This window comes from Anopheles bellator, chromosome 1 (genome assembly GCF_943735745.2).
Source record: "Anopheles bellator chromosome 1, idAnoBellAS_SP24_06.2, whole genome shotgun sequence".
Taxonomy (NCBI): domain Eukaryota; kingdom Metazoa; phylum Arthropoda; class Insecta; order Diptera; family Culicidae; genus Anopheles; species Anopheles bellator.
This window is the reverse complement of record NC_071285.1, coordinates 19,460,728-19,532,816: the sequence shown is the minus strand read 5'-3', so window position 1 is coordinate 19,532,816 and position 72,089 is coordinate 19,460,728. Positions and strand designations below refer to the sequence as shown.

Genomic DNA, 72,089 nt, shown 5'->3' with positions numbered 1-72,089 from the left:
TCCAAGTGTGTCACTTGTCCCATCGAAGGGCCCGTCTGGACCCTGAGCCGATGAGTAGCAAAAGGTTTGGAACTTTTCGGCGCGAGTTTTCGAATGTAAACAACTTGAAGTCCCACAACAAATACGGCGACTGCGAAGAATCTTGGACCCGGGGCCGGTGGATATCTTGGGATTAGGTGCTATTTATGTTCGCTCTTTTCTCTCTCGCTAATTAATCGCCATCCAGGGCCGGCCCGCGGACACCACACCACAGACAGTTCAGGTCCGCCCTTTTGGTTGGAGTTTTGAGTTCGACTCCGGCCCCGACCCGATACCGATCGGCCGACCGGCCGCTGTGGTGATGGTCGTTTTAATATAATTTATTTATCTTGATCTCCGGAGCGTTCCGTTCGTGAGGTTGGTCAGGGACATACACACCGGAGAGAGGCCCGGGTTCGTCATGCTGCGCTAACGATCGCGCTCCGTTTCTGCGTCGGAATAGAGTAATCATAGACCTAGCGAGTAATCTATGGCCGGCTAGGGACGGCCCCGGTGCAACAAGATCCGACGACCCATCATAACCAGCCCGGCAGGAAGGCCATCGCCTCACCGGGTCGCCCGAATCGTTACGGTTAATTTAAACGATAACGTGACGGCCATGCTGGCCATGAAGAGAACATCACCCGTCAAGGTGTCAGGCGGGGGCATTCGGTCCCGGATTCGAATCGAAAATCGGTTCAACCCCATCGTGTCACAGGATCGACGACGAAATCAAGACGTGAACGATCCGATACGTCACCCCCGGTCCCATGGCACGATAACGCACCGCAGCCCCTAGGCGGATGTGTGCAGAAAATGAGTTGACGGTGTGGTTCGGCCCCCTCCCTGGGGGACCCCTCAAGTAACCGGACACCGTGCCATAAAGTGAATCAATATTTTGAAATGTGACCTTATTGAGAACTCCAGCTTCAGTGCGACATCTTGATGTCCGGGCGCCTGGACGCCGAAGGAAATAGACATTTTACGGATGGGAACGATCGTCGTCGTCGGCGAGCGTACGGCATTTTCGGCTTCCCGCCACCCGAACCCGGGTGAGGAGGAACCGGAATCGGCCCCGGTGATCTGCTGCTGCTGATACAGAGCAAGCGAGCGCGTCCGGCGGGGATGCGCTGTTCCGAAAACCGAACGAAATGGTATCATATGTTTTTCGTTCCACCAGAGCACGAGAACGGTCCGATTGAATTTATTAAAAGTTATAAATTGTCGAAATTACGGAACACCACGCCACGGCCAGCCGGTGGCCCGATAAAGGCAGATTATCTTCTCATGTCGATGGCGATCATAATGAAATCGGATGGTGGGGCCACGTTGCGGAGCAAACATTGGTGGGAATTGGTGGAACGAATTCTCGAATACTTTGATAGTTCCCAGCTCCCTATTCCTTCAAACTGAAGATCCTCGTTCCTCATGGTCACCGATCTGGCGATCCGGGTTCGATAGCAAAAATGAACCATTTTGAGACTTGCATGACATTGAACATTTGGTCAATGTTGTAGTTGTTGTTAACTTTCGGAACCGAATAATACAAATGCAGCATTAAGGCTAAGTAAAGGTGCTCTGGACTGATGAATTGTTGGCATGATTTATCTGACGTTTTGAAGAGATCTGGTATCCGGTTGACTGAGGGGAAACCCATTATTTTTTTGGGGAAATTAAAAACTTTATTCTAGATGTTTCCGATGGTCTAATTCGTGTCCAATATGCACCGTTTGATGTTTGATCTTTAACTTTTTATTGTGAAGTGTAAGCTTTAAAACAAGCACAAACTGGAAACTGTACGACCGATACATAACGAGATATCGATCACTAAATCTTCTTCTTTTGGAATCGCACTTTTAAAATGTTGAATGATTATGGTTTAATGTTCTAAGAGTAAAATTATGACGATTAAATTACATTTTGATTTCGTATGCTAGAGCAGCCATTAGCGGCCATTGGTAAATTTGAGAGACAGTTTCTTCGTTTTGCTCGCCATTAACGTAAATGGAGTAGATTTGGATAGTAGTTAGGAATGATCACTGGACGTTTTATTACTTTTAATTTAAAATGCACCATTAAGATTATGAAAAGATGCAATAGACCCAAGAATTGTGGGTTTGACTCAACTGAGGTGAGGTGATAGGAAGAAATACTATATGAGGTCTAATTTAACATTAGGCAACAATTTGCAATATGGTCCAGAAATGTTTACTATTTTCCTTTAATGGCAGAGGCTTTTTTGGTTATTGTTAGAGGCCTTTATTGGTCGTGATGAGTCGAAAGCTGGCCGTGAACTTGAATCTGGTTCACAATAATTCCCGATGACTAAAGAACGGACCGGATGACAATAATTCGTTTTCTTGAACTAAATTCTTTTTTCGCCAGCCTTTGTATAGATTGTGCAAATCAAGTAAGATGTATTTGCAGCATAGCGAGGGAATGCAAAAAAGAGCATATCAACACTGCGAGTAGCTAAATTGTCACTTAATAAACAAAATCCAATGGGCTAATCAGGCATAATAAAGATGAAAATAGCGAATATGTTTCGCAATGAAGCTTATGAATGAACTCTTTAACTTCTAAGCTTCCCAGCTGGATCGTAACACGCAATCCTTGGAGGCAAAATCTAATTAATAATAAGACTATTCGTAGGCACAAAAAGTCGGACAATCGATGCAAATGAGCCGCACGTTCGCTATTCGAATTTTCAAACACAAACATAAGTCATTCGAAATGAAGTCTTCACCCGTGCCCGACCCGACACTAATGTTCTCGCGTTAATATTTCGGACATTCACGGGGAATCGAGGTTGCACATATTAGTATTCGCCAACCAGACGCACACTCCAACGCTGCGGTTTGACATTTGAAAATTGGGTGATAAAGTCATTTTGGAAGGCTCCGTTTTTTTTTGTTGTGCCCCGTTTCAAACTGGAGCTTACACTCGGACGCACACGCAAAGCCGGTGCCGCTATGTGTTCCGTGTTTGGATACGTCAGGTCAGGTTCTCGGTCCGCTCTAAAATCGGGCAAGCCGATAAGGCCCAGGGACCCCCGGGGGAAGTATCTCCCCATAAATCACCCGGACGGAAATCATTAACGTTAATCGATGTTCCTACGGACTCCGATAGCAGAGTCGTCAGTTGTTGTTCAGTTCGCCCGAAGAGCCCGAAAGAAGTTGTGTCACTCACGCTCAGGGTATTTACCAGCGACACCCCGAGCTTGGCGGCCACCGACTTCCAGGGGAAGATATGCGAGTTAATTTATGCGAGCTTTGCGTTAAAATTGGAAATTGCTTCGATTTGTTAGCCGTCGGTACAGCCGCTTGATCTTGGGACTTCCAGAACGACCCGACGGCGGCCCGGCGAACGCGCGATTATCGCCGCGCTCGCTATTAATTACCGGCGATCCTCGCTCTCCGCGGCGAACGTCTTCATTGAACCAGTGAGCGATTTAAATAATTGCTTACAAATTGATTTGTCTCGTTTTGCAAATAAAATATATAAACCGGAAGGCGAAGGCCCTGCCACCGGGAGCCCGAAGGGATATCGCGTTTTGCACGCGGGCCCTCCAATAGGTCCGTGGTCCGTAACCGATAGCTCTGGGTCTGGCTGGTTGCTAGGTGCCATGTAACGACATGTTAACGAAAGACACACACCCGTTCGCCGAGCGATACATTCAGACACATTATCAATCCCATTTCTCACGGGCTGTGACAACGGAGCCCAACGCCAACGGGAAGCCGAGTGCAACCCGACGCCTGCCGCTGCTGCCGTGTCCGTGCTAATTTCTCGCTCGCCGGGCTCCAGGTGAGTCGCGCGATCCTATCCCGCGATCGTCCCTTTTGCACTCGGAGCCGCCGCAGTGCCCTTTTATGCGAACCGTACCGCGCGGGACCGCAAACTGGTTGCACCAGAATGCAATTATCTCGTTTGAGGCGCGCAGCAGTCGCTGAAATGAGAGATCGCACTTCATTAGGCACCCTGCGATCGCGGACCCTTCTGAGGGCTGAGGGCGAACCGACCGGCGAACGAAAACGAGAGCGCCAGACATGCCAGAGTTTGTTTACTTTACTTTAATTTGAATATCCCGATCCGAGGCGCGAGCTGCATCCTCGGCTCGGATAATTGTGGCCCGGCCGAGTGTGGTGCGAAATTTATGTTCATCGATCGTTAAAACGATTTCATCGCCAGGATCGCCCGGTCGCATGTCCCGGTGTAATATTTAACGACATCGGAATCGGCCCCGCGTGTGAGTGAGATGTTTTCCATTTCGATTATTAATATTACGCGAATGGGGGCCCGTTCATCAATTTTTCGCGTCGCGTTTCGCGTTACCGACGCATTGCGACGGGGCGCGAGTTCTAGAAAATGTGGGCTTCTAAATTATACGGCCGCTTAGCGGCATTACCCCGGTATCACTTACCGTGGCGCGTTAATAGGCGGCCATCAGTCTGAAAGCGATAGCCGAGGTGAACTCGAAACTCGAAGCGATCGAATTGTAGCGTGAGCCATCTAACACGCGGCTGCCAGTTCTTTAGCTCTGATTAAGGTGGCGGGACAAGCGGACTAATTGACACTTAACAAAAACTAACTAAAGCTAGATACAAAAAAACGTGGCAACAAAGTTAAAACAAAAGTGAATAAGTCAATAAGAGACGAAATAGATGGCGTTCTTGCCCTGGTTAATGGGCATCTCAAAATTTCATACAGACGAAACGTATTTAAAGGATCTGTCAAAATTGCATAAAAGAACAAGAGGATGATTGACTAGATTAGTCTTTCAACTCAGACATAAGAAGCCTTCTTACAACCCGCTCCGACGCGGACAATAGAACATTGGCCAGTAAGAATTATGAGCCAATTTGAGCAGTTAGAAGAGCATGAAGTTGAGATCCAAGGTACGAAGCGCCTATGTTACAGCTGAGCCGAATAGAAAGTAAGAGACATGGCCGGTTGTTATTTTGGAACCAACCAGTCTTCGAGGTGGCGACTCTAGTGAATAGTCTCTCGCATCGCATTTTTTCAACATTGAATCAAAGAATTGAATTCAAGAATTGAACGGATCAGAGCACATTAAAAAGTTTTCAAACATATTTCGTCTGTGAACTCTTTAGCCATGCGTACAACAAAACTTAACATTCTTAGTGTTCTGCTGACTATCTCCGAATAATCCTTGAATGCAAGCCTAGAGTCTAATACAAAACATAGGTCAAGAACTACATCAACTCTAGTGGTCATTGAAGTCTCCGAATCAGTAGAAGTCTGAGAAGTCTTACGTAAACCAAGCACTGGACATTTCCTACGCGAAAAGGATGTACATTTCCTACGTTACACTTATTAGCATTGACAGACAGATCATTGCTGTTTCACCATTTTCAGGTCGTCAGCATACAACAGCTGACAGCTCAGAGGTCAGGAATGAATGGGGGATCTCTTACTTCAATTTTCCTTGCCAGTGGGAATCTTCTTATATCTTATGGCTCTAACGCTCAGAATCCCCGAAAGACAACTGGCATTAAGTTGAATTAAAATTGGAATTAAAATTAAAATAAGTTAGGGTTAATTTAGTGTGTAAAAAGAGGCGCATGTTAAGCCAAAGTCTCTTTAATATTAATTAAAGAGACCAAGACCATCAAATCAATTAATTAATCAATCAATCAACCAGGTATCAGTGATATACTGGTATCATTAGGAAAACTAATAGAAAGCAACTGGCCTAGACTGCTACCCACGAGCTAATTTTAACAAGATCACATTGAGTCACAGTAACTTCACGTGGTTAGAAATCCGAGAACCGAGCGCATACGAGCGACCAAATCCATGCCGGAGAATACTAATGCCCTGTTTGCAGGAATAGGACAAGGATTCAGCAATAACACTCGGAATCCCTGGCACAGCAAATTACAAGCGATTGACGCTCAAATTGAATTCCACACGAACACACAGGAATTCTTCACGAAGGATTAAGATGAGTAAGCACCGGTGGATGGGTTTTCTAAAATCCGTAGCTTGCACTCCGGCCGCGCTGATTAATGGAACGGTACGAGGACCTACTATCGGGCACGGAAAACGACTACAAATCGAGTGTTTCCTCTCGTGGGACCCTCGGCGTGGGCCTTCGCCTTCGCGCTTTCACTAAGCCAGTGCCATAAAGACAAGAACATCGCCGACGACGACGCCGACACCGACACCGACACCGACACCGTCGCTGCTAAAAGCTTATTTTCCCACATTCCGATACCGGACATTAATACCGTTCGACTTATTGGAAAACTTACCGGTTGCTAAACCTCTAACTCGTTTGTAAACGGACGGACGGGCAGGGACGGGCAGGGACGGGGACGGGTTCGGAAGATAAAAGCTTCCTCGACAGCTACAATATGTCGAGGTTTCTTTGAAAACACATGAAAAATATTGATAAACACATTTTAACGCCGGCCACAGCGAGCCTGTCCATTGCCGAGTGCGGCGGACCCGGAACGGAACGGACACCGGGCACCGGGGAATCGCACATCCACACAACATCATATTTAACACTTGAAAAGCTTGACTAATTTGTTATAAACATGAATCACTTGTTTCCCTGTTGGCCCCGGTGCGGTCCACTTCGGGCGCACCGGGTCGGCCGGAAAATCACCCGACCGGGACCTGGCCCGGCCACGGGACCCGGTGTTCGAAATATTTCATCATAAATAAGAAAAATAATTGCATTGCGCCGCGCCGAGGCCCGGAGCCCGTGAAGACGAGCCCCGAACGGAGACGGGACCGCGAGACGAGACCTTTATCATGTAAATATGCAATCTCGGGCAAACCGATTACGCGCGCCCGCGTTGAGGTCCGCGAGGTTGGCGCGTTGGAGCCCGAGGGCTTCAAAGGGGAAGGGGAGCATGGGGGAGGGAACCCGAATGCGTACGCAATGGCGTACGGATGATGTAGTCCCAACAATTGGCAATGTTTATTCGCTAGCGAAGCGCTTACACGGGCGGCCATTTTTATGTTCCAATATATTCGTTTTAATTGACGTTCATTTGATGGCCTGCGTCTAATGCGCCACGTTTTCGCAAGTCCTGACGCGCCCGAGGCTCATTGGGCGCGACGTCATCGGGTAATTAGGCAGGCGCCCGGCCCGCCTCGACGCATATCGTTGACCTGGAAACGTGGTTCCGCGAGTCGTGGACACTCGACACGTCACCGGGACGGGACGACGACGGAGGTCACTTCGGCACATCTCCGCGGTACTTCGGGCGGTAATAAACATAATTAACAACCGAAACCACGGACTCGGGGCCATCCCCAGCCCTTTCTGTGCGCAATTGGCAACGAGTGCGTGGCTGGTGCTATAACTTTGCTACTCGCTCGAATAATTTATCGCCCCCGCGTTGGGCTCTTGGGGACTTCTGGCCGGCCGAGGAGTGATTTATCCTGCTTCGGGTCTAAGCGTAGCTTCAAACGACGCGTTCATCGACGATCATCGACGAAGGTTAATCGGCAATTAGAAGGACCCACTTTCCGGGCGGGAAGAAAGCTTGCATTTCAATGAGCACCGATGAAGGTAACGCGCGTACCGATTCGTGTGTCAACACGGGGACACAGCACTTGAGGCTTGGGGCACTTGCTGAAGACCGTCCCATGATGATCGCCGAATCGAAAATAACATGACAGTACGTGCGAAAATTGGGAAAATCCCAGAGCATCTCCAAAGACGTATTGTAGCGAAGACCAAGAACTGGACAGACCAATGGAACATCTCGGGCCTAGTAAATAGTAATAGAGTATAGAAAGTGCATTGCTGACACACGCCAGATGGCTCATATAAATAGAAATTGATCTATCTTTAACTGTGAGGTTTCCAAACCACGCTGTCAGTCGAATGGATCCAGCACAGAGGCTTTTGGGGAATACTTCCGTAATGCCTCTAGTCAAGTATAACATTGATACTGGCAATTCATATGATCCGCCGAAGAATTCGCGAGCGGAGTTAACCCTAGGAATAGGTGCATCGTTGTAAAGCATTGGTTAAACGCCAACGACCACACGAAACAAACAAACCTTGGTGATAGATGCTACCGAATTTTAAAGTTTATGCCAAAAAGAATTCAACCGTACTTCCATACTTCAAGCCATTTTGACACAATTTCATAAGAATTAAAGCACCTTACCACCTACTTAAAAATAATCTATAACTTTGCCTGTGAGAATAAAGTTGTTTTTTAGAACCTCCATAAGTAATAAGATTAACGTATTACAGGAAAAAGACAATGCACTAAACTTGTCTTCTTTTTAGCAATAGAACCTCTAGTCACTGAACTACATACACTGGCTACGTCGGGAGCAAATAGAAACGGAACACCATCAATTGGCAATAAAAAGAAACATATTCAGCAATCTGGTACAGAAAACAAAACAACAACTCAAACCCGACAACAACAATACAACATCTGTCTGTACAACATCAACCGATACGCCCTATCCACCAACACCTAACAGCCGAGCTAACCCAGGATAAAACTAACCTGAAGAGGAGGAAATGCCACATGGTGCTTAAGATAATCTTGTTAAGTTTGATTAAGTTAATTATTGATTTATTATTAATCAACCACACGATTCAATCGTTTTCCTTGGCGATGTTCCAATATGTGGCGGATCAATATAATGCAACAAAATTTCTGTGAAATAAATCAGGCTTCAAAAAGATCAGTTACTGTTGGTAGCGTGCAACGCTACCGTTCCACTAGGTGTTCCACTAGGTTCTACTAGCTCATAGTAGATCAAACCCTTCTGATCTCACCAAACACCGAGCTTTGGCCGGTCACTCAATTTGGATGTCCTGTATTAGTTTTTGTTGTTGTATTATTATAGAGACTTTGAGCGCAGGGCTTCATCAGGGCTCTTATTTGGCTGTCATGGTCAGTATTTTTGCTGGTTGGAGTTTGGTAAAGGTATTTAGATTTGAGTGTATTATCCGGTTCTTCTGAGGAAATTCAGCAGATCTTTGATTGATCTTTCTAAGGATCAATCCACAGCCACAGCAATCCAGAAGGATGTGGGCTACTGTTATGGTGACTTCACAGAACTGACATCTCCTGGATTTGCCCAAGATTTTTTAGGCTCAGGATTTTTAAAATAAATCCTCTTTACGACGATGGTTCAAGCGATTTTTCAGTTTTCCTGCTGTCAGTTCCGTTCAGTTCGTATTGAATCCATATTCTGATCTTCTGGATCTTCGTATGGCCTCCAAGCGTAGGAAACTGGCTCGTAATCAAATCAAAACACTACGACTGTCCAAGAGCATGCTCACCGTAAGCTTCGACAAGTATTCAATAAACGTAAGTTTCAGACCAAAACTGGTTTTGCTTCGAATCCTTTATCAGATGTCAAAATAAGGCAGTGTTGTCAGTAAAGCATTCTGATGAAGGCCTTCGACTATCCAATGCCGGTTTTATACTAAGCGATCTAGTTAAAACTAGGTCATGACATTTCGCAAATACATTACACATCTTTCGGTTATGAAGAAGTAATGGAATTCTAATCCGAATCCTTATTGTTTCTGTCACTGAGCTAAGCTAAGTTGACCTTACCCGTTCAGATTTGCACTAATAGCACCCGCTACGAGAGCATTCCCATCGATTCGGTGGTTCCCTACCACACTTAATCGCCCTCCGAACGGATCGCCGAACCGCGCGCGTCGTCACCTGCGGCTGCGGCTCCATAAACACTCATTAAACACGGTGCGCCAGGAGTTGTCCTCGTGTGCGGGAGAGGAGTGAAATAAAAACCGCACACCCCCACGCTCGCACGAACCTGATCTGCGCCCGACATCCGATCCGCCCGTTTGATCGTGTGTGCACACCCCAGCCACCCCAGGCCACCCAACACCCCAGCAGCTGATTGGGTTGCCGGGTTCCGGGTGCCGGGTTTTTTGTTTTGTTATAAATCACCCACGATCCGTCAAAAGTTCATTACCGATGGTACTGTACTCTCCTTTTTCTTTCATCTCCACGGCCTAAGTACATAACTCATAGCCGCCCCCAGCGCGGGTCGGGGAGGCCTCCCGCCCAGGAGGTGAGGTTTCTCACGGTTTTCCCGCCCGGCCCGGTGATTGCTTTCAGGGCAGGCAAATTTTTTAATTGCTACTTACGGATAATTTCCGTTAATTTCTTCTACACACGCTCTAGTGGCGCACAGCGAGCTCTGCGCCAGAGGTACTGGGCCCTGCGCCGAGCCCTACGGTAGTCCCAGGCGCGCGGACTCCCCTCCCAGGGAGTCCGCCAGCCACCTGAGGGGCCTTTCATCTGGGCTTCTAATTAAATTTATAGCATTGCTTATCATTACCAACGATCGATTTCTTGCCGCCGCCGCCGCCGCCGCCGTGGCCGCCTCACATGCTGAAGATACCTTCCTTTTCTTTCCCATCCACACTCGGATCCCTTGCCTCGAATGGGGTGGAGTGGTCTGGACTTGGGGGTTTTGCACCGGGACGACATATTTCGTGAGCCGGCACAAGCATCATGTTACCACCAAATAAGCCACCGGCTGGCTGGCTGGCTGGCTGTGCGGTGCTTAACCGGGCCGGTTTGATCCATGACTTCACAAATTAGAGAACCCCCGAATGCACCAATTAAATTGCATGTAAATCTTGTGTCTTACGCGCCCCGCGGCCAGTTCGCACCGCGTCCCGTCGCCTGCGCGAATCGCTCGTTTTATGGTTGTCATCAATTTGTTCACCGCGCGTTCGCGTTCTCGCTCCGGCGGTGGGAAGCATAAATTTCGCCAGCCTCGCATCGCGGTTTGATATTTTGAAATCAGTTTATTAAAAATTGCAGGGGGTCAATATTTACACTGTTATTTATATTATTGTTCTGTGCCAGCCTTGGCTCCGACCAGCCTGGGCCCGACCACGGAAGGCGTCCGCGCGGGTCAGCGCTTAAGATGGTTTACGATTCGGAGGGCTGTTAGAGCTGCTGCTGCTGCTGCTGCGAAGGCACACCAAAGCACACCTCCGTTCCCATACACACAGGCGGAACCGATCGCATTTGCGCGTAAGAGGGCTCGCGCGCGCGCATTGGCTCGTGAAATATGAGAAATGGTGCCGTCCGCGCCGTCGAAACGCGAACAGACGCGCAGTCGCGAAGATGAAATATAGACGGGCAGAAAGGTGCGGAACCCAGGGAGGGGGAGAGCCCGGCCCCTCCACCCCATGGCCACCACAAAGTATCGGAGCCGCGCGAGAAACAGGAACCCTTTCGAAGTGTTCCCGAGACTCCGAGGGCCGAGTTCGCTCTGACCGCGCGCGCGGATCGCTAACGGTCAGAGAAATTGAAAAATTTAGATTAAAACCTTTTGATAAGGTGCACGAGTTATTAATATACGCGATCGTATATTTGTTTTCGCGCAGTTTTGCGCACAGTCCAGCGCCGTGTTTACTTTGCTCCCCGCATCATTTTCCCTTTCACGGTGGACTCAGCGATCCAGTGCATTCTGGAGTGTGGCCGCCATTTCGCGGGGCCAGCGATGCCCAGCTCATCAATGTCCGTGGGTCTGCGGGCGAGATGGCAATGACTGGCAGGCAGGCAGGCAGTGATCAAATTAACAGCCCGCCGAACGGCCAAAAACACCAACCACAGGTCATTTATCGCTTTTGAAGACGTTAAAAGTTTGATTGAAATAGCATTCGAATTGTCGTTGCCGTAACGAATATCATTTTCCAGCACTAGCTCTCATTATCTTCATCCTCAATTTCATCCTATCCAATGCACTCACTTATCATTAACTCATTATTACTTCTGCACTAGCTTGAGTTCGATTCTTGGGCATGGGAGCATACTCTCCTTAACACGGGAGAACATCTATCTCTTTTTCCTTCGGTCGTTATCACTCTGCCCGGTACTCACCTCTGGATCCCCTCACTAGAAACGAGGTATCACTCTCTAAAGTCTGGAGTTCCGTCGTACCTTACACCTCCAGTTACCATTGGTTGATAAAGAAACGCCACTATCAAGAACAAGAAATAGCTATCGGCTTTGAGCTGACTGAGAACAATCATTCCATTTGTACAGGATGCCCACCACTACCTAGTAGCACAATGAGTTACGGGTGTTTTCTGGTAGATAGTTTGCCTGCCTCGGATCACCTGTTCTACGAATTCTCCTAAGTACATTCGTACAATATCTTTCACAACCTCACAAACAAAATATACAATTTGGTACAATTCTTGGTCTCACTGGCATGACCTTAGGTGAGTTGCACCGGCCACAACCCAAAATTAAGTTCCAAAATAATAGATGAATGATGATGGAAAATGTTGTTAGTTGACTTCGTTGGTTTCTAAAACCGTGTAAATCCATAAAATCGTTATTTATTAGCGACATGGCCTATTGTCTGTCTTTTATGAGGGTCAAATGACACTTTGTTGTCTGCGAAAAGATTAATGTTTAATTGTTTTAAAATCCTGTTCATGCCATTTACATACATAATAAATAACCGAAGACCAAGAACACTTGAAGACCACCTTGAATACATGTTTAATTTTTTTTTTGTTCTGTTTTGTAGTTAATTGGTGAGTTATTTTACATCAGCACCCAAAATACCGAACCTTGGAGTAGTTTCAAGTAATAAATGCTTCGATATTAACACCTGGTTCAGATCCAGATTTTAGTGCGGCGCGTCTCATAACTGAAGCATCGACTAAAGCCCTACGATACGCCCTGATATGTATGCAATGCGGGATCACCCTCTAAGCTCCAATTGCTGAAGCCGTTCTGGAAACGTTGTCACTATCAGGCTGATCAGTTGATCAGATTATCAAATTGATTGAAGACAACCTTTTCTTGAATTGTTCAAGAAAAGAACGATGGGCCATCGGATACGGCAGCATCGGGCAACTCTATATCTAAGGCATTAGGTGTCAGATCGACTAATGTCGGAAACGCCGTTTCGGTACTATTTTAACCAAGGAACAGTACACACCAAAAAAACGTGCTGAAATTGTTCAGCTGTACTTTCAAAAACACTTCTCAATTATTGTCATATCTAACGTCAAATGGAACAAAGATGTCTGAAACAAATAAAATAAACAAACTAAGAAAAAACAAAAACAAATAAACAATATTGATATTTGAAAAAAAAAACAAATAACAAAACAGAATAGAAACAAAAAATATAAAAATACCCCGATTTCCACAGAAAATGGCAGATTTTCATCGAGGGCACCAGATTTCTGGGATTATCTTAAATCCAAGGTTAGTTGCTAGAAAGCGAAGAACAGAAAAACAAATTTCTTTGGACAAAAATTAAACATTTTTTAATTTTTTCGTTATTCTTTGAACAGAAGAATAACTTTTTAATGAATATTTTAGAGTAACAAATGCTTCCACTTATGAATACCCGGTCCGGTCAGTTCTTCTAAGATTAAAATAAGTTTCTAAGCATTCCACTTTCAATGACACACCCTGTGCCATTAAAACACTTATGGTTTTGATATAACTTAACTTTGAAATTAAATGTGATTTGTTCTACTCAACAAAACACACATATTTTACAGATCGTTGCCAAATGGGTTTTCTTTAATTCTTACAACAAAAACTGGCCAAAATAATGTCAATTTCCCGACTGCCAGACCGCAATTTGAAGTGCATTGCATTACTGCACAAAACAAATCGAGTGACTTCGATGCGTGTAGCGACAGGGAACCCGGGCTTTCGAAGTCACGTTACTAATGCAGATCAACTTAAGATCCCATCCCGAGAACCAAACACCGAACGTGAAGTGTCTGAAGCTTGAAGCCGTTCGACATTCGCGGGCACGCCACGCGGGCACACGTGTAGGAAGCTGTGTGATCGATGACTGTTTGGCAACCGAATCCGATAGGGCTGCCCCCTTAAGTGGAAGCAAAGTGGTGGTGATTGGAGACAACAAAAATGAGGTTCTTCCCGAACGCGCCCGAGTCCGTATAAAAGCTCCTGATTTTATGAAAAATGGTTCCGCACGGTGAAATATTGTGTCAGGTAAGTAGTGCTTTAAGCCAGCGATCCCGGCCCCGGCAGCCGGGATGAAGGGGTCTTACGTTTCCTCCTCTCACTCGTTCTCTTCCTGGCACCACGGCAGAAGGCGATACAGCCAGTCTCGAACCGAGCAGCGGCAGCACGAAGCCAGCAGAGAATGCTGGTCAAATCTTCCCATAAGCCAACGCGGGCCGGGCATGATAGTATGCCGCCGGAAAGCAGAGCACAGGAAGAGGGCTACGTTTAGCGGATTCGTGTCTAGGCCGCCGGGAAGATCGTGAAGCCCGGGCCCCGGCACCGAGGACGCTTCGATTTCGCGACCCGGATAGATCGTGAAGTGCCAGGGAACTGCTGCTGCTGCTGCTGCGGCAGCAGACAATGCCGCAGTTCCACCACGGCTCGCGCTCGATAATACCTGACTTTGGGGCCCGGGTGATGAATATGAATGAGATTAGTGTGAAAAGTCCTATGTGAGAAGGTGGCCACGCGGAAGATGCCGGTGCGCAAGGTTTCCCGCGCACCCGTTGGTCCCATTCGGTGGACGACGGACCATATTTCCATGCGGCTGCCACGCTGCCTGCCCGCAGGGATCTATTGCCGGGGATCGGTAGGCTCGAACGCGAGTCACATAATAGACGAACGGGGGAAAAAAATCATGAAAATGAATCATGATTTCGTTTTGTCGTGCAGCCGGTCGTGTGGATGCATTAAGAGTTTTGCCTCACACGACCTGTCGCAGCGCCTGCGCCTGCGCACACACGCGAACAATCGAATGTGACACTAAAGTGCAATGAATTTATGCAGTGTAAGTTGGTGCGGAAACGAAGAAATGGAAATGGCGACCCAAGCCGGTGGCGGTGGCGATGGCGGTGGCAAGGAGCAGGCCGTCGTTTCCGCCGCCGGCGAGCGACGGCGAGCAGTTTTAACGGTTCATTTAGCCCTAAATGCCCGCCGCAAGTACCGAAGTCCCATCTCGCACCCATTAGCACGGGCGTTCGTGTTTCTCCGCCTCATCTCGCTGATAACATCTCTTCCCGTGGGTCCATCAAAAATGCTGTTCGCGGCCTCGAAACGCCAATACCACCAGCGGACAGGTGATTGTTCATTCCCCAAAATACTCGGCGCTTAGCACAAATTAACATTCTTCATTGCGACAGTTTTATTTCCTCCAGTCCATTTAGAATATGCGCAATTTTGTATCAGGATCGCGCCCGGCGACGACGACGAGCGCCAGGATGTGTTGTTACCCGTGTAAATCCGGCCCGGATAGAGTCCTCTGCCGGCTAATGGGCCGGGTCCCGGGGGCCGACCGAACCGAGTTCGCACTTAATGGCGACTATAAAAATCACGAAAATAAGGAGATTTATCCTCGATCTGCCAAAAGAGAAAGATGTCAGATAAAGAGCAGCCACACAAGTGGTCGATTCGAGTGGTCAGTGATCGCCGGGCCCGGGCCAACATTTCCGTTTGCAGCTCGTCGCGCGTCCCGAAAAGCAATGAACCGCACCGATCCGGTGCATACCCTCTTCTAGCCCCAGTCGTCCGTGCGGACCGTGAAATACATTCGCAGACCGCAGACCAACCAGCGAGAGAACAGAACCAGACCTTTGATGGCACACATTAATGCAATCATCGTCTCGTCATCATGTCAAACTTTTTTGCGCCAGTCAAATTAAAAAATAATTTATTGGTAATAAATTAAAGCACCACCGGCAGGCAAGGCACCGGGCATCGGCGCTGGCCCGCTGGCTGAGGCCATTGCGTATCGATTGTCGAGCCCCGGTGTCCCGGGTGACCATCTGGAGATCGGTGGGGCCTCTCCGTCGTGGGGCCGTTTCGATTATCCCTATCTATCCCCGAGCTCGCAGCTCGCAACGCTACACCTTATATCGCGCATTAATTGCTCCTGGGACACTCGCCAAATTAAACTTGAGAATAATTTTACGAGCCTGGCCTTTCCACTCTCTTTTTAAACGGTCGCGATTAAGTGCGATATGGAGATATGTTTTGCGTCCTCCAGTTCCAGCCACGGCGTTGCGGGCGATGTTTAATTCGTCGTGTGGAATTTTCCCGTTTCTGCGGGATGGTTGTAGCTATTTGACGGAATACCATCGCGCCATGTCAGTGGTCAGTGCTTGTAATTATACACTGATCATTGTACCGATTCGTAGTCTGCGTCTTGTTTTATTAATATTAGAATGGCCATTGCCGTATTGTATTTGGCAGCACCTTAAAGGTTAAATTGATGCGCGGTCAGAGCTGACGCTTGCGTTGGGAAACCGATGCAATCGGTGAGTTGAGAAGCAAATCGTCAACGAAACCCAACAGAATATAACTTTAAAAACTCTAAGATTTCTTTAGTCTTTTTCAATGTATTATAAATGCTATGTACAGTGGTCAACGCAAACAAGTTTATCATTTAAACATTAGAACAATGTGTGAAAATATGAATATATCTTCTTTTAAAATCTATTTAGCTTTTCTTCCTTCATTTTGCTCGTTATTGAAGCAACCAGAGCAGGTTTATCAAATAGTATGTAATAATTCTTTATTTCCATGATGCTAACAAGTTCGTGACCTTTGCTGGTCATGATGAGTTGAAAGCTGCCCTTCAACTTGATGAAAAACAAAATCATTCATGCAGGAATAAGTCTTTAGAATATGATTGGGTTGAAAATTTTAAGATTTAAGATAAAGAAATAACTCGATTAATTAACACTATCTTGTTTTGGAATTTATTCTAAATACTAAACTCTAACTTGCTTACTCTAAATTTGTATGAGTATCTCTTCCATTCCATTCACATCTTCTGCTTACATCTTCCATTTTTATCAATGATTCCTAAATACAGCAAAAATATCTTTTATCTTTTTAAGTGGTTTTAGATTGATTAAAGTATTTTTTTATTCTTTTGTTTTATAAAATCTTTTTTTTTGCTGTCTCCTTTCGTATTTTCGAAACGATGAAGGTTTGCCGAGCTCTAATTGTGGTAACTCTATTCAAGTGATATTTATCCAACATTCGTATGATTGATTTACTTCTTCTGCTTTTAATATCACAACTATCAACATGCAACATGCACACCTTAATTTCCTGACACGCATATCGCCACCGTTGCAGTTGTGACGCGCCGGTGTTGCCGCGTTGCCTTTATTTTGTTGTTCCATTAACAACTTTTACAATTCCTTTCCCACTCAGGGTCAGGGAGAGCGGTCGAAAAGTTGATGATCAATTACTGGCTTATGTATCCGCATTCCTCTACCACGTCCGCCATGAATGTGATTGATGGGGAGATGCTCCAGTGGTAACCACTTAAATAGCTTAACAAATATGTGAAGCCACTTTGGTGATGAAATGGTTCTTTCAAATAATTTACTCACTTGTTAAAAATTAATTCGTTCACTTTACAGCAATGACCGAATATAAAGCACCTTTATTTAGCACCTGACTTATTAATTCTATTCTTATTGATGAACGTTTAAGAAAGTAGTTCTATATAAGCAAAAGTGATCGCCCAGACTTTTTGCAATTTGGCTTGGGCTTCATACAGCACTACCAAATCCCAACTACAATTCGGAGCCATAATCTAGGGCATAACACTTGGAGAGCAACTGCCCCCGCCTGGTTCCAATTCCAACACACCCCTCATTAAGTAGTGACCAAATCGGTCCCATCCCTCTTCGAAGCGCGGTGTCCATCGAGGTGTCCCGCGGCAGCTGCACTGTTGTGCTACCTGAAAGATTCGCTAATTTGCACAAATGTCGCACATTCCTTCGCTACTTCGGCACGGCGAAAGGGGCCTCGAAATAAAAAGGCCAACTAAATGGCGTTTCCAGAAACGCCTTGCCACGCAAATTGAAAAAGATCCACCAAGACCGGTGACCGGGGACCCCCACACGGACACGAACGGACGGAGAGTAGCGTAAAATTATTTAATTCAATTCGCATTTTATGATATGTACATGACACCCAACGGCTAACTATTTTACGTAATGGCGCTGATCCGGGAGATGCTTACACCCGCGTCGGTACCTAGAAATTCTTCGACAGCCTGGCTGGCCACGACGATGATCGCCGAAGCCAAGGCGATTTGGTCGGGCCGGGCATTTTATTTCGATCATAAAACGCGTGCAGTATGGAGTATCTTCAACGCGAGCCTCACTTGCTCTTGCTGCCCGTTGCTCTCTGGCGACCCTCGGATCCTTGCGTTGATCTACATCGTTTCCTTCGTGCATCGCTAACAAGTTAACCGAGAGTGCCTGGGACGCGGGTCCGTCTCAACGCCAATCGTCATCGGCCACCATCGCACGCGAGACCTTTCGCCAGCGTTCGCGATTGACCCAATCCCAATAGATACTTAAATTCAGGCTTGCGCAATCCGCAATGCATGTAGTTCGGGCAGAGGCCAATAAGATTAATATTCCAGTACCGACAGATTGTTTACAAAGTTTGCACCGGCGTCCGAGAGTTCGACCTGCCCGCACAAGTACGCCGCGCAGTCGTCGTTTTATGGCCCCCGTCTCAATTGACGATGAAAAATCACTGCAGAGTGGTAATATTAATCAAGCACACTCATAGCGCAGATCGCTTAATCCCGGCGCGCTGGCGTTGTGTAAAATCCACCACTACGATATTGTGTGCCCTGTTTGAGAATACGATCCGTTTATATTACTCGATTGCACTAAATCCTTGAGATACAATAAACAGGGTGGCCGAGAAAGACATTGTTTGTGCGCGGATTTAGTGCGCGGAGTTCCAAAACAGCCAACCTCTGCCACTTTGTCGCCCATATAGTGGCACTGACCCTGATACAAACACATGTTTCTTATAAAAGAAGAGCGGAGTGGTGACTATTAGTTGCCTTCCTGAACTAATCCAGACACAGCATTGCCTCTGGATCGACCAGACGGGCAGTGCATAAAATTCGATTCTATCAAAGGCGTACTGCATCGGATTGGTCAGCATGAAGGATTGGCTGAAATTAAAATTGCTGGCCGCTGGCCACATCAAGGCAAATCAATCCCGCACACAATATCACGGTCTCATCCCGTCACACATCGAAGCGAGCGAGATTAGCAGAACTGGATTAGCGGTGAACGAATTGGCAAAACGGCGCGAGATCAGATTCCGCCTTTGAGAATCGCGAATCGATCGCGAATCGCCCACGAAGATCCAGTCGTACCTCAGACTGCTGACCGCTGCGGTGAAGACCATTTCTAACTCGCAATGCATCTCCTCTGCGGGACGGTTGAGAACCGGTGCTCCTTGACCTGATCCACTGGTGTCCGAGGTACGCGTAGAAGCTCCGAACCACTCCCTGGCTCCTCAAAACAGTCAATAAATCTAGCAATAGCCCTGCCAGAAGGCCACCAGAACGGAAGAGCCAACGCAAACGAGGGTTTAATTTCTCCGATTTACATATAAAAGTGCATCCATTCATGCGCGGCCGTGCCAGATGAGGCCTGGGACCAACGATCGCAAGGCCCCGCAGGAACCACAACCCGCGGCACGTCCCCGGCTGCCATTACTGCACGGTGGGAATGGTGTTACAGGGAAGACAAATGATAATGCTTTTTATAGCTACAGGTTAAACGGAGGACACATATGAGTAATGCATAATTCTGCTTAATCGATAATCGAGGTCAAATGCGAACTATTACTTGTTACATTGTATGTAGATTAAGGCGCGTTGTAATTCGAAAAGAATCTTCGCCCGTTCTTCGACGATCTTAACGAAGGAATCCGTACGTAGGGAAACGTTCACATGCGATCGCAATAAATGTTAAGCCAGCCAGCGAATCGGGTTTGTTCATGAATAAGTGGTAAATAGTGTCCGACGCTCTTATATCAACGAAACACTCGCTAATCGTTACTGCAAAGCACGTTTACAGCGAACAAATCTAAAAGCTTTAGGGCCAAGGATCGGGCAGGAATCCAATCATTTAGCGTTCAAGCATAAAATGGCAGCTTTCGCCGACGAACAAAGTAAAGCAAATATTTTTGCCAATTCTGGCAGCTCATCTCGCTCATCTTCTCGTATCGGAACAAGTCAATACAAGCCAAGCGTTCGGCATAGGCAATGAATAAAACGCTAAATTTATCATTTAAGCTTCCCATGCTCAAGTATCGAATTATTAATGGGTTCTCGTTCTCTCTCTCTCTTTCTCGCACTCCCTCTCTCGGCTCGGCGATCGGCGATTTGTTTGGCTCATTATGAACTGTACATTAGCATAAATCGCTGAAAGCTTCGGCTGCGACAAATGTGCCCACAAATACGGCATCTTCGATTTCAGAGAGAAGATTTAACTAATTCGGTGCTGTGGATTATTTATCTATGGCAAAACGCGTCCAGCTAAAATATGGCCCTGATCCGAATGCAAATAAACGAATCAATATTCGCCTTCGCTATTAGCAGCCGATCCATAGCCTATAGCCTGCCCGTTTTGATGTACTAAACGCGATAGATGTCAGTTTGAAAACCACAACATCGGTTTTATTTACTAGATTTTTACTATTTACTAGCTATTATTTTTAGAAATAGTTTGGGAGGATTTTTCGTACCGTTCATTTAAACCATAAAGTGTTTTGACAGAAAAGTAACTTCTTCTCACGCCACTCACAACCGACTGACGCGCGATGAATCATGAAACGATCCGAACGATACGAACGGCGATATGAAAGGCACGGCAGGACAGGACCACATTCAAAATGACCAAATAAAATTGACACCTTTTCTGTTTAGTTAAGAGAAATGAAATCAATAGGCAGTGGAACCAGGAAAAAAAACCAGAAATAAGGCGAACGAGCGGCCGTAGAAAGTATGGCGCAAAACAATACCGAAAAAAAAGATTAATAACACTCGTTATCACCTTCAACGGAACGGCGTTCCACCGGCGACGACGTCGACAGCGCAGCATGTTGCATTTGTCTTTGATGATAAATCATGCGTATTATAATCATGCGGATTCGCTGGTACGCCGCGAGCAGGTTGCGCCTGGCCGCCGCTGCGATGATCGAGGTACACCGACAAAGCGGTCCAGCTATCAAACTAGCGCAAGCGAGCCTCCGGTGACGACAACTTCCACATCAACAGTTGTAAGCCGTTCGGTTCGGCCCAAAACAAAAAATAAGGAAACCAGAAAGCGTATCAAATAACCGGCCCCAACGATCACCGGTCTCGAGCATCGGCCGATCACAGCGGGACCGATCCGGCAGAAGACAGGAAGGAGCAACATCGACGAAAAGGCGACAAAGCCAGTCAGCCTGCGATCGACAGCCGAAAGTAGAGTATCCAGAGCCGGGGCCCGCCGGCGGCCGCCGATTATCATTAATCTTATTTAAATACGAAATTGAGAGCAGCATCAATAATTATCCATCCGAGCCATCCGATCATCCGTCCGGCCCGACTCGGCCCAGGGTGACTGCGCCGATGGCGAAGGTGCGAACCCGTCGCCGGCGTTTTGCGCCTCTTCGCTGTGGCGCGCAGATTTGTGGAATGTGGTTAGGCTTGTACTACCACGACGGCTACGACTACTATTACTACCGCCACCTTCCAGGCCCCTCCCCGGAGAGCGTCACAAAACCGTATGGCACGGAGAGCTGCCACCGGTAAGCGCCTAACCGTTTCAACCCGGGCGTCGTCGGTATGGAGCGTAGAAATTAATCTTAAGCTGTTGGGCATACTCTTGTAGCGTGTCAACCGATACCAGCTGACCGTGTCGCTGACCGTCCACCGGTCTGCCACCCCCTCAACCGGGGCCGAGGCCATCACAGTCCAAAGTGGTACGGATCGCTCGCCGTACCGCCGTACCACCAACGCCAACCACCGATCCGACGGCGGATTTGTTGCCTCGGTGACATATATTAAATGCTTCTGGTAGATAAGCGCTGCCGGGACGAGCGGACCGGGCGGACGAGCGGATGAAATAAATGTGGCAGCGATAAGGCAGCGGGAAGCAACAATAAATGAATTCCAATCAAGTCACGACGCGGCGGAGAGTGTCGATTAATTCAAACGAATGGATAAACGGTGTTTTTGCCGACGTGGCCGGGCCGGCCAACCGAAGCCGCGGAGGCTCCCTTCGAAGGTGTCGAAGCATCGCGAAGATCGCACCCCGGACCTGTGTAGAACTTTCCCCTGCTCCCGGTCGTACTGATCGATCTCTCGCCACCTTTCGATCCGGCACCAGCGAAAACGGAGCTTGTTACGCCGGCGTCCGCCGTGGTCGTTGCCGGGGCCGGGGTGTGTAATTTCGATTTCAAATGCATCCCATTTTTAGCCGTTCAAATGTTATCGAATTTGATTTATTAGCCCACGGCGCCTTTTAATGTGGAGCTTTCGGAGGGAAATGCTCGTGGTGGTTTACCTGTGTGCAATGAGAATGAGGTTTCTTTGAGAAGTACTTGAAAAAAAAAACGCTGATGGCCAAGATGTTCAATCAATCAGGACGCTTGTTATGTACGTGATAGTAAATGCACAACCTTAAGGTTTGTTTACTACCTTTACAATTTAGACACTCCCCACGAATGAGCTAAATAAATAATTAGAAATGGAGATTTTATTATCATCCTATTTTTTCCTTCAGAGCCTAGTTCTTCTTACAAACTTGTGAAAGTGTGATCCTAACTCTGAACGTATTCCACGGATCCGTATCCTGAAGAAGTAAGATTTCAAGAAATTTTTATGAAATATGAGCATGAAACATTTCCTTTAGTCGATCAAAAATCACTCAAAAATATCGATTCAGTCATAATAATAATATTTCTGCCGTTGTTTTGGGGTCATTGATGAAAACGAAAATTTGTGCCCATACTTATTTGGAGCAATCTCAAAGCGACACAAAACAATATTAAATTTAGTTTAGTTCGGTTTTTGAAATCTAGCTTCTTCATTTTGCTCGATATTAAAGCAACTAGAGCAGATGTTTATGAGTAATAATTATCTGATTTTATCATGTTATTCTACTAAGCGACCGAGAACGTCAAAGGGCCATAAATATTAGTTAAAATAGTGAAAGAATCAATGATAGTTCAATAGTTTTCGGAATAAAACGGTGCAATAGTGGTCTAAATATTCAAATGCTATGACAATAAAAGTAATGTTCAAGATATTATTGCTGATCATCTTAAGAAATCTCAACTACGAATTCTCTTGTATCCGTAAAAAATATTCAATGAAGACTTCAATCAGAGAGTAAAGAAGATCCTGTCCCGAGCACGTAGTCATAATGATGCATGCAAATCTGGCATTATTTTCACAACGGTTACGAATATAAGGTAAGGATCGTATTTTACTATTCACATGCTTTGAAAACTGCCTAATTCTAGACATGGTTGTTCTTTGTTCCTTGGTGAGGTTGAATTTGACGAAAGAACAAATCATTTACGAAGAAACAAGTTTAGAAGGTGAAGATTTCGCCTTATAACCAGGATACCAGTGGATGGTGATATTAAGGTTTTAAGCTATTCACATCTTTGTCCACCCAATCATTGAAAACATTTTGGTGATTGATGAATCTTGTTTTACGTGAAAAGACCCCGCTTAGCCTTAATAGAATTATGTAACTTAATCAAAATAAACTGGACCAAAATAATATCTGAAGGCTATAGAATGGACCTCATAATAAAACGTTGTTGTTCGGCAATATTGTCTCAGCCTAATAGCTTTCTCAAGACAAGGCAATGGCGAGAAACGTTGAATGTTTCGTGTTTTCTTAAAGCAAGGGGTTATGAGATGAGTAGCATCAACATCTACGTCTGAATCGGGAAAGACTTAAACCAAAAACAGCTTTCACTATTCTCGTGCTCACTCAACAGCTTAAAAAAGGACCCACATGGTACAAACCTTTTCACACCAGCTGAACGGGGGGCGCATCTGCCCGAGTTCCAGGGTTCTCCGATGTATCTGTCCGGTCATCGTCGAGCACCCGCGAAAACTGTCCGCAACTACCCATCGGTAATTGTAGCACCTCCATCATCCGATTCGCATAAATAAGCCGGTCCATATCGACGCCCAATCCGACGGCGGCCAGAGTCTCCTCCTCGCAGCGGGCACACTGCACCGTGCGCGTTCTGGAGATAATCTAGTTCCGACGGACCGAACCCACCGCGGACAATGGCCACTGCGACAACTGCCCGGAACCTCGGAACCTTATTACAATGTCGTCACCGAATTTATTTTCCTATAAACACACTGCACCGCGGGAGGTGCTGGTTGAAGAGCAACCGGAACCCGGCCCCCGGCAGGCATGCTAACGAACAGTGAACTACAAAACGACCCCATCCTGGTCAACCCCCAGAGAGGGTGCGGACCGCGATTATCTCGAGGCCCTATTGTGACCGTGCAATTTGCCTGCGCTGCGCGTGCTCGGGCCAACAGCCAGATATCCTCATCGGTCCGAGCGGTCCGTCCGACAAATGTTTTTCGATCGCAAGTCTCATAAATAACTTGGCCAGGGCCGGTGCCGCGTTGGAAACACCCCACCGAGTCGGACTCCGTGTGTGATTGCCAGCGTGAGTGCCGTTTTATTTTAGCACTAATCGGTCACTTAGCATCCGCGGACGGAAGGTGGCACCTGTACCTGGCGGCGTGGCGTGCGAGCTCGTGCTCCTTAGAAGGCGCGTTTCCAGACGCGCTCGAGACACGAGACAACCCAATTACCACCCGACTGTGCAAAATTAAGCAGAGCGCTAAGGTGTGAACTATTTGTGCGCAGGCTCCGTGCAAGCTCCACGAGGCCCCAGCTCTACTTGGTGACCGCGGTGGGATCTGGCGTGCTCTCCAATGTCAGCGTGCGTGGCGTGCGAAAAACAAATGGCTTACTTTCGAACGAGAAGCGCGCTCCTCCCGAGCGCATTTCGGACCCGGTTACGGTGGCTCATCAATGCCGATCGGTGCCGATCCGGATCGCTCGCGCTCGCCGAGGACGGGCGGACCGGCTCGCACCGTGGCCAAATTCGGTAATTCAAATCTCCTATTGGGCCTAATCAGCATAAAAAGCATGCAATAATAATCACGACTAAAGATGTAAATTATCGCTCTACTAAAATTTTATTATGAGGTCGCCGCTCATCAGAGGCCTCGGCAGCCCTGGGCAGCGGCGGACGGCGGTGATTGTTTGGAGCAACCTGCTGACAATCTAATGGTAATCTACGATACCGCACAGATGGACGATCTCCGATAGTACTGCTCCCAGGAGCCCGCGGAGCTTACGAGCTCACAGAGTCGGGGTCCGCCCCGAACGAGATACCATCTCGAGACCACTGCCAATTAAGTTATACCGGAGGGTTCGCTGGGCGGCGGGCGGCGGGCGGCTGCCGTGCACTCTGCCAGGAATGAGTTGTTTTGTCATTCATGGCATTGTCACCGGCGGGCCTGTCGTCAAGTTGAAGGCTCCAGTTCGGTACGGCAGGAGCAGGCAGGAAACCTAATCATAAGCGTGACCCGAATGGACTACCCATTTAATCTATTTTTTACGAACCACACAACTGCGATCCGGACGGCCGGCCAGCCGGCCGACCACCGCCCGCTGGTTCCTTCCCGCCATGCGAGGAAAGCATCGATACATTTCAGATTGCAACAGTTTTGTTTTTTCGAAAAAGGAAACCATACTCCTTGGCCAGCCACTCTGGGCTTGGAACGGATGGAAACGGATGATTGAACGGTTTAACTGCCTCTCCGTGCGCGACCAATCACATTTTATTGCTCATCGACCGGGATGGCAGCACTGAAGCACTCCCAAAAATGGAGATTTGACATTTCTTGACATAATGACAGCTCTCGGCTCAGCTCGTCTAGCCGGCTCCAGCGAACGCGCAGGCGTCGTCGGAATGCCGATGGAGCCTCGAAATATTGGTTTTGGAATTTAACAAAAATCGCAAAGCACTCGAAGGAATAGTTTGATTAAATACTGAGTTGTTCAATAAGTTTTGCGGCGCTACTACTGGCTATAATTTATTTTGTTATGTTGGTTATGTATGTTGCTTCTGTCAATTAATTCTTTGTTAAGTCATTTAAAGACGCGTCACAGTATTTTTTACGATGGAAAAAGTCTATCCTCTTGCAGTGATTTTTACTTTATGTTTAGAAGGCTTAACAGCAAAGATGAACGAATGATGAAACTATATAAGACTCTTCGCCTTTGACTAGTGCAGTAAAAGAATGGGTTACTGAATCGTTACAAAAACACAGTATTTAATAGAAGGCATCTCATTTGGCAGTGTAAGCAATATTTCAACTGATTTATTGGGTTTCATAAAGCTCCAAGCCAAAATCCAAGAATTAAAATTCGAATTGTAGGAGCATCCACCGTATTCACCAGATTTGGCCACTAGCTTTAAAGAACCACAAAGCTTATTGATCAACCTGGTTCTATACTGATCAAATCAACTATTGATGATTATTAAACTAAATGGATAATAGTCAAATGGCGGATTGCTTGAAGCGTTTATATAACTTCAATGCAACCTCTCGGCTCTGCACTGCAATTACTTGTCACCTGTCAGATCATCTGCGGCAGATGATTCTGGCGAACAGTTCCCCAAGACACGATATCAATGTCCCCCTTCTTACGGTATTTAATCAAAGGCTTCGCGCGAAACGCTTTTACTGTCCACTTTCGTCCCATTAATGGGCCGCCTCTGCCGCCTCGGCTGGCAATCGCAACGCATGCAGTGCATGCCATTTTTTACCCATTGATCGCCATCTTTATGTGTGACGGTGATTTGAGACCACGATGCAGCAGCTACCAGCTACCCCTATCGTGGTGGGTTCTTCTCTATAGTTGCTACGAATGCTACACATTTCGCCTGCGAAGCACTTCGCGATGCCCGGGGCCGTGGCCAGAAGGTGAACTTTAATTTGTGTTGCGCGGCCAACATAACCAGGGTGAGCTCTTCATTCTTCCCTCATCGCGCTTCGTGCGCTTGGTATTTGTATTAAGATCCGCAATAAAAGCGATTTCAAATTAATAGACACAATATTTTATGATTATGATAATGCTAATTAGGCGAAATGTTCATATTTTTGTTCATAATTCGCTAAAATATGGTCCACTTCAGCCCGGCGTTCTGCACACGGTCCTGGGAATCCGGTCCAAGAATGTGTCGCTCGGAGGGGCTCTCCGATTATTGCTGCAAATGGACCGATTCTGGCGCGAGTGAGAAAATGGTAACAGTTTTAACGGCGCACTACTTTGTAGTGCGCCAGCGGGCCGAGATGGTCCCGCAATCGTAACCATTCCAAATTACGTCTTCGATACGTTGTGTGTTGTACTTCTTGTAATAGGGACTTATTTATGTGGCGCTCCGGAACCGCTTCGAGGTTGCTCCCGTCGAAGGCCGGGCATCTGGTTTTTATGCTAATCCCGGGGACAAGTTCATAAAGGTTCCTGCTTTTGCGGTATTTGCTGTTCGGAGAAGCATCTGCATTAGCATTAACACGAAAGCTTCAAGCATTTTTGCATGCCATTTGTACTTATCGTACCCGTTACATTGGAGCTGAAGATCCAAATTTCCATCAATAGTTGAGGCTAGAGACTCTCACAATTTATTGGTAGGTTAGTTTTTCTTGATTCATTATGATCATTTTTATATTAAAAATATCATTTTCGTGCTACAATTTGCGCCACTATCACCATAAAAACGCCCATGGCTGGAAAGCATCGTCAGAGACCCATCTTGAGACGGATTTGAAAACTATTCCATAAACAGTGAGATCATATACGGCTGATCGTGTCCGATCTTAACACGTTTTATAGGTATGTATAACAATTTTATGGTTTTAGTGGCCAATCGGTCGGTTCAGTTTCTAAAGTAAAGCGTTCCGTTGCGGTTGATCGTATAAAATTCTGACACGCATCGTCTCGACGCGACGCGGTCCTTAAAATGTGATCCTTTGTGGTGCTCTCCACAGGCCCCATCGGAGGGAGTTCTATGATGCCGAATGGCAAAACATCGTCCCGCAAATGCCTGGCAGGGTGCCGATACCAATTAACAGCTCTTTATGGCCTTCGTCATTCTTCAAGGTCGTGTCGTTTCGCGGTTTGCAAAAATGGCCAATGGAACTTTGCCAACCAAAAACAACAACTCCCGATCCGATGATCCGATTCTTCAGCAGTTTCTCTGCATAAGCTTCTCTTTCCAATTTCAACGGTACATTTACTGATCGTTGGATCAGTTAGTTGACTAATTGAAGATCATGGAGCGGATGCGACAAGGACCTCCCACAATTGTTGGCCGTTCCCAATCCGGACCGCTTCTGTCACAACAAACAACCGTTCGGGAAGATGAGACGCTGGCTTGCTTCGTATCACCAGCATCGGAATTGCACTTATGACACCTCGCCCCGGCCTGACGGCACGAATTTTTCGAGGTTGTCTCCTCTTGTTTCGTTACCCTGTTTTCCGCTGTCGAAATGTAACATGGTCCAGGGAGCACAACATTCACCCATCACTGGCCGGACCGAGCCGGTGCCGGGGCTGGGCGCTGATGCGGTGCTCGTAAAATTCGGTAAACTATTGGAGTAATGAAGGTAAATTTATTCATAAATATCAGCCTGCCCTCATGTCGACGCTTTTTGTCACGGATATTTCGAAGCGATCAGAACCTGCCCGCTGCCTGGCAGCGATCGCTGGCAGCGCTGGCCCGAAATGTGTGAGATGTAATCGATCGGTGGTCACCTTTCAAATCGTTCGACCTCGTATCGCTCGACAAAAATTGATTATCATTCGTATTTCCATAAATTTCCATGACGCGCGCGTCATCTCCCGGGGGCCCCACCGGTTCCGAGAGCGTGGCGTCCGCGCTCGGACTCGGAGGCGTGAGATTAAGAAAGGGACGCGGTGCCCGAACCAGTGCACCGCGGTGTAACCCGTGGAAACGTGGTAATTTAATCCTAAATAGCAGCAATTTAATAATGAAAATGAATCGTAAAACCTGTGGTGGAATTTTAAAACACAATTCCTCCGGACAGCAAATGGTCTCATTTAGGTGCGCTTAAACAAACACGGAAACTCCGTTTCATTGCGTGGCGGCGACGGGCGGTGGCGGACGGCCAGGGCGATCCGAACCGGATCGCCGGCTGCCGATATTTATGAATTGGACTCGCGGACGGCGGAGACGTCTTGGTTTCTTGGCTTGATTTCCACACTAATAAGTGTGAAGATAAAATACAAACAAGCTTTTTCTATGGGAATTCTATGAAAATTTCTGAGTTGCCCGTCTAAATGTGTCACCGGCGGCGGGCGGAACGAAACGCCACTAAAGCCCCCGGCCCAGCGATTCGTTCGTTTTCTATTTTTGTTTTCTTCCTTTTGTTGCAAACAAATTTTAAAATTCTACCACAAGTCGGATATACGTCGGATTTAAGAGGAACCTTTTTTGCGCTATTTACTAAGTGCTTCGGAAGTGAACTATAAATTGTCCGCAAAGGAGAAAAGCCTACAAATCTACATGCGAGGGTTCGTTATATACTCCAATTAGTAACCCTATGAGATCGTCACTACTGTCCACAAACGGATTTATATCACCTCACAAACTAAGTCGTACTAGTTCCAATTCTGTGTACCTTCCAAGGTTTCAAGTGGAACGTGATATCCTTTTCGAGTAGGAAATGTCCAGCGCTGTTTTCGTATAAGATTCAAGGTTGACAAAGTCCACAGACTAACAATGTGTAATGCGTTTGTAAATTATTTTCAGTGCTCTGGTCGTCCAATTCTTTAACATACAAGACTAGTTGACGCAATGTTAGAAAGATGCGATTGAGGTTGTTTAGAGACGATTCACTGGAATCTACATCTCAAAGACTTTTAGACCCTCGACTTACGGTGACTGTAGACTGTAATCGGGTCCCTATTTCTTGTTCTTCTAACTGCTGAAATTAATGCCCACTTCTTATTATCCAATGTTCAATTGCCCGCACCTGAGTCTTCTCTAGTCAATCGTCTTCTTGTCTTCATCGACCATGTTTTGTTTTATTTTTGTTACCCCATTTCCGATCCTCATTCTGGGCCCTCCTCACTGTCTTTATGGTAAGCTCATGGTCCGATCTGCACACACCGCCACCGACCCGTATGTGCTGCCAAAAACAGGTGATCCACCCCATGGCATGGCTTGCGTTACTGGAGCTGGAGCGCCCTAAATCCATCTTTCACGCACGCGGCCGGGGTCCAACCTGCAGCAGCCGCATCTCCGGGTCAGCATCTCCGTGCCTGGCACTAATCGCCCGACAAACTGGTTCTTGATCAGTGACCGCTGCGATCTGGCGATCATTTATGTCGATCGGGCGAACCCGATTGGTTTCCTGTTGGTATAAATCATCATTTTAACGACGCGATTATCTCACCTGCTTTGAACCCTTCCGGCCAAATACCCGGCGGGTCTTCATCATATTCTTGGTTTGTTTTGATTTTTTCCCCGGGTGCCAACCCGCACCGACCGGGGTCGTCCAATCACTCCAGATCGCTTCAAATTAAAAACGATTTTAACGGCTGTCCAAATGTTGCCGTATGGCAACTGGGCGCCCGAGGCCACCGGTCGCCGAGATTCGAGGCGGGCAGCATCGATAAATCTTCACGATTTGAGGACGAACCGAACTCCTAATCAACCCCTCAGGCCCCCACTCGGGGTGATCTCTATATTTGAAAGAAACTCATCAAACCCCACCGGCCACGCCGGGACGGTCGTGAAAATAAAATCAGCATTAATCGATGAATTAATCATAACCACTCCGGTGTTCGATCGCACAGTACAACGAATCGTAATTCGACGCACGGTGGTCACTATCGGGTATGGGGTGATCCTCGAAAAATCTTAAAAAGGAACTAAAACGACTCGTCGTTAAACGCCAGGAATCCATCCGCGCCTCGGGATCGCCAGCTTCAATTTATGATTACTCTCCCTCGAAACAGCACAGCTAGTAAAGCTCGAAGATTTATCATCAAATTACCATCACAAATGGCCACCAGCCAACGGACAGGTTTAACTGTCATCCCGAATCTCGGAGCAACTTTTTTTTTTCTAATGGGATTCCAAGATCGCCCCGAAGCCTCGTCGGACAACTCTATCTCGATCGATAAACCCTTTTTGGGGTGCTGACCACAAATCTGGCATTCTGGCCCGGGCAGCTCCCAAATCACCATCAGGACCCTGGGTTTTTACTACAGGTCCAGGTCCAAGTCCGACACCCTCAATGGTCCGTGCCGATGGTGGGCGAATGTGTGAGCGGGTCCCAAATGCAATGCTTCAACTAGGAAGCCCTCACCGCAACCTGCCTAGTCCTCGGACACCGGCGAATCGCCAACATCGCCCGCGAAAGGTGCATCTCCTCCATTGGGAGGTTCCATTGTTTTCCAAACGAGCAGCAAAATACCGTTGCCAGGAACGCCTTCCTAGACGTCCGGCCAGATCTTGTCCGGTCCGCAGTCCGCAGAATCGCCTCCTATGGAGTGGCGCAAGGGGCCGCGGCGATATCCTCGGTTTATGGTAATTGAGTTATGTTTGATATCGAGGATAGATTAGGCGGCGGCGAATGGGTCGGCGCGGTACAAATTGCGACCCGCCACGGTACAGTGCAGACTTGGGGCCGGGGCCGGGGTCCAAACCGCAGACACAGTCCGAGTGCAGGATCCCTGGGCCAACACAATGCACATTCCCAAGGTTTCGCCTTTCCCACATAGGCGCAGTCACTGCGGAGACTGCAGAGGTCGCAATCACAATTCACACGCGGCGAAAGCAGATGATAAGTGAGTGGATGATGCATCCCCACGTGCACAACACCTGATCGTATCTCGATGGCCCCAGCTCGGAACGGCTTTGGAAAGTGGCCCCGAATGCGCGGCGCGGTGGACGGGATGGACGCGCTAGGAGCCTGGCGGACATTCCTCGCAGCCCGCGAAGCCTTTCAATTAAATCCCCGGCTCATCTCCGGAACCGGATGTGCCTCGGCCTGGGCCGGGTGCTTCCGTTTCGCCGTCCTAAAGATCACCTGCGATCCACTTGCGGCCAAGCAGAAATCGGTCCTGACGGGACGAAAAGCGCGTGCCGTCGCCGCCGCCGTGCTCAAATATTGACCGAAATCCCGGGACCAGACCAGGCTAGCCGGCCGGCCATTTCCGTGATGGCAATCGGCGGGCCGTGGGCCGTACCAAGCCGTGCATGCCAAGTACCGATACAAAGACGGTAATGAACGAAGCCCGTCCCGTCGTCTAACCTTTAGCGCAGTGATTTGGTCCCGATTAGAGGTCCCACCCCGTTGCTGGCGTTCCCTTCCCGCTTGCATCGGCATCCGGCGGGGGCGGCCCGACCCAACTCAGGGCCGGGTCCGATCAGTGGCCCTCAGCGCCAGCGCCACAGTTTGGAGTAAAAAGCAGAGCGATAGCCCAATTGTGATGCATTGTTTCGTTCTCCACCTAGGCCCGGGGACCGGGGGCCCGGTGTGCCCGATGGGTGCACCATCGATGCACCGGCCCACCACACCGTGCACCAGACAATTGGCCTGCAGAGCGATGATCTATAATTTATGAGCTATTTACCCTGGCTGGGCTGGGGCCGGGCTGGGGGCCGATGCGCACACGAGCGCAGCGAATTTGGCTTCGAAAATCGGCCGGCGATCGATCGGTTGGTGATCGGGCAGAGAAAGCGGTTCGCGGCCATGGAGGCCATGGGAAAATAATGAATAGCGTCGATTATGTCAACGGTAATCGGTTCGGCTGTGATCGGCCGATGATTTGTTTAGCACTTCATGCGCCCTGACTGCGTCCATGAAACCACAGGACTCTATGACGACGACAACGACGACGACGACGGGCGTTCCGGCATTTCAGGACCGGGACCTTTCTCCCGAGTCCGTGCGCTACCGGCTTCGACGTTTGAGACATTATGAAACTATATTAGGGCGATCGAGAGTTTAGCGAACAATTGGTCCCAATTCAAACTCGCTATTTGTGTTCATTTAATGTTCTGATTGGTTTCAAAATCGATTCTAGGATATCGAGAGGTAAATCTATTTGATGGATCGTTTCATATTGTTGCCGTATCTTGTTTGTTGAGGATCAATTAGCTGAAACAAATTCAAGACACAAGTAGTTAATTCGGATATTTCTAATTAAATTAATAACACATTTAACAATCACTTTGAAAGTTTGGATACGTCGTCATCGTTGGGTCGATACGTTCAATCTTATTCATCCGACTCATTCAATTTTCTTTCATATTTCTATACGATATCAGTATATTAATCTTTGTACTTCTGAAGAAAATATCAGACACAATAGATAAGACCCCAGTAGACAACACCTATCCTAAAGAAGTACATTAAGAGGTGTTTGCACAGTGATCTTGAGAACTTAAATTGTAATTTGACTCGCTGGTCGCTGGTCCTCAGTTTTTCGGCTGCTACTGGGTGCCCTTTTCGTGTGGTAATTCGTGACTATTCTACAGGGAGTGATTTATTTACTAGTTCAAAAAGGAATTTAAAAAAACAAGAAAAATTAAAAATTGAATCAAATATTTAATCTACCATAAAGTTTGTACTTTGCCATTATGCGTTAAAAGCAATATCCTCGGGATTCATAGCAACAGTCGATTCGAATGAGATAATTTTCGAAAATGACATTGTCGAATCCTCACTTTTGTAGTAAGTTATAATAATTTTAACAAGTTGTTGGCAGACACTAAACTAAAAGTTTGACACTTGAGTTGATAGATAAATCTGAAAACGGTATACTACGAAATGTGCAACTACGACTTTATATGCTGAAAAAGAACATAGATCAAAAAAGAACATTGTCAGTTATAGCCCTTACATAGGATGGGACAAACGGTACGAAGACCATATTGTGATAGATACGAACCTACCTTTTCTTTATTACTCGAACGGAGCGACCCTGCATTGAGCTCTGCAGGATGATGATCTACGGACGAGCCACTTCGAACCGACTTGACCGATTTAATGATGAGTTAATGAGTCATTCTTTGGGCATTTCCTCTTCAGGAATGTGGAACGTTTGAGTCATCGCACAGTCTCGACGAATCGGATGAGTCATCAAACGTTATTTATTGCGATCATCACCATACAGTTAAAGGCAGCCTACATTCGGAGAAGATCACTGGATTCAACCACCACGAAATGGTAGTTCAAAACCAATTGTTCTACCACAATCGAATGGTTCTGTAGCGATCTTCCGAACAGATCATGTCACTTGCTTTCCTAGCAGAAGTCACCAAAATTCCCCGGACTTACTTTACATTTCATTTACAGACCGAGACACGTTACAGCAATATGGGCCAGCATAATGAAACCATAGCTCGCGGCCTTAATTAAAGCATGTGGACTAATGTGGAACGATATTTGCCCAAAACAACCCACGATCAGTTAAGTCCATCCATCTCACCGCTCGCCGCTCTCCGTTGATAGCAACCCTCATTTCCCGAGCCGTGGACTGATTTATGATGTCCGTGAAAAGTAATTCGGAGCGCACCAGCGATCGGGTCGGGTCTCGTCGTTGGTGACGTCAAGACCGCAGGGGCCAATATTTTCCCATGCTCGGGCTGCTTCGAGTGGATGTGGAGGCTTCATGAGCTCACGGGTTGACCCCATCAATCGCCACAGCTCCCTTTAATCTAGTTTCAGTGAGTGGAAGTGCAGGGCTTCTCCCCACAGGCACCCGCGGTGGCGTCAGCACTCGCGGTGGCGTTAAGGATTCTAATTCTCGACTCTCCCAGCGCGCGCCCGCCTCGACCTGCGCCTTGCGCATACAATGCATCTTCCTTGGGACGCCCGGGTCCCGGAGACGAAGAGGGGTGCCCTCCACAAAATGGGCGAAATGTTTGCACACATTATTCCAATCCCGGCCCCGGCCGACTCCTTCGAGCTTCGAGCCCGATGTGCATGTGGATAAATATTTATGAAGCTCTGACGTTACTACTTTGCTGCCATGAGTCAATATGCCTGTCGTGGGACCCTTTGGCCGCAGCCCGTGTGGCCACTCCGGAGCAGCCCCCCGCTGCCCCAACAGGCCCCACCCGGAAAAGGGTGTTTATAAATATGGGCACCCACCAAGTTCGAGGTCATTTTAATAGTGACCTTTGCAGCATGTGAGTGTCAGCCGTTCCTCTCTCTCTCTCTCTCTCTCTCTGTCTGTCTCTGCCTTCCTTCTCGGCTTCCCCAATACAACAATGCCCGGGGGGGTGGTGGTGCCGACCAGAACACGGTTAAGCCGAACCTGAATAATGCCGACAGCGAGACCGTGACGACGACGACGAGTTGCGTCGAAAAACGCACAGTCGACCACCAGAGAGACCTCTCCTTGGTAAATGGTGGTGACTACCCTTTAACACCTTGCATTCGTAAATGACCGAGAAGATGGTCGTCGCGTCCCCCGGGCCGGTAATTCCGTGTCTCTCTTCCCGTCGATGGCACGCGATAAGCCGTCCAGCAGCGCGCGCGATCGGGGAAATCTGATCCCGAGAGGAGGCCACACACTCGCGGCGCGCGTGTGTCCCCGTTCGCGGATGATAACAGGGAAGAGAGCTAGTTAAGAAGGTGGGTGGGTGTGCGATACTGGAATGCTGCGGCTGATAGGAAATTAAATTACCCACGATTACCACCACCTCTCGGGTCTTCTCCGCAGACACGAAGTGTGACCAACAACGAGAGAAGAAAGCGGATTGAAGATTTTCCCTGCTGAACAGGTTGCTGAAGAGGCCGACGACGGAACGGGTCTCGAACCGGTGACCGGCCAAGTTGACAGACACCAGCGCTGCCCATTAAACCAACACTTTTTTTTGTAGTTTTGACCATCGATTCCCCATTGGTCCCAGGCTGAAGTGCCAGACCAGTGCCAGATTACCCTCGCGTAGCGGTATGATAAGGTTAATTATACAGTTACAATTACTCAAATCGATTACCGGGAACCGGTGCCGGCGCAGTACAGACGATCGAACCAGAAACACTCGGCTCGGCGCACAGTTCAGAAGGTCACCGCGCTATCGGATCCATCGCTTGTCAGAAGCTGCGAAAATGCCGGTTGCCGGTTCAACGCATTCTTCAGCCACCGGCCCCGGGGGCATCTGGGCTCCGGTCGACACGCAACGTATGCTGCCCGCACTCGGGCGCCCAGCTGGCCCCCGAAGGCTCCCGCTGGTATTGATATATCCCGCTGCCGCTGAACTTACGCAGTAGCCCCGCGGACCGGACCGGACCGGGGACCGGACAAAAGCTAATACCCATATAATGACAAGGGCTTAATTTTATTAGCATCGATCATCCGCGCGAGCGGTGCGCGCATCTGGACGCAGGACTGCGCCCGCTGCCCGGCCAAGGAATTGGAATTGTTTCGGGATGCAGGTTAGGTTCGCTCCATCGGGCGCATATGTAATATGGGGCCGGTGCACCGTGCGCATGCCAACATAAAACCCGCAACACCCGGGAAAGCATTCCGAAACTGATGAATGATTTATTGAGCCCGGCCAATACGGGGGCCTCCGGCGGCCCTCAGGAGCTACCTATTGCCGCATTGCTCCCAGCTCCGAGACGGACCACGGCCAACAGCGTGCCTGAAATATTTCTGTCGACAATCGTATCTCGGTGCGCGAGACGGGCTTTCGCGAGATTTCGCTCACCGGACGATGCAGGCAGGCTGCAGCCGGAGCGCATGACCGAATCGAGTGCACATGCTTGTGCTGGCCGCCAGCAGGCACCCGGCCCACCGGGAGGCCCGAGAACGGCGAAATCTGGGGCCGTCGGCCCGGGTTTGATGGATAACTTTCGCTACGATATTAATCTTCGCTGCCAGAGGGCGCACAGATTAGCGCAGTGGACTCGCGGCCCGCAAAGGGACATAATTAATAGGCTTAATTCTGGCGGATCATAGTGCACGACGGCGTGTCACTTTTCGAACCGTGGCGATGGCGGCGGCAGATGCTGCCGTATGCCCAGGACATGGAGGGATGAGTGAATGGGGGCCAGCAACCAGCACGCTGGGCCGGCCCAGAATGTCGATCTATCTTGCGGATCGGTAGCTCCGTCAATCCGCAAATATCCCACGGAGCAAATGTATTTCATGGGGGCCGCTCACGACCGGCCAGCCCAGCGTGACCCAGAGCGAGGTCGCAACCAGCGCCGGTCGAGACTGCAGAATTCTTCTCCGCCAGCAGCAGCAGCAGCAGCAGCCGAGGTTGATTGCATTATTAGAGTACGCGCTGCAGTTTCTTCTTCTCCGCTAGAACTTGTCCCGGTTTTTTTGCCCGGCCCGAGGGCATTGTATCGACGAGGGCTAAGCCCTGACGGGTTGGATCCGTGGGTGCCCCCGCCCCCCCGGACACGTTCGGTTGGTCGAGCTGGAACGGTGAATGATTGGCATATCGATCAATATGAGGCGCTTTACTGCGCTTTAATGAGCCCATCCCGAAGGCGCAGAGCCATGGCCATTTGGGCACGGGTGCAACATTGCAGCAAAGGTGGCGCATGCGGACCGCGGAGTTTAGTGTCGCGTTTTGGCAGACAACTAACTCTCGGGGTTGAACTCTTGGTTTACAAATGGGTTCCCCGCGGGGGGGGGCCATTGCATAATCTTTGACCGGCAAATGATTGATCGATTCGAGTATTCAGTTAAGCCACTCTCGGTAGAGTTAGTTTTAATGCTACATTCGATATTTTAATAATAAAAGCTATCCCTTGGGAGAGGGGGGTTTAGAATCCGAAAAATTCAAACTCCGAATCTGAAACACTTAAGAGAGACATTCGTTCTTTTCTTTCGATGAAGCGAGCTAAATTACGGATTCTGAAGGCATGGCTTGAAGGCGTACAAAAGTCACTAAATTTATTAGAAAAACTTTTAAAACTAAAACCGGATCGTACGAACACCACCGAGTATATGGAATGAAAACCCTAGAAAAGAAACGGCCGACCTGTGATGGTTCTCAGCAGCGAGCGGTCAGGGATACCGGTCGTGTTTAATCTTATTGCCAACCGGGGCCGCCGATGGAGCCAGCGTAAACACTTCGTAGTCCATAATGGAGAAATTGTAATCTCCGAACAAATGGCCGAACACGGCGTTAGGCCCATCGTACGAGTGAGGAAAGTTGGAGTACGATTCCATCGTCACGTTGCAGTTGCTAGCGATGAGTAGATCCGCTCCAGCGCCAAAGATCGGCCCACAGCTGAAATTGGGTAAAAGAACAAAACCTGTACCTGATCTGGGATGACCAATTTGGCACAAACGGGAACCGCACTTACTCGGGATGATAGCAAATGGCGTACGGTTTCTTGACGATGTCGAACTTCGTCGGCGGTTCATTGCCGTAGTTGAGCGCAAACAGGAATGCTTTCTCCGAGTGTAAGTAGCCACCCTTCCGGTTGGTTTTGGCGAACGCTACATCCGTAAATCCGCCACTGATGGCCCCAGCGGCACTCTGTAGGGAAGGTAGTTTCGCATGTTAGCCACAGCCCAGCGTCACCCGATTCCTTTAGATGCTCACCGAAGCTATGATGAAGAGGGGAGCCACACCGTCACAGTGGCGGTGGAACGCGGACGCCGCAAATCCGTGTGTCGAGGCTCGGTACACCATCCGCCAGGTTTGCTTGGCGGCCCCGCCGTACCACCCGTTCAGGGTGCCTTGGAAGTGAATTTTGTCATTCTTCAGAATGGCCGACCCGTGGAAAAGGTTCAGCATCAGTCGCGGTTGCAGCCGCTTGTCGTTCTCCGTCAGCGGACCGGCCGGGGCCGGAACGGCTGTGGCAGCGGCCGTTGGCAGCTTGTTTGAGTGAAGCGCCGCCCGACGATATCTCTCAAGCGACAGCTCGATCGGAACGGCTCCCGTTGGTTCCACCTCCTCGGCGAACACCTGGCTGTCGATGAGAAACAGACGCACGTGCGAAATGACCGGGGCCAGGTACAGGCAGACGCGCTGCCTCTCCTCCTCCGACCAGTGGGCGGTCGGTTGAGTTACGCCGGCTTGGTTTTTGGCCCACGCCAGAACACACCGCCAAACGTCCTCCTCTTCCAATCCGAGCTGCGGAAGTGGGGATTTTATGTGGCCGTAAAACGAAGGCACTTCATTCTCCAGCTTAGACTTACATTGTCGTACGAGATAACCTGAATGAGGCCTTCCTTCGTGAGGTTCAGGAAAGCGTTCGTTTTGACGCACTCGGACGCGTTCTCCGCAATGTAGGTGATGCATTTCTCAAGAAACGGCGCGGCGCACTTGGCCCCTGAAATGGGTGCAAAAACATGATCAAATGGCATAACCCAAACGAGTCTTAAAACCCGTCACGTTCAACACGACACGCTGGGAGCAGTTTTCGTGGATTCTTTCCTCGATCCGCTTTATTTGTACGAAATTTATTACATTTCACGTTCAACTTCACAACTGGAGTTCGTTCAAGTTTCAATCTGTTTAAACCTAAAATGAATGCAAAACGAGCAGGAAGGAATTGGCCGTTCCGATGCACTAATTCTGCACGTTCTGGATGAGGGTAATGTTGTCGCCCTTGAGCATGATGCGCCCAAGCTGACGCCGGTTCTGTTTCTTCATGTTGTACTCTTCCGCCTCGTCCAGCACCAGGTTCATGTACTCGTCGAAGCCAACTAAAAGGTGGCCAAAAACGTTAATACATGTGGCCGCAACCCGCAGCGGAAGGTTATGGATCGCCCGAAGGCCAAGCCGGCGCCTTACCGATGTGTCCTTCTATTCGCAGGTGCGTGTTCTCGTACAGCCACACTTGGACGCGCGAGCGGTTCTGGAGGTATCGGAAAATCAGGTTGATGGGTTGCACCATCACCTTCTGAACTTTTGACCCCTTGAACGACATCCTCAAGCCGGTTGTAGACGGTTCAAATCGCAGAAATGAGGCAAACAACTACCGTTTTTTCGCGAAACCGATGCCGGAGAAAAACACGCCGAAACACAAACAAGCGCAAACGGAATGACAGACCAGAATCGAACCAGTGCTGCCATCGTCGCTTCTAACCTAGACCGTCCTTCGGGAACGAACCGAACTTATGAAGCTTGTGAAAAGTTGTTGTCTTGGATAAATATTTTGTATAATCTGCGTAAGGTTTGTGTCCTGGATACCAAAGACCGAATAATCGAAAATTACAAAAGAATACGAAAAATGATAAACTTTTTTCAACGTTCAAAGATTTTTAACCAAATGAAGAAGCAACTACGAGCGAGAGAATTGTGGGAAGAGCAAAAAAAAATACGAGAACTTGAAGAAACAGAGTGCGTTACGAACCCACAAATCAATTGTACAAAGTGTCACCGAAACAACTGCATACTTAAGACCTGCTGCCGTGACAAGGTTGATCAGTAACCAGCCAAAGATCTTCTCGCGGTGGGCCCAGCATTTCAAAGAACTGCTCAACGACCAGTTTACTGAACAGCCAGAAGCTCCATTGGTGGTCAAATTTGCTTCTTCCATCGACCATTCAAGAGCCAAGACTTTCTTCATATTCGGAGGATTCGTCCCCCGAATAGTAAGAAAGCACCAATGGGATTGCAACCGAGTTCTTAAAAAATGGAGGTGAGAGTATAGAGCACGAGATTCATCAAATCATAGCTGCGGTATGGGATAGCGAATCGATGCCTTGTGACTGGAACCTTTGGCCGGTTGTTTGGGTTTCGATTTAGGAATTGGCCGGATGGCCGACCGAGGCCGCTCGGCAGTTGTAGCCAGATAAGGAAAGGTAAAACGAAACGTGGTCACTGAAAAAAAAACACGAAAAATATTAGAAAAAATTAATATTCTTGTTTCACTTTAAACGAATTTAGACGCGTCTGCGACTTCAAAATACTTACCACTTACCGGAGGCTTTCTCCTGAATTTCCATCACGGCAGTTAGGAATGTGCACGCGTTGGCAACCGACATCGTTTTTCCGACGTGATCCTCGCAGGCGATCTTCAGCTCCTCAACGCCCATATCCTGCGCCAGAATCATCATTTCAAACACCTTTGAATCCTGCAGCATAATCTGCGAATAGCCCGGGAGGAAATTAGAACCTACTCCGAATGGGTCAACTGGAAGCGTGGTTACCTTGGCGGTGTAGACATACAGAATAAACTGCCGGAAGATGTCCGGTTCGATGTGCGGCAGTCGGATGGCGATCGGAGCCGAGGTAGACACGGTGCACCCAGGAATGCGACAAATTTCGCCCCGCTTTGTGTTCTGAAATGATTTGCACCTACGGAGAAGACAACGGAACGACGGTTAGTGAATTCCGAGTCCTTTCTGGCAAACCTCGGGGTGATCTTACCGGGCCATCAGGATAATTCGATGGGCGTAGACGCGCTCCTCGGACGGGCCGAGCACGAAAACGATATCGGCCGTATCGTGATCTTCCGAAAGTTTTTTGAAATCCTCCAGGAGCTGGGGCACCTTGTCACATATCACTGCGGACTGCGCGCGGCTTCCCATCGTCTCGGAGTCGCTATGGTAGCTGATTTCGTATTTCATTCAAACTCCGTTTCACGACAAACAAAACAAACCAGCACGCCAAAACAAACCAGAACGAATCCTTTTGACAGCTGTCATTCGAGCTTTCCCTTTTTAGCTTTTTCGACGCTTTCACTAACACACTCGCACTGGCCGTTCGAAAACAAAAATACGAAAAATTAGCTGACCGTTTGCCCAAATTTATTTATTAAATTTATCTTTATTTTTTGTTCATTATTAATTAAAGATATCACCGTTTGCGGTATGCAATGTCGAGGTTTTGGAGAGACTCGTTCATTTTCGGTGATCAGCATAACGATCGATCGCCATAATTATCATCAAGGAAAAGTCGTCTGAGAGGAAAAACGCTAATTTTACAGTCAAAGAACTACGTTCGATTCGTTTTCGACCAAACAAACAAACCGATGACAAATTTATTCAGTTACATTTTAAGATGCACGATTAATTTATGTTAAATTTAACCCTTCCAATTAACCCATCTGTTGCGAGGCAAATTTTATGTAAAAGTTTTCACCTAAATATAGCAAAAAGTTGATAGCAATTAATAGCAAGTTTGAATGTTTATTTAATCTGCATTACTAAAATTTACTGAAGATCATACATTTTGCTTAATGGCAGTTACACATTTTGTATCAGGCTGCAGATTGAATTCCTTCCCCATTTCGTTACGATGGAGGTTACCTCGTGTTTCCTTTGTTTTTTGTGTAACAAAGCATTTCTTATAAAATTTACTGATCTTCCTAGTACTATAGCGAAATCCCAGTAATCACCGAAAGTGTACCGCATTAAAGTGAGTAATAAATAATTGTTCAATAATTACTTGACTCTTTCACCGTGTAATACATTTGAGGTTACAGTTGAGAGCGTATGTTGAAGTCACTTTCTGCATCATTTTCCAATTCTCTTATTCGTTAAAGCATACTCATGTGGGCTATATTTCGTTCAGTCTCTATAATTTCGTTGATATTTCAATGTATTTTCTATATCGAATATTGTCTTCAAAACAGCCACTACATTTACACCTCAACATCGTGTGGAAGTCTGAGTCGGCTCGACTTAATAGTTTATATTCCAGTATTTTTAGTATGTTGTTGAAACTCACCAACCATCGCCAATTCTAAACAATTAACAAGCCCGAAAAGAATCTAGAAAATGAGGAAAGTACCTCCGAACAATCGACACAACATTTTAAATGGTAAGTGACCTAGAAGGTAGGAAGTTACCGCCAGTTACTCCCCTGAATTGAAATCATGAAAAACTTATGTTCTGATGTAATGGCGTACCATTCCGACGGACAGCGTCCATCGCCAACCAATCCAGCCAACGCTCCTCGCTATAAGTTTCGGTCCCAAACGCGCATACAAATTAGCATACAAATGCGGCAAAGCGTAGTAAATTTTACGGACGACTAAGCCAAACCGAGTCATAACGAGTTCCTCCATCGGTGGTTGATTCGCAGAATTATTAAGCAGAACTTTTCTCACGTGCCAATCGGGAGCAAACGTGAATGTGGGGAGTCGTCCACAATTCGGCGTGACCCGACCTCGACCGACCGGCCGGCCGGACCGTCCAATCATGCAGATGACAGATTCCCAAAGTTTCACGAAACGTGATTGTCCTTGAATGGGGTTTGTCGAAGTTGGAATAGAAATGGGCTGCTACGGAGACGGGGGTTATAAAGTTAAAATACCATTTACTACCGACGCACGTGGGCTGCCGGGTGTATTCAATTGAAATTGAAATATTCAAGCGACAATTAAGGTACCTGGAGTGGTCTCATTAATAAAGTTTTGCGTTTGAATGAAACGAAAAGCGTACGCTTAGAACTCCATGAATAATGCTTGACACACGAGATACTCTGTTTAAACGTTTCTTGTAGAGTGGAATTAATTTTATTTTAAAGCTCATGACCCTCAATTAAGAACACACACCTTCAGGGCCTTCAGGACAAACATCTTTTTCTATACAGAAAATCAGTGACTTAGCACGTGGAAATGGCGCTCTGATTCAGCGCCCGAAAAGGATCCAATCAGTCAGCACTCGAGAGAAAATTAAACCTTCCCCGGGTCCTGGACGGGCTACAAAAATATCATTTTCACGTCGAGGGCTTTCGGTGCGAGTGTTTACGGTGCGAAAGACATCCACCCCCAGGAACCGTATCGGATATGAAGGACCGCCCACATTGATTGGTATCAATTCTTTGCATCAACAAACCAGACACACAGCCAGACCAACCCTTCGCCACCAAGAAAAGATGGAAAAGATTCAGATTCACGGACACGAGAGTAGCGGAACGATAAAAGCAAGCAATATCGCACCGATTGATGGCCACCCGCCATTGTTTGGCCGGGAAGAGTAGGGTGTATAAATTAATTTTCCGTTCTCAATAACTGTTGATTTTGGCAACGATAGTGCGTGCCGATGACGCTGATTCCCGATGAAGATGAAGGGCCGCCCGGGTTTTGTCACCGTGGCGAGCGATTCCACTGGAAGCAGCAACACAAACAGACATTTGGATTCCACTTCGCCGTCTTGTCAAAATTATTTCTATTTTAGTTTTACAACTTACCCACTTTTCAGTGGTCTACTTCGCCAGAAATTCGGGAACGCTTCAGAGCGATCGGCTGAAAGGCTCCTCTGTGGCAAGTGTTGTGTTGGGGAAAGAAAGTAAATGGAATGCCTGCTCCAGCCAGCCAGGGAACCGACCCAGCGGAAGCACGTGAGCGACGAGTGTTTGCCAAAAGTAAACACTCGGTCGGCGGATGATTTATTTCTCAACTGCTATTTTCACAGCACTTATCACGCCATTCTGTTTGCACGAAACGCCCGTTGGCGTGCATATTTTCTTCGCCGTTCCGTTAAATCGCAGCTCAACGCCCCGCGCACGCCGCGGACGAGACGTCCTTGTCGCATCGCCTCTTATCTCCACGGCAGCACCGGGCGTTGACTAGTTTATGGCCCAAAAATACGTTAGGGTGCAGAGAACCACACACACCTACACACGCTCAGAGAGCTGCACTTTTCGAGGAGTGCATCGGGAACGGAAAGGATATTGAGTTCGTGTAGGTGTTGAGGAAAAATTAAAATCCATTTGAATGCGTAATCCTTTCCGAATGGGGCGAGAATTCGATAACTTTTTGCCTCTAGCCAAAGCTAGGAATCGCTGGGTCGGGAGAATTAATTGAAAATTCATTTTATGTAAAATACATTTTCAACCACTCAACTCAACTACAACTTGCTGGAGGGTATTCCGTGCTTAAAGGGTCCACCACGACAAAAGGATGTCCTCGCTGATGTCGCTGTTCGTAGGGGAGAAGGATGGAACGTAAACATCCGCATCGGTAGTGCATTTCACTTTACTTTATCAAAGATGATGGAACATTCCAAAGAAAACACGGATAAGGACGATAATTTAGTTTCGCTGCAAGTTGGCAAAGGGCAAAAGAGTGTTTGTCTGTTAAAGGAAACCATTTTCATTCCGTTCGTTCCTGCCACCCATAGAACCATGAAGTTGCTGCTATACGTTGGACATTCGGAACGTTCCTTTTTTCCATCATTGGTCAAACATCCCCTAAATCTAGCCCGTGCCAATTGATGGATCGATTATTGAACACTCTCAGTTCTTGTTATGCTTTCATTTTGCCATAATCTTAGTCTTCCAGCATTTTAAATTTTGGAGCACTGTTATTGCAGCTGTAAGTAATTGTCAAAATGAAAATGTTGGACGAAGTCTACATCCATTCTGTTGGTCGAACCTTTTTTCCTACACTTAGTCTGCATTGTCACGCTCTGTGTGAATTTAAAGGAGAAGAAACGGAAATTTTTCCACACTTTCAATCAAATAAGATCGTTCAGTGTACAGCAAGGCAAACACCTTTGGGAAGAAACTTCTGATCTGACTGAACTGAATTGTGTAATGATTGAGTGAAAAAACTCAAACTCGTTTTATACGAATGAAGAGAGATGTCTTTCAATGAAACGAGAGACTATTCGTGGTCAAAAAGAATTTCGGGTCGGGAGTAGTCGGGAACATGAAACTTTTTAAAAGATGACGCATTTCAAAGTTATTGAAAGAAAGAGAAATAGAGAAAAGAGAGTCGGTTTAGCCAAATGTACTTAATCAACTCATTTCATTGTTTGTAAATTATGTTTTGCCTTTTCAGTTGGATTTAAATGACTCACAACTGCTTTTCTATTTCGAAAATGGTGTTTCAGAATTTAGCTTCTTATGAACCGTTTTTTCTTGACCGCATTTCATTTAATTTATCTGATTGATGTAAAGTTATCGATTAAGTTAAGGAACTATACTTACATTAAAAAATTATCATTCAAATGTCTTGCAAAATCTCTGTCAAAATGTCTACCGCAGAGATACTTAAACAACTGTTTTATTGAAAGTTAGTGTTTCTGGCTTGTTTATTCCACCTTCATTACGATTTTATTTGTTTTTAAAGCTTATCTTAACTTTATTTACCACTTACGGGTGTTTTAAATGCGCTCTCCCATTGCAACGGCACACACAAAAACAGAAAGCGATATAAATTAATGTAACTGCAACTGTTACTGTACTATTTCTTCTTCCATCTCTACCGACAGTGTCTATGGGTGGGTGTTAATTTTTCCTTCTGACCGTTGTCTGCGCTGTTGCCTCAAATCCTTCCCCGCGATTCACGCGATAGCGATCGCGTCCTGCTCGCGCTTCTCAAACAATATTTGCCCCTTTGCCAATCATTCGTCGTTAGCGTATCGTCACGCGTCGTTGACAAATGGTCAACAATCAATTTGGGGGGACCTACCTACCGCCGTTACGAAATCGAACACCGTTTTCGAAACTTGTGTCCGCTTTCGCAAGCGCAGACGGATTTGTGCACCACGCCTTCCATATAGTCCCGATCAAGCGTCGGGCGGGCGGAGAGTGATGTAAGACATTTTTGGCTTCATTCCTTAGCTGGCTAATGGCTTAGTCCTTACAGTGTACCGAGTGTGACTTAACGCCTAGCAACTCTACTATCTGGTGGGTCACCGCCTATGGTTGATACTGGGGCGCGCCTCTACCTTCCATCCGGCTTGATGGCGTTTGCGTTCGACCGGAATCCGTACACGGTCCGCTGCAGCCGGAGGTTGGTGATGTTGAACAGCTTCAGCCGGATGTAGAAACTTTTGGGACTAAAATCCAGCACCACCTCGTGGAAGTACGTGAGCACCTAAAAGTATGGAAACGTTGCATTAGCATCGAGAAGATAATTATTAACGACATTAACAGTTTTGTCAGCGCTCCAAAGGATTGACTCCAAGGATTTAAATAAAAACGAGAGCAAACGCCGTTACGAAAACGTATGCTGCGCTTTGCTGGCCGAACGATCAGCTCTGCGCTCTGTTGCAACGATTTGATTGCCATTCTTTTGCTGTGATGTTTTAATTAAAAACGCAGTGTGTTTCTTGGCCACGTTTGAATGGCATTAGGTAAGCATTTTTTTTTGTTGGCCACTTCTCACACGCACACACAAAGTATAGTTCATCCACTTTTATGATCGCATTCTGCACGACCGATCGTAAATTTGATCTAATTAAGCCAGAGCCCACAGCTTGCTTCACTGACCAGCGGCCAGCAGTTGGCCAGACGCCTTCGCGAACGGCCGGTTTCAATTAAGAACCCGGTCCAAGATGACTGCGTACGTATGAATGGGTGGGTTGAAAACTTCCCGACGTAATAGAGATGACAAAGTCACCTTGTAGCTCTGCAGACACTTTTTCCAGCGATGCTCCCATCCAAATAGAAGTAGTCGGAAAAATGATTCTTGTTTTCATCATAAAAATTGTTCTCGAAGGCGATTGCTTCTTCAGTTGACGAAAATCTTTCTAATCTTTCTTTGGTCTCGAGCATGTTTGACATGTTTTTAAGCTCTGCTATGTCTCTGATTTTAATTCTGTTGTTACAGTTTTCGGACGTCCCGATCGATCATCTTTCATGTTTTACGATCGCGTTTAATTTTGGCTATCTAAAATTTCACAGCTGTAAATAATGGTACAGTGTCTCCATACGCAGAATTCTACTCCAATTAGTCCATTTGATACCAAACACTGACATCAACTCACAGTAACTGTCAGATGATTGACAACCAAAATTCACTAACTTCTATTTACTGGTGTTGTTGCCATCCACAAGCTAAGAGATCGGAAACCTATCGATCCACCCTCGTATAAAATGTGTGTCCCTCCTGCGCCGCCACTGCTGACCCCGGCAGGGCGCTAAGGTCACTGTGCGCAATCGCAACCGCACAGGCGGCTACTACTGACTACTACTGGTGGTCCACTCAAGATACACATTCCAACCAACTTAGTGACGGCCCAACGTACTCCCAAACACGCGGCGGCGGTCTTTCTTGTCGGGAGGTCGCAATGCGCAAAAGATCGGCTTCGCTTTTCAATCAACCTTTCGCTTCGGCCGGGCGGGCGAGCGAATTGCGTGCGTCACCCGGCGTTGCCACACCGCTTGAGCCTGAGGGCCACCATCTGGCCATCCGGGCTACGCACAACAATCCGCGGAGTTACATGACTTCACCGTATGCGGAGTTCCCGCGCGCACAAAACAACAAACAACGCGCGAAGGATCCCATCAAGCGGCGGCGACGGATGAAGCACCGACACGTGCCAAGTGAGCTCACGTAAGAAATCGTCGGGCCACAATGGGCTGCTGGGGGTCTCGAGACTGTGTCATTGTGATGTCTGGCCGGGACACCGGGATCGACTAGGCCATCTCCCGGTCGCCATCTTCGAGGGCACGCCATTAATTTCACTTTTTTATCACCCCGTCATTAGCGGCGTGTTTACCTTAGAAGAGTTGAATTGTGTAAACGTAATACTTTCACCATCGGCCGCGCTGAACTTCTCCACCACGGTGACGTTTTGGGGCTCCACGAACGGGCCGACCGATTTGTGCAGCACCTTCAGGACTTCGTCTCCTGTGAGCCGGGAGCCAATCCACCCGGGATCCGGCAGCAGCAGCAGCAGCAGAGAAGTAGAAACAGAGAGGAAGATTTTGGATTTCATTAGCCTGCTGGGCGGGCTCCGGTCCACGGCAGCAGCTTCCTCGTCGGCCACGCCGTTACGTCACCGACCCCACCCAGAGTGAGGTGAGGTTGGAAACGGAAATGGAAGAAAAAAACGCACCCTCTTTGCGGCTTCCGAGCCCGTGGCCAATCCAAAAGCCTTCCTCGTCGTAATCGATTTCATAATCACTGAAGTCGGTCCTCGCCACCTGGAGGCTGGCTAACGAGGCACACAGCACGCCAACCACCAGCACCAGCAGCTTATCGTGCATGGCTTGATTTTTTGTGTTTTCCTTTTTTCTCCGGTTTGCGGTCAGGTAATAGCACTGTGGAAACACTGCACGCACTTCACGCGGGATCACTGAAACGCACGCGGCACGAGATGCTAACGGTGGCACTTGCGGTGAGCGACTGTCGATCCCGCGTCCGGTTATCGCTCACGGCCCGTCTTCACGCACCTTCCACGGTGGCCACGCAGCGGTGGTGGCGGTGGTAGTCACTTGTGCGCGGCGATCGGCAAATTCCAGCCAACAGTCAGGTTCGTCGCTTCGCCCAAGTCTTTTGTACGGCGTAGATGTCTCTCGCGACCGCCACGCTGAAGACTCGCCGATCGTTCGCGCTAACGCACTCAATCAAAGGCACAAACACCTGCACATGTGTCACGCCGCGTTTTCGGGCGTTGGAGATGGTAATCGAGGCACCTGGCGGTTGTGTCACCTTGCCAGACCCGCCGACATTGAGGATCGATACCGCTGAAATGTATTCAAACGTTCCATTAACGAATTCCTCGGAGTGCGGAAGTGTTCTTCACACACACCGCAAGTTCTTGAGTGATGGCCCCCACAGCTCCTCCGCTTCGCCGGTCGCTTCCCTAATCACGCCACGTTGTCTCGTAAACAACCTCGCGTGGGGCGCAGGCGAGACACCTGGCCCTGTCTGCCATTTAGTCGCGGAGTAGCAATGTGCAAAGGTCACCGCCGAGGACCCGAGGAGGTGCATCTCTGAGTGCAACAGGCGACCTACCGGCTGCCTTCACTTAATCGACTCTCGAAGAGATTGTTCCTCGGTTTGATCACTTCGGAGTGCAGCGTGTGTCTAGGAACGTTTCGCAGTAACGACCTAGCGGAGGGCCCACCACACAGGTGGTGACGCTATTTTTGACGCTCCACACGGTTCCAGTTTTAGCTCACTGCTTTCCCATGGCCACTGGGAGTGGCCGCCCGCCGGGTGGAGTGATAAACTTGAAACGATACAAAGCGCCCCTCGGCCGGCGAGAGAGAAAGGGCTGGAACAGGTTTCCCGCGAAATTCACTTTCGATTCGATGGCGGAACTGGAAGCTGCTTACGTGGGGAGCCCCCCGGATTATGTCGTCTCCCGGGGTGTGTGGGGTGGAAATCGTTACATACTACTGTGGCCAAACAATTTATGGAACTATCGCTTATAACTCAAATGATCTTTGCTGTTCATCACCTTCCAAATTATCCCTACTCTATGCCTTTCATCTATGGCTACAATATTGTTATATTCAAAAACTAATATTGAAAAACTATTCCAATTCAAATATTCAAAATAGGCTCTAATATTCAAAAACTGTATAAAGAGTTCTTTTTAGGAATAACCCAGAACTGTTGAACTCAGAACTGTCTCTCCACAAATTCGGTCTTCTTTGAAGCAAAGCATAGGGCAAACGACACACAACACTCAAATAGTATCCTTGGTTGTCTTGGGTTATGTTTTGTCCACCGTAGTATGTCTGAAAACAGAACGGATCGCTTCCGACCTTAGTGTGGCCCGTTCCAGCAATTAATCCCCACGGCAACAGACTCGTTAACGGAAAATGCACAATTTTCTTACGCAATTTTAGCAACAAAACCAAAGTTTGCGGAACGAACGACACTCACTGACGGGCACTAAAAGTCACCACCACGGAACCACTGAGCCAATGAGCGACCGATTACTCGCGGCTTGTTCCGGTCAATTTGCATACGTCGCGCGTCCGGAATGGCTCAGCTCGCTGATCGTGACTGGATCGGCGCTGCGTGCAGCGCCAAGCAAGGTTGAACTGATCGCGCGCCCGATCGAACTAGGAGCCGTGTTTACTCATTTGAAGGCGACCGCAAACTGAAAGCCGCGCCGGCGTGTCCGTTCATCGTGGTCGCTACTCAAAGTCGCCAGCAACGGGGAGTGAAAACATGTGCTCCCGTCCCAGCGAGAAGAGTTACGGCAGACCAACGTTTGGGGAACTGGCCACCCAGTCTATCGGTACATCCAGAAACAGATTTAGCAGCAGATGTTATTATTATTTAACACTAAGTGAAATGCGGTTCTTCTTGGGCCAGACATAAGCCCCGTTGCAGTGATCGCATCGCCAGGCCCTCGAGAGGCTCTCCATACTCGACCATCGCCCATCGCGCAGGGGCAGCTGGAATTTCGAAACAACAAAACCAAAACATTGAACGTGCCCCGATGCACGCGTGTTCCTTGGCCACAGCGGCCAAGTTGACCATAACCGCAAGCGACCGTAAGCGGCCGGACAGCTTCCAAGATATTTACCTCATACCCCCTGATTCGTATCTTTCGTCGCTTATTTTCGTCACTCGCTGATACCGGTTTTGCGCAATGCGTCGAGCCAACGGCATCACAACTACCTTTATGTGGCTTATTTTTGTGGCACTACCGACCCATGGCACACATATGGTTTGTGATCTTGCGCGACACAGCCACGGAAACTATGATAATGATTTTGACAAAGCCGTGCCCATACCTAGGGAACTGCCATGAATGAATCGCCACGGGCGAAAGTTTGCCCATGTTCAGCCGAGAAAGGCGAAAGGAAACAAGTTTTTAGTTACTAATCAACGACCGCCGATCAATCAGCACCGAGGAGCATTCCAGCGGCACGAAAAAGGTGTCACCTACCGTCGGCTTATGCTTCGGATTACTCGACTTCCCGCCGCTACGACGCTCATAAATGCTATGGGCCCCTTTTTGCGGAGCCGCCAAACGCATTGTGCACCATTTTCGGGCGGCGGATTGTGTGTGTTATTACTCTGGGCCCGAAATGTAAAACATCGATCAGGAGCAAACGGGTTTTCTGGCGCACACAAGCGCTTAATGGGATGCCATTGTAATTTGTACATTCCACAACACAGTCGATACAATCAAATGAGCAATATTTTGTAGCGCTCGCGGATGTCACAATCGAAAGGTTACGAGGTTAAGGTTTATTTGGACAGTTTTATTTCGTCAATTGTTGTAGCAGAATTGCACCAGACTTCGTAGAGTTTTATCAAAACTCTGATAAAACTAGGGTTAAATTAGGTAACAGGGCGTAGCGGGGAGTTTGATGCATTGTGTGCTCGGCCAAACGGGTCCAGGGGTTTCCCAAACAAATTTCGTTATAGCCCCTGAGTGGAGTGCATTCGATTCAATTACCGGTTTGTTCGACAGGATGAACTTCTCCTGAAATAATGCAATTATCTTCCTGAAAATTGATTTATTTGCCATTATGAGCGCAACCGGTTTGGCTGTATGTTGGTACTCGTTGTATGCAGCCTAAAATATTAAACTTAAACAGCTCAATCAGGAAAGTTACCGTAACAACATCAAAACCATTTCCTGTTGTCCGGATGAGCGACACATCAAAAGTATTCGTATACTAATTAAAGCATAATTTACGAGAAAAAAATAAAGTACCAATATCAATCGATAGTGGACGTTTCCACCGAGACAGGTTTTGGAACCTCAGGTAAGCACAAGAAAGAAACATATTCATTTGAAACGACAAGTTTCGAATAAAAGCCTGACCGCGTTTGCGCGTGAAACGCCAGCGATCTGAGTGCAAACCGTTGTTTTTCTGCGTTCAATCGTTGGAAATTTTAATTAGATTTCTCAGTTTACTGTTTACTTAGGTCCGTTACGATTTTTCATAACGATTTGCAAGCGAAGTTTAAGTTTGCCTTGGCATTTCCGATATATCGCCTAAATGTATGCATTATTGTTACACTAGAAGTCTTTTCACGATTGCATTATTTCTCGGTAGATGGCTCTTTTCGCAATAAAAAAAATCAGTTACAAATTTATTTGAATTTAAATAATAATTTCGAATGAAATAAAATTAAAAATTACTATGCTATACTTATATTAAATTATATAAACTCTATAGAAAATAGCATTAGCAAAATGCGGTTGGATAAGTTTTATTTTTATTCAGCATTTTCCGCTATTTAACTCTACTTCTCTCCATAGAATCTGTTTCTTGTTCAGATTTTCAATATGCTGATAACGCATCGCTTGGCGTTGTTCCTTTGATTCTACAGTTGAAGCAGTCATTGTATTCAAAACTGTGCCAAACTCGCTCTTTTGAAATTGTAAATGACTGAGGAAAATAAAACGAAACCCGTATGATTTCTATGAGCATTGCATAAGCATCGATAATCGCAAATTTGTAAAACGGTCAAACCGAAGCTGCTTCACTACTGAAACGAATGAAAAGATTTACGAACCAATGAGTGTTGATTTGACCTAACGTTTGGTATACTAATTCAATAAAAATGAGGAAAAGAAAGTATGAAGTACAGTCTTCACCAATTATTCGATTCATGTTAACCCCCAGTGAAGGTTCAGAATCTAAAACCAATTTGTTGAAGTATTTTGTACAATTAAAAAATATGATTACAACGTGTTTACAGCAATTAAATGTTAATAGACTGCTGATTTAAGCTGCTGAAAGGGAGTTGATTTGTTTGATTTGATTACCAACTATTTGTTGGTATTGATCGGCCTTTCACGTGGTTCAAGTTATCCCCTTGAACTGAACCACTTCACAAATCATTGAATCTCGCTTTTCTCAGCTCTGCACCGCGGAAATCAAGCTTGTGGTCTGTGGTTTCTGTCGGGCACTTAATTATACGTAGTACTCTGCCGCTACCGCATGCCAATCAATATCGACTGAACCGTGCGCTTTGCCAACACCGAAGATTTTACAGATGGATTATTCGATTGAAATTTAATAAAACACCGATCGGCAGCTAATCAGAGCGAACATCCATCGTCAGTCAACAACAACCAACCGTGAGTCGTTCGGTCTCTTAATGCTTGGTTAACTTTCGTCATCGCCAAAACGGAAGCTCTCACAAATGTACTGCGGCCGCCGGCGGCAAGTTTATCGACCAAACATCCGCATCCTCGTCGTGCCAAAGTGGTAACAGCGACATTTTGCCAGCCCCGTCCCGTGTCGTCCCAAATGGTGCGACTATCAAGGATTATTCGGTTTTACGGTGTGGTTCGGTTAGTAATTGAAAAAGCGCCCGCCAGTAAAATGGTTCCAATCTATCGGCGGCGTATTTAAGCCGTGAGCTCTCGGTAACCCGGTGGCGCTCCCGAACACCGGCACTTCCTTCGGCTATGTGTGGTGGCAAAATCTAATTTTTCGGAACCCCCTTTCAATGTTGCGCCGCCGAACATCCAAACATCGCACACATATCTCTCGTCGGAATAATGCCGAGGGCGATTAATTCTTGTTTTATTTACACGTCTCATCAACACCCTGTGCCTGGAAATGGCGATGGACTCAGTGTAATGAAAATTTCTCTCTCTCGTTCGTGATTCAATGTGGGGTCCAATAATCTTAATCCAATTCCTTGCGTTCTGTTGGCTTAGCGGGCAAAACAAATAATGTCGTCAACTCGCCCGCAGTTTGAACGAGTATCTCAACGAGTGTCAATATAAGATGTACGAAATCGACTGCGAAGCGTGTTTCTCCAAACAACCTGTAAAACTCAATATAAGATATTGCAATGTTTTACAAGTACCACAAACATTTCTTGGATTTCTCAGAAAAAGAAATCCAACTCCTATGTCAAAGTGATAATCCTTTGTTTACTGGCTTTAAGTAACTGCGCGAAGCGACAAAAATCCCTTTCAACTTTCATCAACTTGCTTCAACTTTCATCTTAACTAAACGCCAGAGCCAACCGAAGTCATGAACTCGACCTGGACGGTAAAGCAAGTGAGATATCAATGTGCGTAGGGGAAAATAATTTCATCAAGTTGACGAATTATTGGGGGCAAATCGAGTGCCGTACAGAAGCTGGCAAATAGTTTCCCCTGGCAAAGAGAACACTTATGCCCAAGAATTCTTAAAGGGAGCGAATATCATTCACGTCCCTCTCAGCAACGCTGTAGGCGCCGTCACTCAAGTTGGTGATTCCAAGATACCGAACTACGGAGTGAAATAGACGTTTCTAACACAGGGTGACCGACAGGGCGTGAATCATCAACGTTAGTCTATTTGGAGGAAATATCATTACCGGGCAAAACATAACACGGATTTTCTTTCACCAAATGAATCTGATGAATTGTAAGAAATGGTTGCAGGAATGCCTTTTTTGCATCAAGGAGCTGCACTCCTTTGTTTGAAGGATTGGCACCAAGAAATGCGGCCATTTAATACTTACGGTAATTATTTTCGGACCAGGCCGAGGCATAGTTTTACTTTCTTTTCGAATGGCTCACGACGGTACTCCTGTATCACTCCAGCTTCATAGTCTAAAGAAACAATTCGTATTCGAAGCACTCTCGGAAAAATGGCTGGATTTCAAGACAAAACACCGATGCAGACCATCACGTAGCTTCATTTGTGGCTGTGTAGCTCATATTTAAATGGAAGTTTCCATTTCCTTAAAATAAAGCTATAAATTTTAAAGGTAAGCTTGCGCGGCGAAAGGAAAACTAGCGAAAATCCGACGTCGAGCGGAGTGTTTTCATACTTTCATTGATACTCGATTTTGAAAACGTTTGGAATGTTTCTTTCTTAAATTTCTTATTACTAAACGGTATAAAACAATTCAGTTACCTTCCGTAAAGTAGTAAAGTGTGGATTCTGATTGCGAAAGATTCAAAATCAAAAGTCATTGATTGACATACCGTGCCCTGCCTTGGGACTATGGCCATAATAACTATTTAGAACTGTATCGCTTCATTGATGTAGAGGCTGATTGAATGCAATCTGGCAGAAAATGTATCTTCGCGGATGCTCTGGAGACACCGTGCAATGAAACACCGGGCGTCTCTTGTGATCTGCTATTCATTGGAACCGCGAACCAAGGAAAGGACCTCGAGCCGAGGCCGGGTACACGATGAAAAGGATAGCCTCGCGAATGACGCGCGTCTGCTGCGTTACGGGAGAACAGTAGTTTCGTTCCCTTAGTTAGTGGCGAAGGCGAGGTACTCCATCCAACGACAAATAGCGAATCGCGGAACCGGCATCTCTTTTTCGCCGTTCGTTTGATGGCCCCGGCTCCTTGAACAACGAGCCTATCTCTGCCGTGGAGAGATGGCTTCGAACCACCAAATCATGCATTCGCTAGTTGCCCCACTACGGCGAAAGGATAAGAACACATTTCATAACATGAAAAATTTCATCACACACTTCACTGAAACCGTGTCCCTGCAGCCGAGCACGGGGCATTCCTTGCGTTTTTTTGTGCGCGAAAAACTGTTTGCCCGCCGCAGACCCGGCGGCCGAAAGGGGTGCCCGCGCTGCCAAGTGTTTCCTGGCGGCACGAGGCCAAGTTACTTTTCCATTGCGTCCACAGCGTAGCATCAACGTTTTCCACCATTCACCGGAGGAAAGTGCATAAAAGATCAAAGCGACGGTAGAGTTCCTTTCAAAAACATCTCCGGCCCGGCCATTCTCGACGGCGCGGCGAGTTCGCAGAATGCACGCCATTAAGCTTCCGACGCGTAGTCGGCCGAGTTGGCTGGCGGCTGGATGATGGGTTCGCAACCAGGAACCAATTTCCCATCTCTCCCCTTGAACACGGCGTAAATGCTCCGCCCGGAGTCATAATTTCAAAAACATCATTCATTCTTGCCACTGTTGGCAACATGCTTCGAGAGCTACAACAAATGCAAGAGGTGAATTACACACTTTTGTTCTTTGACTTTGACTGCTCTGGAACGTGTTTTTTCTTAACTCTTTCAAGTTGTGCTGCCTCTCCTCGCCACTGCAAACCGCAGCCCGTGCCATCCACCGGCGGGTCCTTGTCCAGAACGACACAGGAATCACAGCCCTACACACTTTGATCCACTTTCCACTTTTTCCCAGGACGTCTGGAAGCAGGACAGGAGCAGCAGGACAGGAGACAACAACAGGACTCTAGAACTGCCAATCTCGGATCTTAGATATGCGCGTTGCACAGGAACGGACACATGCGGAAAAAACACGATAAGTTTTCAAGCCTGCCACACCTGGCGTGAGACAACCACAACACTAGACAAAATCGGCACAAAACATGTAAATGTTTTAACAAATCTCACTATTGCTCGTATTTCGCATTATCTTAAAATATTGTAACATTTTCTATCCATTTTTACTTAGTTGTTATATTTCCTGATTTTTTATTTGTAACAATTTTAGTTAAAAAGATGTAATGTACTTTAGTATACTTTAACGAAAGACAACAATAATTGTGGTCCCTAAATCTTATTTGTTTATAATTACATAACGAAAATATGTATACAAAAATTACCATTTAATAGGTTTATTTGCTTCATTCTTTATTGACAACTTAAATACAATGATTTATTTCAATTTCTCTCTTGCAGATCGCGTCAGACGAAATCGATCAAAAAATGCAGCCAGCAGCCAGCACATTTGATTGATCATAAATCAACGTTAATTAACAGTCTGGCCAGGCAGGGTTCGACTGGATATTGATGAGTCCCACTCAAGGGACGATTCGGGGCATCAGATGTTCACGTTTCTTTCGGGGCTTAATTTTCGATTGATAGCATGGCTGAAGCTCAAGCACGTGACCTACGGACGTTGTTGTCTCTGCAGATCCTCGATTGTCTACCGCGTGGCTATCAATCACTCGCAATCATTTATGCTGCTCATGGCCCTTTTTATGCTCGATGTTTTGGTGTATTGAATTGTAGCTTCCCACAATATTTTTAATGTAACCACACAAAAACGTACATTATATGTGAAAATACTTTGAAGTAAAATTGAGTTATTCGGGGCAGTGTTTGAAATGCCCAAACATTCCAGCACCCGCATTCCACTGCACGGTAATGTTATAGACAAATAAATTTATTTTTCGTCACCTTCTGCCCACACGGGCACCAAGGGAACCACTCAAGAGGTTACCGTTCAACCTGTTGGCGCGTGGAAGTGCATTGCTTACCGAAGTAGTTTGACGAATGCACCGCACAACCCGCCGTTGTCGGGAGATCCTATGCTCCGTTTGGAGCGTACTCTGCGCCCCCGTACGATAGGTTCGGACAGGAGGTTTTGCTTAATTCGAATGTCCACGGTCCACCGGATTTGGTGCTGTTTGCGTCGGCAGCCGGCATTCCGGCCTTCGGCTACGACAAGTGAGCCAACATGCGTGTGACAACAAATCGGCCTACCGTTGTCGATCGTGTCGGCTTTTCCCATTGTCGTACACCTCAAAATTCAATCATGAATATTGATGAGACAAAGTGTTTTCGTTTGGCTAGCCTTTATTTTCTATTTTCCTTCGTGTCGTCGCGCATGTCGCGTAGTTTCCCGTTGGAGGTTTCCTCTCCACGCTGCCACATCGGGTGTTTCGATCTTGAGTTCCGTCGATCTTGCTCCAACGCCGTCTACCTGCCGCCGCTTAATTTTGTTTAATTTATTCATAAACCTAATGAAACTATGTTGATGTTTGTAAACCAAGCACCCAAAAACAATCCTCGGGACGCGGCTTAAACATGGTTGAGTAAAGACGAACCCGTTGAATAAGAAAGTTGTTTCCCAGAGAAGGTTTAATTATCACACTGCACTGCAAATGGGCAGCGAATGAAACGTTTGAAGAAACCAGAAAAATTCTGTTTATTAACCTTAACTATGGTGCCATAATTTTATTTTATTTCTAATACTTCATCAACAGTAAAACAAACAAGAGAAATTGTTCCAAATTGTTATTCCCAACATCATCGTGTTGTTCATCGTCGTTTGTAATAAACAGTTCAAAACAAATGGTTTCCTCTCGTTCAGAATTATAATAAATTAACTCTGAATCGGTCCAAATGGAGTATATTACATACAAATTCATAAATCCCGCTGCGTAAACGTATCTATTTAATCTATTTTAAATGCTGATTTTTTTATAATTAAGCGTTTATGATTAACAATGTCGGTGGCCCATTGAGGTTTAGCATTTTGTGTCAATTAGAGCGCCCGAAAGAAGCAGAGGTGGATTCCCGTTCTTCTCTTAACTTCGCCGGTGGCCACGGTTAACGTGCTGTTAATTCTTTGCCTATTTGTTTTCTTCAGCCCGCAATGGGTGCCGTGCTGTGAAATCAGATTAAATGACAATATTTGGCTCGGTTATTACAACAAAACCCTACGCCGCTGTGCCGGCAGTCGGTAACGTCTGTAATTAGAGTTACTGTCGGTCGGCGGATAGATTAAAGAAACTGCCCGAAAGGCTGCCGAGCATGTGTCGGAATATGTTCGGCCTAATCGGCTCAAGTTATTAACCGTTCACACCTATGCCAAACACATGCCGACAATTGATCCAACCGCGGCTAACGCTCGTTTCTACCCCGAGCGGCGCAATGTTAAAGACGGTCTCGTTCTATTACGGTCGGCTAGGGGTTATAATTATGGACAATAATTGCTACTCCAGCGGGTAGTTACGCAAGGTTACTGCGCACCTAAACGGAAAGTTTCGTCAAAACTGGATCTTTGGCCTGATTGGCGCTGGCTGCCAACTTTGTCCTTCAGTTGAGCGATCGATCAATCCTTTTTTGGATTTGATTCAGTGAATCCGCTATCATACAAATCGGTCCCTTGCAATTCATTTATTCAATTTCAATGCAAAATGATTTTAATAAATAATGTAATAATTTTGTATTATTTATCCCAGGAGACAATATATTATTTGAAAACAATCTTAGCCCATAGAAACAAGTGTTTCCTTTCGTTGCAAACAGTATTTTCTGATTTCGGTGGCCAGACCAAACCCCCGAAAGATTCATCGTAAAAGATAACACGCATCGCGCAGCAGGAGGTATTTTGAATTGGTATTTTATGTTCCATCTGAAAAAGTCCGGTCCCATTTCGAGAGAGCAACCGGCAGCAACTCCTTGCGTGCGTCTCGGGCACCGAAACTGGCTTCCTGTGGCCGATCTTAGGAACGGGCTCAAGTTTCCCGGAGAAAAAGTTTTTGAGAGGCCACACAAATTATGAGACACTTCACCAAAACTAGCCAGTCATCAATTATTCTGTTCCATTCGATGGTTCAACCGCGTCCCCGGATGGTCCGCAAAGTCGATGCATTTGAGTGTCGCTTGTTTATCGTTACCCTCTTGTTTTCTTCTTAAATTGGAGTTAAGACCACACATAGAGCGATATTGGTGGGGTATTATTTGCACAAATAACGACGAAATTCAATTCTAGTTAAAATAATTCCCAACTGTGTGCCGAATAGCAACTCACAAAAATAAATATAGAAATAAACATCATCGTTATTCGGTTTAAGAAATTCCCTTTTTTTCTGGAGCCTGTGTTTTTAGAGACATCGTCGATGTGCAAATTCTCAAACTCAGCGGTCGGTTAATAACTACACGAAGTGAGACAAAGCCTCCCGTGTGTTAAAATCAATATTCTTCCGACGCTTGCGTTTTATGACTGTTTCGAAGCCAGCCAACCCAAGCGACATCATCCCGCAGCCTAACGAAGATCGGATATCCTGAACCATAAATCAGATAAACATCGCACCCCGGGAAACGTTAACCGTTTTATTAGCCATCGGCCATATAAGACTTTAACGAATCGCCCCCCGCGAGACACTCGAAACTCATTCGGTTGAAGGTGCTAGTGATTTGTTGAAAATGTTGAAAATTGATCAAAAGCTATGATTAGCGAGCGAGTTCAGCCTCTCCGAGATTCCTTGTAGCTGCACAGCCAACGAGAATCGGTAGAAATCATTCGAATGTATGTAAAAAAATGAATGTCTTTTAAATAAATTATTGTCATTTCTGGCCGTGCTCAAAGCTCAGATTGCTGCCAACGGCAAGAGCAAAGAAGCTGCGCGGCTCCCAATACGCCGAAGAAAACGAAGGAATGTCATCGTAGCCGAACGGGGTTTGGTTATGATTTCAGATTGGTTGTTTTCCGGTTTTCACCCAGGTATTGGGGCGATCAAGATGAAGCAGGATGACAGGTTTGTCCTTCACACCCGCCTGCGCTTTGGAATATTTACGATGGAACCATTTTTCAAATTTCATTTCATTTGTTTTATTCGGTTGTAAAACGTAGCCTGAATTCAGGCTTCTTCGCAATGGTAAATATGAGATAACGAAGAAAGAAACACCATCCTATAATTATATTCGATTTTTAAGGGAACACGTTACGAAAATATAGGATCATAACAGGACAGGGTCGGTTGTAATTCATGTCGTATGCAAAATTCTAGATGTGTGGTGGTCTTTCGACCAACAAATCTATTTCGAGGCTCGAATTCGAATCCAATTCATGGCTCGCAACAAGCATTTTTGCTCCTTTAAATTTCTGCGATTCTCTAAATAATAAATTACGGTCACAACTGACGTTGCAACTCAATGCGTGATGTACCATTGACAATTCCCTAAAGCATGTACAAATTAAATAGGGTTAGAGTGATGGCGACACGGAAGAGTCGACAGACCACCCGCACGGATGTCACATCCTGTTGTGAGTTTCAACGACTCATTCGTACGGATGATACGGTCCAGCATGCATTTTGGGGAGCTCGGAAAGCAAACCGCACGTGATAACGAGCCTCAAACGGCGGCTACTTGGCGGCATCTCTTTTTATTACATCCCGTATGTACCGGCGATTTATTGTTTGCGCTCGAGAGCGCAGGTAGCCCCTTCAAGCTCAAGTTTGTCTTTTGACCATATCTGCTATTTTCGGGTTCTTCTAAGCAATCTAAGCTGTTCGCGATAGGCCAAATATGTACACATGGCGCGCGGGCTGTAAACATCACACCGCACCGGCAATCCAGTCCTTCATCCCATAGTTGTCATTTTACAAGCCTCTACAATTTTCACATTTCGTAAAGTACCTTTCGCATTCATTAGCGATGTACGCAAAAGTGGATGAAAACCATCTTTGATGTTCGGTGAGCCGTGCGGTGCATCTTTTCAAAATAGCATCTTTAGAAAATGGCAATAGATTGAACGTATGACGCTGCGGCGCATCAAAGCTTCCGCGCCGCTACAATCACATGTCGCGTGCTACTCCGGAGGGCCGCGGATCATACTCCGAAAGGTTAGCATGGCCGCTAGGAAAGCTAATGTTTGCTGAAGCACTGCGGCTCCAACTGCAATCCAGGGCACAATGAGTGGCTTTTTTTCTCGCCAAACGGATTTGGTTTTGCTACTCTTTGCCGAGGCCACATACGGCGGCGGCGGTGGCGGCACACATGTTTTGTCTGTCTGCTTCCGGGGATAAATAGCGTAAAATTGTCTCAGTTTTTGATGTCGACCGCTCGGTCGGACGGATAAATAATGCCCCTAGTGCACACACTAGTTATGCTTGCTTTTTGATAACATAATACCTGCGCCCGGCTCGAACTCCTTCCGTACAGGAAGGCCGCGCGCCAGGCCGCGTTTTATTTATCTCTTAAGTACCTTTATTCGCCCCGATAGGCGAATACTCATAAAACGGCAGCTAATTACAGCCCCGGGAGCTGATGTTGGCGGTTGGCGCAAGCCGCCACAGACTCCCTTTGACGGTGTAAAACCAAACTTTGGCCGACGGGGAGATTATCTCCCGTGACACAATCAGAAGAGGCTCTAGAGCCGGGGCACGCTGACAAGCACGCCAAGGTGCGTATGTTGGCAGTAAAATCATCAAAGTAAAAGCGACCGCGGCATTTGAGGGGACTTTTTGTGTTCGCACAATGCAAACGAGGATGCTCCCGTTTTGAAGCTGCACCGCATTCGGTGCACTTCTAATGCCCGTGCTCCGTTCTGTATGATCGGCGAGCCATTGTTTATATGCAGCCACAGCCGGCAGTCAGGTTGATGATGGATATTTTTGTTTTAATTCAAACCTTCCAGGAAATGGGGCCTATAAATCCCGACTACGCCGGAGAAGCGAGTGCTGAAAGGCGCACTGGGCGCATAAATCGATCGACAATTGAATCGCAACGCGCACAAAGTGAATAGGATACTGATTTACAACAATTATCGGTGCATTATGGGATACGTACGTGCTTTGGGACGTCAAAATATACTTTCCCGCTTCATAACTCTAAGCTCTGATCGGTGGATAATGACGTCTGAAACCCAGCGAACACTGATGGCAAATAAATTCCCCCCAAATCCTTAGCCGCTCACGGTCTTGCCATTTTGGCCACCAACTGCACGCAGCTCTAGCCAGTGTTCCTAATTAACCGACACACACTTCCAACGACAATGAATGCCTCATTCCGGTAGCAGTCAAACAGTCAACAAGACCACGAGTCCCGGCGAGCGGAGCGGCGGCCGAACCGGACGCGCACTGCGAACGCGATATCCTTCCTCGATACAATCGATAATCGCCTTCACGGAAATCACTGTTTACCTCCGCCGATATCGTTCGCACCGTAAATATTTAGATTAATGCACAACACCGAATCACTAAATAATGTTTATACAGTTAATTACTGATTTTATTGCTTGTTTACGAACATCGCCCGTAACGGACCGCGGACCGTGACTTTCCGTCGATTAACTAGCTGCTCCACGCGCCCACAAACTGCCTCAATGTAGCGAAAGCAGCGGAAAAACTCCCGGACAACACCACGGACCGACCGGACGGGGTCGACACTATTGGAAACGGTGATTTATGCTACCAAAGTCCCAAATTAATTTATCTCCGACCTCGGAGAGTCTGGAAAGTGTACTGCCCAGTAACTGCGTGACAGTGTTCATGTAGATAAATAACGTAACGGGCTTTGTTTCCGGTTAGAGTCAGTATTCTACACCGTACCTGTTGATATTTGTTAAATCCCCGAAATTAATTATCGATCGCGTACAAAGTTTGTAAAGGCTGGAATGTGTGCGCCTCAATGACAATATGTCCTTGCTTCTTTTCCTGCCTGGAATCTATTTTCTACCCTACCGATGACGGTAGGAGACACACACCAAACACCCGGGATAAATGTTATGACAAGCGTTTCGTGTGGTCCGAATCGGTGAAGTTTCTGTGTGTGGCCCTTGGCCCTAAGTAAGATCTCCCATTTCGTTTTATCCCAACACACACTCGCTGTTTTCGACATTTCATGGCCCATCCTCCACTAACCCTAGAGCAGCCGAGAGTGCGTACCTCGCGGAACGACCGACCTGCACCTTCAAGGATACCCGACCCGGTAGGAGCAAGGAGTTCGGCGAAAGTAGTCCCTCTGCGTTTTGTTTGCTTTTCATCCTTGGGTAGGGTCCTTGTTGCCCAAATGCGTCCGTTACCGTTTCCCTGTGGTTAGGGCCGCTTTGTAAAGTGTGAAATTTATGTTTTGGCCAAATGTTTTATGACCCAAAGTTCGTAGAAAAAAACACCATTCACGCGTAGACGGAATGCGCAAGTTGTAGGTAGAGAAAGAAAGGATCCTTGCTCAATGATCCTTGCAATATTCGTGGTACGAGGAAGGAAGGCTGAAACGTTTCTAGGAATTCTTTTCAGCATTCTTTGAGCTGTGGAAGACGACATCCGCTGTAATCTCTCATGTCTTGGCCACAAACAGCGTGCACCTGGGAGGCCAGCCGGTCATAATAAGATGTCACAGAGCTGCACAACACAAGGCACAGATCAGCGTACCTTTTCTCCGGATAATAGGCAGTAAATAAAGGACCAAAATAAGTAATTCGCTTACAATGCACCAGTTGCATTGCAAATATTCATACCAATTGGATCGTAGCTAAATCTCGTTATTCGGCAGAAATGATTGTTTCCGCTTTTGTGCCAGCAACAGTAACTTGGCCATCAAGCAAAATGGCCATCAAGTTACTGATTTTAATAAATTATTTATTAGCAAAAATTTATCTTGTTCTATTTCAAAGCAAAGTTTCCGCGGCATGATATCGATACCGATTCGACACTAGTGGCGGAAAATCGCATGAATGAGTATGTCATAGAAGTTCAATGAAAGAACGAAGATCGATTGGGTTGGCAATAATGTTGATTAGTGAACATCTAAATCGAAAAACGATGTGCGACAGATTCAAACATGAAATTAGTTTGTCGAAGAAGTGATAATGTGATACGCCTTTTATAGGATTCGTTCATATTCTCGATCGAATAACTACGATTCTTGTTTATTAATCATACCACCAAATTATTCTGCTTTAAAACTCCAGAGTAGGGTATACATTTAAAAAAAGAATTGGATTCGTTCTGGCGTCAAAGTGAACTATTTTGGGAAGAACCAAATGCACTGTGTCTAATTTATTGTTCACGCCAACATCGAAAAGGAAATGAGCTTTCAATTGGAATTGGAATTCCGTAGGCCTAGACGAAAAGCAAACATCTTCGACCGTGGTTCATCCGGTGCACTCCACGGGTGTCTTACCGGCCTCCTAGCGGGTTGTCCGGAAAAAAGTTCTGCCGGGAGGAACACCCATTCCCATCACCCACTGTGCCGGGGTCTAAGCGATGCGAACGATGTTCGTATACATACAATACAATCAATTGAACTCAATTGAACAACATACCTCAATCGGACGATCCCACCCCGACGATACTGTGTTTTGTTGGCCGGCACCATTTCAAAAATGCAAGATTGCGCTCAAATGGATTGATGCCCTAGTAATGGTTTCGCAACACTCATCACCCCTTGGTTTGAATCGTTTTGCTACTCACTTGTGCAGTCAGCCGAGAACGCCTTCGGAAGGTAGCGTGTCGAAAATATGCAATAAAGATATCTCCGGTATTCCGTTTTCCGACGTTGTTTTAACAATGGACTCGACTACGAAGGCTTTCTCGCATTCATCTGTTTCCCTGGCACACTTCCAATCAGCATTCCGACTTTAATCGTCTACAATCTCTCTGGCATTGAAGAACGTATGTTTCAATAATGTAAGACCATGCGGCTGTTCTGCTTAAAATTCGACATTACTCTTTTCCCTGTAGCACTCCCTGTATTCGATTGCAAAGTAGATTATCTTAACCTTTTCGCCGTTCGCCTCTTTTATTTCATTACCGTACACAGCCGGCAGTAAATCGGTCATCATTTGATTTCAATTCATTTGATTAAACTTCCAACACCTTCTCCGGACGGTAACGTCATTTAGTGGGACATTCCTTCGAATATTTATTTGCCAATTGACCACTCGGCTCGGGCTTCGGCGTTGCAGGAACTGGTTTCCATCGCTCGATCCGATCGCTGCGTACAATTTTAATGCCATTAGGAGTGACTTACCCATTTTATTGCCTTGATTCACCTCTCCTTACTTTAAATAAAAGCCTCATTTTGCTGATCAGTATTCCCGCAGCGTGCAAGTGCGTGACCGCCATGGCTATGCTTCTTGCGCAGGCTGAGCAGTGTTCGGTTCGCACTGTACTGAAGTTTGTGAAACGTTTGTATAGAGAAACTTTTATAAAATGCAAAAAATACAACAAGTGTTTGCTGCCGAATAAAGGAAAAATATTATTTATTTAACTAAATATTTCAAATAATTGAGAAATTTCAATTTGCCAACAAAACATTATAAAGCAAGAAGATGATCGGAAACAGAATAAAACATATTAGCTAAAGTGCTGAACTAAAGCAATCAACTTGCATCGAAATACCTAGAATAGCAATAACTGTTAACATGTTAACTCTCAATCGCATCGACAACACACAAAAGTGCATCGCCAGTTGTAGCTGTCAAAAGTTGTCACACTTCCCATCGTAGTTCCAACACGTGCTTCCCGAGACTTCGAGACAGCCCATCTCTCTACTCGCCACCAGTCATAAAACGATAATTAATTCCCAAAGCGATGGGCATAAATCACTCACCGACCGCACAGCGAACGAGCGAAGAATTTTCACATCTCGACAACTTCCTTATTGGGGCTACCGTGTGTTCAGTTGCAGGTGCGTGTAAAATTAATTTGAAGATAGCATGTTTGGCCACGCGACATCGTCACCGCCAATGTCTTTCAACAACCGCAGGCTATCCCACTTCTCGAACATCGACATTATGAACACGATTCTTTGGGAACCCTTCGGTTCGCTTTAATGCCGCGACACAGCCACCAAAGCCTATTAAAGGGGTACAAGACAAGAACTCTAGGTGTAAAAGCGTAAAGGAGATTATGTTGATTCACTACAGATTTAATCTACGGTAGGGTGGTTTGATAAGTTTCCGACCTAACAAAGATGCAGGACAGATTATTCTGAATTTGATTTTTTTAACACATTCTCCCTGTAGCACTACAAGTTACTCTCAGCGATGCTCCCATCTCTGTAACTAGTCCAAAACAGTACTCGGAAAGGTAGTGCTATTTCTCTTCAAAATAGCTGTTCACAAGGGCAATTCAATTTTTTGAGGAGCTCCGAGCGTATCTGTGTCCTCCTAGGATGAAGTAACAGAATCATCGGTCTGCGGTCATCCATTTTGTATCATTTCGTGAAGTTGATCTCTCACAATCAGGATCAAATTTGGTTATATAAAATTTGACAGCGGTAAATAATGGGACGGAGTCCACAGAATCCATCTTCATTTACTCTATTTTAATCAAAACACTGACATCAACTCGATCAAAACGATTGTTACACAAAAACTACCCATCCAAACTGGCTGAATCTTTAGTAATTAACGTTGCTCAAATTCACTAGCTTTCATTCACTAGTGATGCCATCTTCCTGACGAGGTCCGGAAAAAAATCAAACCACAAAATTATTATCAAACCAAAAGTATTACATTCAGAATCGATTTTAACCATCTATATACATTCAGATTTCAGATGCAGATAAACCTATTGGTAAAGGATAAAAACAATCATGACACTATGCTGTCCAGTAGTGTTTACGGAACAATGGTGTTGTTTGTGAGCATTTACTGAAAATTGTTTTATAATTTTCACTTTAGCTCCGAATTTCGGATAACCATATACATTATCTGCAATTTTCCATCTACTATTTGGGCAGCTCCGTCAACCGTCGCTGATGGACGCGTAAACATAATGCATAATGGCTAACAATGAAGAAATGAATGGAGGCCAATGACAATGCAGTGTTAGGGAAGAGAATCTATAGATTGTTTCCTCCGTTTTTCTATAAAAATAGTCACAAGGTTCATCCACCTTCCGGAACGGTTACAATCTTTACGATAGCAAACGACGGTGTTTATGGATAATTTATATTCTGTTTACGGTGTTCGGCTGGGGTTGGGGCGGAATTAATTTGACCTTAACCTTTCCGTGCAAAACTGATTTCCACGCCCGTTGACCGGTAGTTGACAACTCGTTGACAAATTTTAGTGCCCATAATTTTTTAACGATACAAACCATTATCCAGCAGCAGCAGCACGGGCCAACAAACAATTGGCATTGGCGGTTCTGCCTTTTTCCCTTCATTACGCATTAAATTTATGGCATTCCCATATAAATCACTTCCGGTTACGCTGTCTTGACCCCTTTTGAGCATCTTTCGCGTTCTCTCCCCACGCCAGGGTTTTGCGTTATGTCCGCTGAAGGGGTGTGGCGTTGCGTAGACTGTGTCGAGTGCTCTCGCGTGTCTTCGTTAATGCACTTAACGTTGCGTTCGCACCCCCGTCGTTGCTCCGGAGGGCCCTCGAAATAAACGAATGCGCTTTCCTCGGTAGTGTGTGTCTGGGTGTCGTCAAATCAAGCGAATCGTGCATCATTATGCTGCCGGGGCGACCACTTGACGATTTTTGCTACGCAGCGGCGGGTGGTAAATTTACGTTTCGGTTTAGAATTTTATGATTGTGGTCCACCCCTACGCGTTAGGACGAAGGGGCCCACCAATCCTTCTGGAAGCAACTGGTGAAAATCTAGATACGATCCGGTGATTGTTCCAGGAGCCCACCAGGAACTAGGGGATCGGCTGGTGGTGTACCAGTTTATGAGCTCGTAAAATCGCTATTGCTCACTCCGATTGCTGTAACACCCTATTTCCGCCGACTAAACGGCCGTTGGGTGATTGTTTAGGCCCCGGCTCCGAAATCTTGGCGTATTAATCGGCGCAACACTTCGTTCGTTCGTTCGTGTGCCTAATCAAATATTCAACGGTAATTCGCAATAATCGTAAATTACGAATGATGTACCACCAACAACAGGTCAGCAGCCATCGAATCACGCGTCACTTTTGCTTGTTCGCCCTGTCTCAGCATGGTGACCGTGATGAGCGGTTGTTCATCGATTGACAGTTTTCTACACCTTCTTCCGCCTTTGGGTATCGACGACGAAGCGTGAAACAGCTTGTCAAACAACGGGACAGATTTGTAGAGATTATTCCAGCGCACAGCGGTTAGGTGAAGGAATGCAGTGGCATACGACCGACTAATCTTAAGCCGTAAACCGGACTAAACGGTTCGCTGGGCACATCACGCGCCTTTTCTCCCGGACATGAGCTTTTTCGTTCGCCTTGTCCGGGAGCCTTCGGCCAAGGCCCATTACTCTTCAGTCCGCGGTTGATGCCGCAAGGTGGTTCTCGACCGACGGCGGCGATTATCGGACCGCTAGGATCTCGCACGACACACAGACGAACATCATGTTTGTGGCCAATTACCTCCAACGCAGCGAGACTGTGACTGTTTTTGCTTCTCCATTTCGGAATATTTGATTACGCCTTCTTTTATGGACATTCGGGTTTTTCCTTTCTTTTTCTCTCTCAGTTTCTTTGTCAACCCTTTTGATAGTTGACGTTTTCCAAAATGTTTACGCTTGCGCCACAACACGGATAGGCATCCCAATTAGGGGTCGGGTTTCAGTTCGGGACGCGAGAGATGGACGGGAAATAAAATCTAACTTTATGTTGATTTTAACCAATTTCGACATTTTAATCACACCTCGGGCCGTACGCTGCCAAGTTGACGATGGCTCCGACGGGGATCCGATGATTGTGGGTCATCGATTGGTTTGATACTCAACCAGTTTCCAATAAAACGTGGAACTTATGCGGTGTTATACAGGCTGCTGCAAATATCTACTCGACTTTCACCATGTAAGAAAGTAGTGCGACTCGCGGAAATATAGAAAGTAAACTAGAGAACTGATACAGTTAAAATCAGACAACTGTTTTCTTGTAACAGTTACTACCCAACTGATGCTCCATTCCCAATGCGGTCAGTGACTGGCGAGGTCCAAAAAAGTCGGATGGCCAATTCAAACGACAAACAATTTGAACATCATGCTTTCGGACGGAAGGAAAAAACAACAGGAGAAACTCAAGCAACTCGCTTCTGATGGTCAACAGATGGTCACCTCCAGCGTACCGGAACCCTGCCTAGATTCTCCCAGTTGGGCTCCGCCGCCAGCCAACCAGTCAGCCAGCCAGTCGACGGAGGGCCGTAGACGAGTGCGTCGGCAATTACTCGAATTGGCGAACGTAATTGGCTGTATTTACGAAACGTTTATTCAAAATTAATAATCATAATTATCAATTTCCTTGACTTTCCATCATCACTGGAAGGTTCCGCAGGCAGCGGCAGAAGTCACCTTTCCACGCACCGCAGCCGACCGATCAAAACCGTTCCACTTGCTCTCTCTCGCTCTCTCTCTCTGTCTCTGTCTCTCTGGTTTTTCTCCACTATTTCCCCGAGCCCCCCGCGCCGGAGGTTCGTTTGTTTGTTTTCCTCTTCAAAACCCACACAGCCAGCCCCTACGGGGTCGGGAAGGTGATGAAAGTTGCCGAGCCGGGGAATTGAAGAGCCCAAAATTGTTGGCAACTCCTCCGGCAGCATCACCGGCAACGGCGACGATTCTGGGCCGCCCGGAGTTAGAGGATGGCTCTGGTAGAGCCGCTCGCTCGGTTTCGATTATGTGCCTTCCATGCCTAATTTACACCTATTACACTCCTTCCGGACCTCGAAGAAGCCTCGGGGCTCGCGGGGTTCCCTCGGCGCAGCGGCGCGAGAAAAGTGAGCCCGTCTACCGAAGACGACTACCGAAAAAACCGCTCGAACACACCACATACGCTAACTAAACATACGAAATTATTTTAATAATGTAATTATCTTGTTTAGGTTTCGGACCCATCTTTTCCAGCTCTCCGCTTTCTCGGCCCATTCGCCCGGAGCTTTCGTCAGCCGGCCACAGGGGTACAGACCTCCGAATGGGTAGTCCTACAACTTCACGTTCGATGATTGGCTTTAGCTGCCGCGAGCCCACCTATTCGCGGAGGGTTTGCTGTATTTGCTCGGCTGCGTATCCTCTTGGCCAGCCAGCCAGCCAGAGGCAGCTTCGAACACCTTCCTGCTTCGAGGATTGGAACCGCGCGAATCATTTTTGCCGCGCGCCGTGTGTAGGATGAACGCATATTCGGGGCTGAAAGAACCCATAACGGGTGCCAGCTTCTCTCTCTCTCTCTGTGTCTCTATTGTGCTCCTCCACGTTCGGTTGGCTGTTTTGTTAACGACTGACGGACCGAAATTATCACGCCGATTAAGGAGCGCAGTGATTGAATTTGATGAGGCAATTCGTTTCTCTTTGTTATGCTCATGCTGCTTTTGGGTTGTGGCTTTTTTACGAGCATGGATCGTCGGGAGCAATGGGAGTTTTTGATCAATTCATTGTTGCACGCGGAAAGACAAATTCAAAGGTTGTAAATCATATTTACCTGGCGTTGGGGTTGAGAGTATCATTCGAATCGCCCAAAATTTGCTTGCTGGCGGATAGTATTTCTACTAGACAAACTTTTTGATAAGTAAGGCAAACCCACCTTAATGAATTTAGTTTATTGGTACATTTTTCGTATGAACGTATGTGAAGTTTCATTTGAATCTGCCAATTCAATTTTTGTGTTTTTTTTACAATCAGTTTAATCATTTATTTCTGGAAGGTTTTAAAACAAAGGAAATTTATGAACGAATGTTGAAAGTCCATTAAGACTCTTCACCTTCAATTAATACTGTAGAAGGATGGGTTGCTAAATTGAGACGAGCTCGTACAACGAACTTGAAGACAACGACGACATCAAATACGTCAGCAACAATTCCTGAAATCGTAGAAAAAATACAAGATACCGTGTTGGAGAATCGTCGAATGACTGAAACAAAGTTAGTAGAAGCCCCAGGTAACTCATTGGGAGGTGTAGGCAATATTTTGACTGAAGTATTGGGTTTCAGAAAACTGTCTACACATTCACTAACAATGGTACACATTCGAAAAAACATTCGAAAGCAATTTTCTGGATAACATTGAAAGCCTTTTTAAAAAAGATCTGCATCGACTAATCAATCAAAATCAAAACTGAATCAAAACAAGAGGCTAAACAGTGGAGTGCCGGCTTCGAAACGAGTTCGTGTCCAGAAATCGGCTGTTACCATCAGTTTTTGGGTATGCGACAGGTATTTTGTTTGTTGGATTAGTTGCAAACTGGTTAAACAATAAAGTTT

General features: G+C 46.7%; 3 protein-coding genes across 3 annotated transcripts; all 3 read right to left on the bottom strand.

Moving 5' to 3' along the window:
* Window positions 1–37,822: 37,822 nt before the first annotated feature.
* Window positions 37,823–41,466, bottom strand: LOC131209771 (uncharacterized). The gene is made up of 8 exons (XM_058202910.1): window positions 41,274–41,466; window positions 41,054–41,201; window positions 40,825–40,990; window positions 39,095–39,228; window positions 38,763–39,029; window positions 38,496–38,717; window positions 38,254–38,429; window positions 37,823–38,177 (listed from the first exon to the last, which is right to left on the bottom strand). Exons 1-8 carry the CDS (start codon window positions 41,432–41,434, stop codon window positions 37,952–37,954), a joined length of 1,500 nt encoding a protein of 499 aa, XP_058058893.1. The 5' UTR covers window positions 41,435–41,466; the 3' UTR covers window positions 37,823–37,951.
* On the bottom strand, window positions 39,322–39,951 carry LOC131209781 (probable small nuclear ribonucleoprotein E). The gene is made up of 2 exons (XM_058202922.1): window positions 39,693–39,951; window positions 39,322–39,604 (listed from the first exon to the last, which is right to left on the bottom strand). Exons 1-2 carry the CDS (start codon window positions 39,826–39,828, stop codon window positions 39,468–39,470), a joined length of 273 nt encoding a protein of 90 aa, XP_058058905.1. The 5' UTR covers window positions 39,829–39,951; the 3' UTR covers window positions 39,322–39,467.
* Window positions 41,467–45,975: 4,509 nt separating the features above from the next.
* LOC131216730 (uncharacterized) lies at window positions 45,976–49,202 on the bottom strand. The gene is made up of 3 exons (XM_058211289.1): window positions 48,644–49,202; window positions 48,305–48,435; window positions 45,976–46,677 (listed from the first exon to the last, which is right to left on the bottom strand). The coding sequence occupies exons 1-3, from the start codon at window positions 48,792–48,794 to the stop codon at window positions 46,525–46,527; spliced, it is 435 nt and encodes a 144-aa protein (XP_058067272.1). The 5' UTR covers window positions 48,795–49,202; the 3' UTR covers window positions 45,976–46,524.
* Between the last annotated feature and the right edge of the window lie 22,887 nt (window positions 49,203–72,089).

Excerpts from the sequence above, each read along its gene's own strand:
- LOC131209781 (XM_058202922.1), bottom strand. The coding sequence starts at position 39,828 with ATGTCGTTCAAGGGGTCAAAAGTTCAGAAGGTGATGGTGCAACCCATC. Across the intron at positions 39,605-39,692 it reads GCGAATAGAAGGACACATCG|TTGGCTTCGACGAGTACATG; the intron begins GTAAGGCGCCGG and ends GCCACCTTTTAG.
- LOC131209771 (XM_058202910.1), bottom strand. The coding sequence starts at position 41,434 with ATGGGAAGCCGCGCGCAGTCCGCAGTGATATGTGACAAGGTGCCCCAG. Across the intron at positions 38,718-38,762 it reads ACTCAAACAAGCTGCCAACG|AACGACAAGCGGCTGCAACC; the intron begins GCCGCTGCCACA and ends CCGCTGACGGAG. Across the intron at positions 38,178-38,253 it reads GCCATTTGCTATCATCCCGA|CTGTGGGCCGATCTTTGGCG; the intron begins GTAAGTGCGGTT and ends ACCCAATTTCAG.
- LOC131216730 (XM_058211289.1), bottom strand. The coding sequence starts at position 48,794 with ATGCACGATAAGCTGCTGGTGCTGGTGGTTGGCGTGCTGTGTGCCTCG. Across the intron at positions 48,436-48,643 it reads GCTCGGAAGCCGCAAAGAGG|GAGACGAAGTCCTGAAGGTG; the intron begins GTGCGTTTTTTT and ends CCCGGCTCACAG. Across the intron at positions 46,678-48,304 it reads CACAATTCAACTCTTCTAAG|GTGCTCACGTACTTCCACGA; the intron begins GTAAACACGCCG and ends CCATACTTTTAG.